The sequence below is a fragment of the Macrosteles quadrilineatus genome, unplaced genomic scaffold (genome assembly GCF_028750875.1).
Source record: "Macrosteles quadrilineatus isolate MER2022 unplaced genomic scaffold, UCM_ALF_1.0 Scaffold_6__1_contigs__length_79288215, whole genome shotgun sequence".
Classification (NCBI taxonomy): domain Eukaryota; kingdom Metazoa; phylum Arthropoda; class Insecta; order Hemiptera; family Cicadellidae; genus Macrosteles; species Macrosteles quadrilineatus.
In genome coordinates this window covers 12,726,554-12,798,642 of record NW_026542599.1, presented here as the reverse complement: position 1 = coordinate 12,798,642, position 72,089 = coordinate 12,726,554, and the positions used below count along the sequence as shown (strand labels likewise).

At 31.1% G+C, this 72,089-nt stretch overlaps 4 protein-coding genes across 4 annotated transcripts; all 4 read right to left on the bottom strand.

Annotated features, from left to right (window-relative positions):
* Positions 1 to 8,962: 8,962 nt before the first annotated feature.
* Positions 8,963 to 11,401, bottom strand: LOC128996607 (uncharacterized). The gene is made up of 2 exons (XM_054422005.1): positions 10,975 to 11,401; positions 8,963 to 9,251 (listed from the first exon to the last, which is right to left on the bottom strand). The coding sequence occupies exons 1-2, from the start codon at positions 11,349 to 11,351 to the stop codon at positions 8,963 to 8,965; spliced, it is 666 nt and encodes a 221-aa protein (XP_054277980.1). The 5' UTR covers positions 11,352 to 11,401.
* Positions 11,402 to 19,365: 7,964 nt separating this feature from the next.
* Positions 19,366 to 22,957, bottom strand: LOC128997350 (uncharacterized). The gene is made up of 4 exons (XM_054422988.1): positions 22,884 to 22,957; positions 21,609 to 21,824; positions 20,431 to 20,595; positions 19,366 to 19,548 (listed from the first exon to the last, which is right to left on the bottom strand). Exons 1-4 carry the CDS (start codon positions 22,926 to 22,928, stop codon positions 19,531 to 19,533), a joined length of 444 nt encoding a protein of 147 aa, XP_054278963.1. The 5' UTR covers positions 22,929 to 22,957; the 3' UTR covers positions 19,366 to 19,530.
* Positions 22,958 to 48,366: 25,409 nt separating this feature from the next.
* On the bottom strand, positions 48,367 to 50,728 carry LOC128996606 (uncharacterized). The gene is made up of 2 exons (XM_054422004.1): positions 50,324 to 50,728; positions 48,367 to 48,655 (listed from the first exon to the last, which is right to left on the bottom strand). Exons 1-2 carry the CDS (start codon positions 50,698 to 50,700, stop codon positions 48,367 to 48,369), a joined length of 666 nt encoding a protein of 221 aa, XP_054277979.1. The 5' UTR covers positions 50,701 to 50,728.
* A 7,921-nt stretch (positions 50,729 to 58,649) lies between these two features.
* Positions 58,650 to 62,240, bottom strand: LOC128997349 (uncharacterized). Its single transcript, XM_054422986.1, has 4 exons — positions 62,167 to 62,240; positions 60,892 to 61,107; positions 59,714 to 59,878; positions 58,650 to 58,832 (listed from the first exon to the last, which is right to left on the bottom strand). The coding sequence occupies exons 1-4, from the start codon at positions 62,209 to 62,211 to the stop codon at positions 58,815 to 58,817; spliced, it is 444 nt and encodes a 147-aa protein (XP_054278961.1). The 5' UTR covers positions 62,212 to 62,240; the 3' UTR covers positions 58,650 to 58,814.
* Between the last annotated feature and the right edge of the window lie 9,849 nt (positions 62,241 to 72,089).

The following is a 72,089-nucleotide window of genomic DNA, read 5'->3' as shown; positions in this document are numbered from 1 at the left end:
TGACTTCACATTTGAATCCTATCAGTATTCCACCCCACGTGTTTGTGATTTTGACACTTTAATTTGGCATGTTAGCAGCACCTCTAATTTGCAATAGTGTATACTCGTTTAAATGTATCTTTAACTAAGTGAAATACAAATATAAAGTTGATATACAAGCAATCAGTACCGTAATAATTTTAAGGTTTTAAATTCAATAGTTCTATTGTTTAGAATTTTTGTATACAAAGTGAGCTGATTTAATTTGTAAGAATTGCAGTTGACCTGAAATATTCTGAGTAAACTAAACTCGAACACATTTGTAAGTGATTGAATTACAATTCTCTACCGATATTTTCAAAGATTGGTAAATGCTTTAATCTGGATCTCCATTCATAATCCAATGAATTACCTATTTATTGGGTTCACAACCAATAAAACATCCAATATCAGACAATCTGTGAAGTTCAGCCAATGAATTTAGCGCAGGTTCTTTGGCTTTGATGGGTTAAAGTTAGTTTGGACTCACAAAGCAAACTCATCGAGCACATTGATAAGTTAATTAAATATTCAATCACTTTACAATTTTTGACATTTGTGCTAATAAAAAAATAAATAAACAAAACGGCTTAAAACGAATAATGTTCTTATAATTTAATTAAAAACCAAAATATAAACTACAGAGCTATTGAGTATAAGTAGTACATACCAAACCACATAAATTGTAAAAAATAATAAAGAGCATATTTGCTGGGTTTATTTTTAATTTTGTTATGAGTGTAAAACCAAAGAATTGTCTCTCCTATATTTCATAAACTTGTTTATTAAATAAAAACAAAATGAAAACATAAAAAAATATTGTTTAGAAGAAAACTATCTATAATAAAAACACACGACTGTAGGAATATCCATTAAAAAATTGCCCATGGTGGCTTGCAATTGTGATTTAAAGCAGTTTTTTTATGTTTTTTGTGCTAATATGTTTTTCCTAAATAATTTATACATTAAATGTCATATGAGATGGCTCATATGACATTTAATGTATAAATTATGTAATGTATAAATTATTTAATGTATAAATTATTTATTTACCTGCTATAAAACATTAAATAAAAGCAACGGAGCGTTTCAAAATAAGTAGGCCTATATATATTTTTTCCTACTAACTTTTTTAGTAGTTTCTTTTACTGTGATTAAATGAGCAGAAAATTTAAGCAAGTTTAGATGTTTGGAGTTTAAAAATATATTTAATAGCCCATTACCATCGTAACGTGTTTTGATAAAGAACTATGCTTGATAAAATGGCAAACAAAGCCAAAACTACTAAGATAAACAAATTCCATATTTTATAAAAATATTGCACTGAACTGATCCAATGTTTGGATACAGGATAATCCTACATAACTGCTCAGTAGAACTGCAGCAGCTGAGACCTCCATCAGTCAGGGTATGATCTGGATCTTAAAAATCCAGATCCATTCCATTTCCACTTATGGGTCATTTATGTTTAGCCGTGTCATAAATTCTATATCATAATGTTTATTATAATGTATTTGTAGGGTGTAAAAAACCAAATAAAGCATAATTGTTTTGTAATGGTAATGATTTAAATATATTTAAACTGCAAGATAAGAATTTAGCCGAATTTTATAGAAAATACTTGTTCCTCTAACATTTATTCCCAATACGAAGCGAAAATTGCCAATTTCTGAATTATTTAACAAGGGAATGTTTAATAAATGTTTAGTAGTTTATAATAAAAGAACAAACTTAGTTACAAACGTGTGTAACATTGACAATTTTAAATTAACTTATCTTATCTATGTTAAAAGCCATAAACTGTAAGGTAATTTTTCTCTTTGTTCGTACCTTGAGTTTACAATAGGCCTATATCGTTAAAACTAAGTAAAAAAAGGTATATTACGCGTATGATTAAGGATTTAAATAAATATCTCGATAAAAACGTATGTACCTCATTCACGTTGAAGAGGAACGTAAAATTCGTTTTAACTTTATAATACTAATATAAGCAATCCAAATATGAGAAAATTATGCAAGTTTAATATAGTTTTTACTGTAGAAAACAAGGTTAAGTAAACTTAGAATTTTACTTTGTTCAGATTTAATTACCCTAAAAGATAAAAAAAATCATAAATTTTGTTCAGGAGTTTTTATACAAATCAATATTTTAGGAGTTTGCTAGAATATGAAGAGTTTTACAAATAATGGTATAAGTTTTAAGAACGTAGACATTGAATATAAAACGTTGATATTCATTAATAAAAAGTTATATATTCTGCATTTGGATTATAATTATGTTTATATTTTTACGATAACCAATAGAATACCTCTCCCAATATAATATGACGATGGGTTCTTAAGATATCTTATGATATGGTGGAATTTTATAGTGAACCTTTTGGGTAATATTAAATAGCGGTTCTTTCAATACTTTAACTGACAAACAAAACATACATACGTAAACATTTAGAGACAAACAACATTTTTAGTCATGAAAATACATTCAGATACTACAGTCAATTCCGAACTATTTAATAAACATGAACCTTTCTAGGTCTGATGAAATATTTATTTTAGATTCTTCCCTTAGGAGCTAACTCAGATTTTCTTTTGGATTTTAGTTTTTAATATATTATAAGGAGACCACTATATTATTGTTACAAAAAACAAGGATATTGTACTTGCCACTGCATATGTAATATTCCCACAATAATGAATAGCATAAAAATGATATAAAAGTAACTTGGATGAACTGATCAATCTAATATCTATTACGATGGCTTAATTAATGGATTTTAAAATATTGATATGGTGACAGTATAATCTTTGACTCTTTTTTTATTAATCGACACAGTTTGACAACAAAATAATTTTGGGATCGTAAACTGCTATATATTATTGTATTACCACTACTAAAGCATTGCCAAATATTTATTCTCAGGGTATTGTTAGTTACTTTTTGTTATATAAGTAATCATCTTATATTCCAACTAATTGAATGGCAGGGCAATATTTTTTTACAATTTACTGTTCAGTTTACAAGTTATTACATTACTGACATGGATTACCACCAAATGTGGGATTTATTACATAGAAAATAGCCATCAGCAATAGGTTTGATGCTAACCAGACCATTTATGATTGGCTTACCTAATCAGGATGCACATAATTAACTGTATTATCATCGAATCCTATTTACTGATTACATAACAGATTAACCTTATAGATATCAAAACTGCCATTACCTAAATATAAAAGTTTGATTAAAAATTTTACTTTTAGCGAATTTCCCTATAGGGAAGTAGCTATTACCGTAGGTCTCATGGTAGGACTTAGGCCCGGGACCGATTTACTTTTTCATTTTGATGTCCCCAGAGGCCAAAAACACCATTCGTTCAAATTTTTATATATGTATATATATACAGGGTGACACAAAGGAACCGGACGTTTTTTAAACAGCTGTTCCATTGTTGTCGCACGTGGTAGGAAGATTGAAGTTATGTCATTACCTTCAGTGAGGCTTGCCATTTTTGTTGAAATGGCTCAGTGGACCGTAGACCATCGCGTTTTCGCATACGATACTTTGGTCCGAAATGGTGAATCCGTCGTCAAATCCAGCGGGAATTTAGTCGACATTTTGATATTGAACGGTTCCAAGCCGGAACACGCTATAAAGATGGGTTTCAGGGTTCCGAACAACTGGGAATATAACAAGAAAGAAACCACCATCTTAGAACTTCGAGAACACCCGAAAACATCGCCAGAGTGAGAGCAGCATTGAATGAATGTTTCCTAACAAGGTGATCTCGCTTTGGTGACATACCGTGGCCGCCACGATCACGTGGCTTGTCCACTCTAAATTATATCCTTTGGGGGTTTCTTAAGGAGCGTTTTCATGGTCACAAACCACGCACTCTAGAGGATTTGAAGTTTGCAATCACAGAAGATATCAATGGCATTGAACAAGATCTCCTGACCCGAGTTTAAGATGATTTTCAGACCAGAATGAACATTTGTAGATAAGTACTTGGCCGCCATATGCATGACGTCATTTTCAAAATACCCCCGCTGCAGCAAACCTGCCGACTAAGCGAATTTCCATTTGTCTGAATTGATTTTCAGTTAAATATATTTTAATAAAATTAGGTTTAACGAGTACCTAGGTTTGCTGCTACAAGGAAACTAATAAAGTGTGTTTTTGAGTAAAATATTGATAGCTTAGTACAAAATAAATAAATTTGCCAAGTTTGATCAAAATATTTCCCTAAACAAGCAAACTACAACATTTGACAATATTCTCCATAAGAATAACATGGGAATTTTAAATTTACAATTTTTTTAATTTTCTCCGTTACTAATAATCGAACAAAAATACTTTTATATACTAAATTATTTGTTTTTTTAAGCTCTTTAAAAAGTTCTAAAGAGAAATCGGAAAATTTTGTGTTTTAAGGGTCAAATGTGAGAAAAACCAATTTTTACCCCATAAAACCCCCCGTAAAGCCCCGTTCCCATGGTCCGATCGTGCTGGTTCGCGAACTCATTCAAGTTTATCCCGCTTTACACCTTTAAACCAAATTTCATCAAAATCGGACAAAAATTACTCAAGTTATCACGTTCACGGACGTATATATATATATATATATATATATATATATATATATATATATATACATATATAAAAATTTGAACGGATGGTGTTTTTGGCCTCTGGGGACATCAAAATGAAAAAGTAAATCGGTCTCGGGTCTAGGTCTTACCGTGCCACCTACGGTAATAGCTACTTCCCTATAGGGAAATTCGCTAAAATGACTGTTTTGTAACAAATGGCAAATGTTTACCTCACTATGTACAGTATTAAAACCATTGTATTCCTTTTAACTACTGTGTACTACTTATTTAAAAAACGTCCGGTTCTTTGTGTCACCCTGTATATATATAGATTTATATATATATGTGTCCGTGAACAAGATAACTTGAGTATTTTTTATCCGATTTTGATTAAATTTGGCTTGAAGGTGTAAGGCGGGATAAACTTGAATGAGTTCGCGATCCAGCATGATCGGACCATGGGAACAGGGTTTTATGGGGTAAAAATTGGTTTTTCTCACTTTTGACCCTCAAAACACAAAATTTCCCAATTTGTCTCTAAATCTTCTTAAAGAGCTTAAAAAAACAAACAATTTAGTATATCAAAGTGTTTTTGTACGGTTATTGGTTACGGAGAAAACTAAAAAAAATGGTAAATTTAAAATTCCCATGTTATTCTTATGGAGAATATTGTAAAATGTTGTAGCTTGCTTGTTTAGGGATATCTTTTGATCAAACTTGGCAAATATATTCATTTTATACTAAGCAATAATTATTTTACTTAAAACACACACTTCATTAGTTTCCTTGTAGCAGCAAACCTAGATACTCGTTAAAGCTAATGTTATTTAAATAGATCAATTGAAAATCAATTCAGCCAAATGGAAATTCGCTTAGACGGCAGGTTTGCTGCGGCGGGGGTATTTGAAAAAATATTTGCAGAAAGTTCATTTCTTATTTTATTTTTATATATTTTTTCAACGGTAGTTCTGGTAGTATATAGATCTGGATATGACTTATAAGTATTTTATTTTGTCTATAAAATCCCAACACTAAAACGTCGCAAACATTTGTGTTGTAAGACATGGGAAATGTCAGCGGTTTGGTCCCTTCCTATTACAAGATCTCCTCGGATATTGCCAGGACATTAATAGTTCCCTTCTCTGGACAGTAACAGATGTGATAGGTTATCTCCGGTAGTGTCTACAGGGTGTTATAATGCAAACTTCTATAGATATTAATCGCGTTTTAACGTAGTAATTATGTTAAATATTGATGACTTTGTTGTAATGGCCTACCTCCTCTGATGTGGTTAATAAAGAAGTTAATCTTAAATTAAGTTACAAAACTAACTAAGGCAGAATGTTTCTTTTTTTTATAAAAATATTCAAGTTAGCCTACTTATACCAAACGAACTGTCTGTGTTTTACTTTTTGAAATTGAAATTCATTGTGTAGCCTCTTAATTACTAGTGTACCTGTTGCTCGAATTCGCGCAATTGCGAAGTATTACACGTTATTTTAAAATGTAACTAATAACAGTCATAATATCTGTTGCCTTCAAAATAGTCGACTTAAAGATTATGGAAATACTCACTATTTACAAACAGTTCAATTATTATAATTACAATTCTTGTAAATATCTTAAAATTTTTCAAAAGCTGATCTGGTTTTTATTGTTTTCTACAAATGTTTCCCACTCATTGCCGCATTAGGTTGTCTATAATAACAATTTGAAATAAAAAATAAAAAAAACGTTTCTTGTTTCTATTTCTCTAATACTTGTTGGTTTTTCTATGACTTTCCTATGTTTCCGTAGTTTGCAAATCGGCTTTGTCAATGATTGCTCCAGAAATGCAGAACAACGTTAATTCAGTTTTCTTTTTAGTATATCAAAATGTCCAGGCTTTCTCGCCTTTTTCATTGTAATATTTACGCCGACCCAAATTCAAATAGGAAATATTTCATATCAACCAAGTCTGTAAATGTTCGTAGCTAAATTGCAACTAATTAACAGAAACTAAATTATCCATCTGATTTTAATCCAAACAAATATGTTCTTCATAAGGATAATATGGGAACCTTAAAGGCCACTGGGGCAGAGCCCCAGTTTACAAATCTACACCTAGATGAACATTTTGCCATTTAATATGTAGGGTTAAATCCTAAAACAAAAAAGCCTTATTGTTCACAAAGTTTCATGCAGCGTATTAGTAATATAGAATATATAAAGCAGGAGTTTTATTCCAAACAGTGATACCTAGTGTGAAAACATGGTGCAGATTATATCCTGACTGATGGAGGTTACTTCTACTGAGCAGTTAATTAGGATTAGTATGACTAATTACATCTCAGCTTTGCTTACTCGTTTGATAAATATAATTACCCATAAATTAATGAAATACTAATAACAACAAAAGCAACATTTTAGGTTGTTGCTTATTTCAGACGAATGAATAGTTATATTTGTCAATAAGAATATGCAATTGACCAAACAATTTTTAAGTCGGAAAACTATATCAAATGGCTTAATAATATTGGCTTAGGATAATAAAGAGTATAAATTATAAATATAAATTATTTCCAATACACACTATACAGTACTTTGTTTCTAAATAATTCAAAATAAAAATCGTACTTCAAGAATTTTCTCCGTTTCAAGGGTCTTCCTACTATTAATTGTATCCTATAATTGTTATAAATTAATCTATAATCAAATCTACCATCCAGTAGGTCAGCTTTGTGAGCCGATGCTGGCAATCAACAACGTCAAAGGATCTGAACTGAATTTATTAGGAGAACATCACAGGTAGACCATTATTGGATATTTGCTTGGTCATGAACCCGATAAATAACAGTTTACCTACGTTAACAAAATAAATTATACTCTAACGAATTCAAACATAAATTATTTTTAAATTATTTGCTGTAGTTATAGAATTGCTTGTATATTTTTTTTATTTGACTATGAAACATAAATAACTAAATAGCAATAAAATAATAACCACGCTGCAGCAAACCTGCACACTATGCGAATTTCCATTTGCTTTAATTGATTTTATCGAATATATCTCCTTAAAATGAATTATTTATTCCCGATTTATATAAACATCAGTTTAACGAGTACTTAGGCTTGCTGCTACATGAAAGGGAAAAAGTGTATTGTAGTTAAATGTTAATAGTATAGCATGAAATAAAAAGATGTTTCAAACTTGATTAAAATAAGTTCATAAACAAGCAAATTACGTCAGTTTACTTGTTCTCTATAAGAATAATAAAAGAAGTTTAAATTTACAGCTTTTTCAATTAAATACGTTAAGGGCATGACACTGCTTCAATATACAAAATGATTTGTTGTTCCAAGCTCTACAAAACTGCTTGAAAGGAAATTGCAAATCTTTATGTTTTAAGGGTCAAAAAATAGGACAACCTCACTTTCACCACATAAAACCCCCATAAGTCCCCTTTCCCATAGTCCGATCATACTAGTTCGTGAACTCATTCAAATAAATCGTAGTTTTACACGGTTAAACCTAATTTCATCATTAATTTTTTTTTTTGAGAGAGAGTGTCAGTCTATTGTTTTTCCTTATCGTGCTAACATACACATCAAAAAGTAAATCGGTCCTGGGTCCAGGTCTTACCATGAGATTTATGGTAAAAGCTTATTCTCCATATGGGAAATTTGCTAAAAGCTGACATGACTTAAGGACTACATTATATCAGTGGAACTTTATGTGTAGTGAACATTCGATATGAAAATAGATAGTCAAAGTTAGCTACTACGTTACTACTCTGTACGTAAATGAAATCATTTTTCTGGATAAGGACAATATTGACATGATAATTTTGAAGCAGATACAAATGCATCTCTTAAAAGGTTATTAGCTTAAGAAATTCTTTAGTAACCCTTAATACCCCTGCGACAGCAAACCTGTGGACGAAACGATTCACTATTTTTTTATTATATTTTCATTTTAAAAAACTACCTAGAAATATATGTCCGTAGGTTAAAAATCGAATGTTCGATAAGCTTATTACTCTCTCTCTCTCACACACACACACACACACACACATAAAAGTATCAATGCGTTGATGAAACACAGTTACCTTCAATTCATATAGCCATTGGACTTCTCTGAAGACGATTATAGCCTATATTACCTTCATCTGTTGTTCTAAATTCACATCAACTATTTTCGCTTCAAGTTTGATCATTGACTTCTTGCACGATTTGGGGATGACGCGCTTGCAACAGATCTAGTCAGCACTGGCAATGAAAACTTAGGACTAAAGATTGTGGTAAGATAGCTATTTGTGTAAATTCTAAGTCAAGTCTTATACACTATAAGTATACAAATTTATTTATCTCGTCAATGGAACATCAAGTGAGCCCTGGTTGTTGGGCGTCGCCTTTTCCCAGTCCACCATTTGAACCCGAAACGTCCAGGAGGTGCAATCACTGGATGAGGATTGGAGGGAGCTACGTTTGTTATTTGTATCGGAGTCTGAACAGCCAAGTTCGATGGTTGACTTCTAGCTGGTGTGGTTGAGGCAGACTGGCTGGTTGTAGCAGGGACAGATGATGTTGAATATTTCCTTGGTAAGGGAGTGTGAGGACGCATTCGTCTAAGACTTCCGTATTGCCTTAACACTGGTCCACTGTTGACATAACGGATTTAAAATTGTATTTCCTTGTTTTGAATTATGAAACAAATGTTTTGTGCATTGTCAGGCAATAGAAATCCAGTATTGATCAGCTTGTGGGCTTCACTCACCTTAATTTGTTAATTTGTTGCCGGATCAGGCAGTCGTGGTTAGGCGTTCGGCTCGCGTACGCGAGAGAAACAAAGTTTTAATTCCCTGAGGAAGCGGGACGTTATCTTGGTCCCGCGAAACGTCGGAGTAAATTAATCCAAGGACGATTTTTATGTGCGTGTATATGTGTTTGTGTCTTCGTTGTGTTACATTTGACGAGTCCTGGATTAACAAATTAAGGTGAGTGAAGCCCACAAGCTGATCAATACAGTATAAAAACCTCGCCTAAAAACATGTCTTTCAAAAATAGAATGGAAATCCAATTATTTTTCACTGTCAAACAATAAGTAATACAACAATGTATAAACAGCTGTGCTTAAAATGTCAATTAATCTACTTAATTTTATTAAACAAGGTGCTATGAAAGGCATTATACTGCGTGCTTTAGCTGTGAAAACTTAAAAATGTTATTCTCTTTAAAATATTTGGAGATTGTTTGGACCACAATTCATTGTTAACATACAGATAGTACATACTTGAAAACTATAGGGAATTGGGGAAAACTATAAAACCAGCTTCAATCATAAAAATAATCACAAGACGTTTCATAAACATGATTCCACTAAGGTTGATCATTGCCTAGTAATTTAAAGTGATTTTTTTAAAAGTGCCGAGACAGATTTTCGATTGAATTTTCAAGCGACTAATGGCTTGTCAAATAGGAAATGTCAAATATGATTTTATAAGTTAAATGTCTCTCCCACTCTTTAATTAAAATGTCATACGATAATCTGTATTTTCGTATGCTATTTATATGTAAAGGTAATAGTATAAAATTTGTAATGGGGTGCTTTAATTACCTCACCCTAAACTAGTAAGTTATGACCTCATAATGGGCTGTTACTGTATACCCTTCGCCTACATCTCGTATGGTCTTTAACTTTCGCATTGTATCCTTATGAACAATTGGAGGTTGATAAAGGTTGATGGAAATTACTTTTGTAGCCAGTGTGTGCTGACGTATGTTGGCCGTTTTAAAATCAAAATCACGTACTTAAAAAGCCGAAAAAAGCTGGGTCTCGTTTCAAACTGGCATACTGAATTACCTTCCTCAAATAAAATTTTAACCCATCAGAATTATTAAAACTAAAGCTTTACATTACTTTAATTGTTTTTATTTGTAAGATTTTAAAATAATTATAGATAGAGGAGTATATTTAAATTTAAGCTTGTGATTTTTGTTTTCTTGTACAGACCACAATAAAGTATTTTACCTGGATAAAATGCTCCGATTTATTGATTTATAGGTTTATAGTTAGATTTAAACGTAAAAGAGTGCGGCAAAAACAGATCTATTTTCTGCACCGCACTGTTCAGCGACAGGTCGTCTGAGGGTCGTTGCCATTATACACGATAATGTACATGATAATGTGTGTGTGTTTGTACACGATGCCATTATTTTTAGCGATAGAGCAGTAAACGCCTGGGCTTCGTGCGTTATCGAGTCGTTAAAAAAAGTAATGATTCAGTCATTGCAACTCAGAGGCAAAAATGACAGTACCGTGCATTCTTTCAATTAGCGCAACATGGAGAGGTTCAGTCTCGTTCGCGTCTAAATTTCACTTACCTTATAGTACTTGTGCTACCATCCACCCAAGTCACTCTACTTCTAGAACTGTCAAACTCCATATGCCTATCCCTCCGTCTCAGTCTCCTTGGAGTTCTGAGAATACCATCAACAGTTTCAGGAGCACTTTCAGCAGTCATAGATGGAGAGATTGTGCTAAATATGGTTGAACTACGTGAAGGAGCAGAAGTCGCCCTTATCCTCCAAGATGAAGAATCTCTTTCACGTCTGCGAGACCGTCTGTCGATGGAGAAGGAACTAAAAGAAGAACAACTAAAAAGCTCTTCTTCAGTACCCCACGATGTAATGCCTAGATATCGCCTCTCCACTAACACACCGACTAAAATACCGAGAAAGAAAGATGTAAGAAGAATCATAACATATTCAATATTAACTTTTGTTTTAATTTTGACATTTTAGTACAACCATATTTGTTGCCATAGAAATGTTGTTTTCGCAAAGTATTTGGAGCTTTGCAGTTAATAAGTATGCTTAAAATGAATTTGTGAGAAGTATAATGTGTAATTGTGAAGTAAACATATGTTTTACAATGACTGGTTTTGGTTATAAGTTATTTTACGAGTATGGCTAATCATTGTGTTCAAAATAACGAAACTGTCAAAAATGTGAACTATGAACACAATAATTACTAACGTGGGTAAATATGTTTAAGTTCACGCATTCGTATCAAAGGACATAATTATATTTGTTCTTTATAAAAACTAAACTATTGAAAACACAAAAGCATATAATCTCTTCGGAAAAATTAATAAACGTTCACCGGTTTGTAGCATGAAACGACAACAATCTAGGAATAACGGTTACATAATGTATATTTAATAACCAAATAACCAAACTATGGTCAGGTCCATAGGGTTATGCGGTTAGATTGGTTACATTGATATACATAAATTATATCAGGTATGGTGAGATATTTAATTATTTTTCATTAGCAGTTTTTAAATTTTTAATGTAGGAACTTGTGTAATTATTTTCATGCAATTACATGGTTAAGAAAGTTTGTATAGCGTTGATTTAGATAACTATGGAATTTTTTCAAAATAAAATTATTCAGTGTTACAATCCCGTATAAAAATGGCATGGATAAATGATTTATTTCCTAACCAAATTAAACCTGTATGGGATTTTGTTTCTTTATTTTACTGATTGCAGCTAAATTACGTCTTACGTACAAGTTGGTTATTCTTGTGAGTTTTGTCCTACTGTAATAAATTATTATAATACAACTTAGACTGAATAATAATAAATCGAAATATAACCAAACCACAAGCAAAATTTACTTAAATATTGCTGTGGCGCTTCATAAGGTACACTTAGGAAATTACATCATATTGATAGTTAGTATCTAACAACTTAACATTTTATTCACACTCACCAAAATATTTCATGACCTACTTAATCTAATCGTCTCATACATAAGTCACTTACATAAGTGATAGCTAGCTTTATTGTAAACACATAGATAATAAAGGTCAGTTTTATAACAGCTGATTCTCTATACAGTATGAAAAATTCCCTTACAGACAGTTGATTTATAAAATGTTTTATAACAATCTAAGTAAGTTACAGCTAAGGCTGGATATTTTGGGAAGTATAAACGGGAGAAATGTACAACTTAGACGTTCAGAGTTATTAGAAAAGTTTAAATGATTTCCAAGATAACATCGTTTGCAAACATCTCTTTATTGTTCTGTTTAGGACGGTTTTCCAAAGATGTTTGTTTTAAACAATTCACAAACAGATAATACATTTTTCTCTGTCTTCGTATATTTGTAATTTTATAGTACGCTAATTTTTGTTTTTAATCTGTCCTTGCAGTCACCTAAAAGATTTAAATGTAGGGTTAAGAAAGTCTTATTAAAAACGGATATTTATTTATACTCTCTGTGATGGGTCGATTAAGTATCAACGCTTAAAACTTTGTTTACCAATTTAGAGTTTCCTGAAGTTAGTTACTTAAGCTTATTCGCAGTTTACCATCAATGATTAGGTTATAAGTTAGTCTCTCACTTACTTGCGGGAAGATCCATTAAGTTATTTAATTTCTTCCTTCCAAGAAAAAAGTTATACAATGTAAAGCTTTACACTGAAAAAGAAAAGAACACTATTCAGGATAAGTGGTAGGGTCAATTAAAGTAAAATAATGTTAATATTCATTTTTAATCATCTATTATAGCAAATTGAAGGTTACTTTGCTTATAAATCATTATCAAAATAAGGAAAAAAAATAATAAATCGTTTTCGTTTTGGATAGAGTTAATATTTTTGAAATCCATGTTTTGTAGCCCTGAGTTGTAGTACATAATGTAAGAATAAATTACTTTAATACTGTCACAGCTCAACAAATGTAAAATTAGTAGTACATGTTTCGGTGTTAAAACACCATCGTCAGCTTCAGGTGCTTCATGTGAAGTTGATCCGTTGTTAGCTTCGTCAGGGATAAACACAATGGGAACGAATTACAAAGACGAAAAAATATACTAAACACTTAAACATTTTAAAAATGTTGTCCCTTACTACATGTGCGGTCAATCATTCTGAACGGACCAGTTTTTAGTGTTTCATACGTTTTTTCGTCTTTGCAATTCGTTTGTATTGTGTTTATCCCTGGCGAAGTTAACAACTAATCAATTCATCTTTATATGTGACTAGCTGAACCCGGCAGACGTTGTCTTGCCTTTGACTATTTATAATTTAAGTACCGTAACGTTTAATTGTCTTATTGTATATGAAGTGCTTATAACTAAATTAAAATACGTACGACAACTAATGAAACACATATAGTACAAAGGATAACCGATTCTTTATTATTGCTCTTATATTAATGCTAGGTTATGCTAGCTTAATTATTAATGGTTATTTTCATTCATGGTTATTAATGACAGTATTTTCAAGATGATCTCGTTCGCATGGCTCAATCACGTCCTGGTTGAAGTTCGTTCGCTACGCTCACTCACCTTTAGGTTGGAGCTCGTTCGCTACGCTCACTCACCTTTAGGTTGGAGCTCGTTCGCTGCGCTCACTTGCATGGCTCAATCACGTCCAGGTTGAAGTTCGTTCGCTACGCTCACTCACCTTTAGGTTGGAGCTCGTTCGCTACGCTCAATCACCTTTAGGTTGGAGCTCGTTCGCTACGCTCACTCACCTTTAGGTTAGCTCGTTCGCTACGCTAACTCGCCTCCAGGTTGAAGTTCGTTCGCTATGCTCACTCACCTTTTGGTTGCAAATTAGCTGTTGTCATAAATGTAAAAGAAATAATAGTGCTGCACCCTGTTGGTAATCCTTGTAACTTTAATGCTATTGAACATCATAGAACAGAACCAACTTGTTTAATTGAAACAGCTGTTAAGATTCATGAATTCCATTTCTCATAAGGTTGACATGGGAAACTACAGAGCCACTGGGGTGGAGCCGATTGGACGGATCACGAAATTGATGGTAAATAAACCTATTCCATGAAATTCTACACGTATGTACCAAGTTTCGTGGCAATCGGTTCAGCGGTGTCTGAGTTTATCACTGCCAAACAAATATATATATATATATATATATATATACAAACATCCTCTTTTATACTTATAGAAAATGTCCATGTATAAATATGATTTAATTTAAAAAATATTACTGTAAGTATGGATTAAGTACAAAAATTAAAATTTTAATGAACAAGAGCTTATTTGAATAGAACAGCAAATACGAGGTGGGAGCAGGCCGATAAAATATTCATAGAATATTTGCTTAAAGTGCCATAAAATGTTTGTTTTCATTCCAATGTTGTTTTACTGCATTATTCCGCAAGAACCTAAGCACACCTAAGGTAAGGATCTTTAGAATAGAAGCTTGTATTCTATCAAAACAGTATATAAATAAACTTTCAAGATAATTCAATGGTATTTATAAATATAAATATGCTTTTACTCAAAGGTTTAACTATAAAAATATGGTTTTAATAAAAACCAGCATACTAGTTAATTCCATAAAACCTGACTTTAAGTTAAGCACAAGTATTCCTCCCCTAAAAACTAGCATATATTTATTAAAATAGACGATTATAGAGTTTATAGCTTAAACTTAATTATCATCAACCCCGTTATTGCCAAAAAATCTAAAAATGAAAGGAGGGTCCATCTGACATGTAGAACAAGGTTTTACGACTCCAGTACACAAAATTTCGGACACAAATAAATGTTATAAGGCTTCCTTGAACTGATTATAGCACTCAAATTATGCTGCATTTACTTATTTTTGCCGCACTCTTTTTTTGCCACACAAATTTTTTTGCGGCACCCCAGTATTCTAACCAAACAACACAAAACAGTGTACTTTTATTAGCCACGTAATACGTTACGCTTGAAAATAAGTTGGCAACACTTAAAGATACTAAGACTACGATCAGCTGGTGCAGTTTCCCATTTCGTTCAATGCTTGAATTTAACCTAACCTAAAACATCTTGTATAGTGTTTGAAGGTCTAATTATTTATATGCTTTTTAGTAACTGTAGGAAATATGTATTTGTGTAGCTAGTGGGCAAATTGGCACTTTGCTGCACACGAGAGAAATGGTTACTCACGAACCGTAGGCGAGTGTGACAATTTTCTCGAGTGCAGCTAAGGTTTGCACTTCCGCTACACATTATATTTTTCCTACAGCCACTATAAAGCATATACATAATTAGTCTTCAAAACACTGTATAACATGTTTTTAGGTTAGGTTAAATCAAGTCATTGAACGAAATGGGGAACGCTTCACCAGCTGATCGTAGTCGTAATATATTTAAATGTTTCCAACCTATTTCCAAGTGTACATGGATTACGTGCATAATAAAAGCACGCTGTTTTATGCTGTTTAGTAAATAATAAAAGATACTGTCAAAATCAATGTAAAAAGCAAATAAGTAAGAAAGAAACAAATTACTTATGTGGTGCATGAGTTATGAAAGTCATGACACAATTCCTACAACCCAGTATATAATGTTTGGTGCTGATTGTTCAAAGGACTTCATTACAGTAGAATCTGACAGTAATGTTTGGAGCTTTGAAACTAGATTGTCAAAACATCATGTAAGTATCTGACTTTAATACTTTATTTATTAATTAAACTATATTTAACTATATTAGCAATAAACAACTTGTCCCTAAACAGAAAAGTTTTTCTAGGCTCAAGAGTGGTTTTTGCTTTGATATTCGTCATATTCGATCAGGTAATTTTGGTGAACTTTGAGAATCTTAACTCAAATGTGCTCACTTAAACAATTTTCACCTAATCCTATATGCAGCCTTAAGATAATGTTCAGTTACTTAAGTACATATTGTAAATTAAACTAAGGTTTTGCAAACAATATAATGCACATTTATAACAACTACTCTATGCATTTTGTCTGTCTACAGATTATTAGGGGTGTGGATCCGATTAAGAAAGATTAGGATTTATTTTGAATTGTTAGAACAGCTGATGTTCGTAGGTGTTCTTTACCATCCGTTGTTTTTTTTTTTTTAGGAATATGTTTCATTACAGAACATCATTGTCATTTAATGAATGAATAACAAACAGCCATGAGTTAATTTTTTTTTTGTTATTGTAAATTACCTTTCACATTACATATAGACTATCATAGTTCTAATATATTCAAAGTTAAATAAAATACGTTACATGAAATAGTGCATTAAAAAGAAATGAGATAACTTTAAAATAATTAATCATTTACAGATTTTAAATGTATCTGAAACTTAAAATAAAACCGTCATCAGCTATATTTTAACTGGTTTGAACATAAAATTTAAACAAATACAATTTATTAAAAACTCAAAAGATTATAATCTTTATTTCAATTGGCTTGGTCATCATATAAAATAATAAATAAAAATTCAAAAATTTGCTCCATGCAAAGTGTGTGAAGCTTATAATATCTTATGGCGATGCAGGGCAGGATTAATAAAGTTATAAGTTTGCCTTAATTAAAACGATTTATATCCTTACGTGATTACATTATTCTTGATATAAGCTTACCAAGAACTTTATACGCCGAATAAACCGTACTAATTCTAAAGCTTTACGACCAAAACATGTAGTGTGGTAATGAAAAGAGCAATACCTCATTCCCTTGTTGTGTTACATTTATTATATAAACACTATTATGCATGGATGTATATTGTTAAAATGACATGTAAAAAATGATCAGTGGTCTAGTATTGAAATTTATTAAGAGTAGACTCACAATAAGCACATCAAAATGATTAACAGGTTCAGTCCCAGCCGTCACACTTCTCTATATGTAAAGTACCGCTCCCCGGAATGGGCACACGGGAGGGACTAAGGCTAAAGGTGTAGTGACGTCATATCTCTAGTGGCTAATGTCTACTCTTGAGGCAACACGATTACCCTAACGAAACTATGTGTTTTCAGCGGCGTTCGAAGCATAGTTAGTAGCGTTACGATTTGGTGTTCAGGAGGTCCCGGGTTCGAATCCCACTGGTAGCACTAACTTTTTGTCAACAAATTTTTCAAATCAGCAAGTTTGGTTGGTTAGGTTACGTTATGACAGTTTAATTTTATAATACTAAATTTTAAAATTAATTTTATAATTAATTAAAAATTATAAGTAATCATTAATTATATTTTTATCTTATACAGTTTTTATATTACCAGCAAGTCTGGTTGGTTAGGTTATGTTATGACAGTTTTATTTTAAAAATTAAAAATTAAAAATTTATTTTATAATTTTAAAACAATATTGTATAATTAAAAAGTTATTTTTATAACTAAAATTTTTTTTTCAACTTAGCGGTTCTAGTGGCGAACGCTGACACTACAAGATATGTTAGCCTTAGTCCCTCCCGTGTGCCCCACCGCTCTCTCCCCACAGGAGTGAGTGTGTTAACTGGTTCAGTCCTAGCCGTCACATGTATGTAAAGTTTCTCTCCACAAGGGAGTGAGTCTTTTAAGGGAGCTTAAGGTTATTGGTTATACGGAGTTCCAATTCAAACAGATCTGTGCATAGGGGAAAGGACGTTAGCATTTCATGTAGTTAAAATCTTGTACTCTTGTTGCCTAGGTCATACCCTGGTGTTTAGAATTTAAGCTTTAACCAAAACTTGGCTAGCAATAACTCAGAGTGCTTTGCACAAAGATGTATTCCAGTTGCGATAATCCATCGGGTTTTGGAGTTAAATAGTAATCAAAGCTCTTATTCTCTCTCTTCTTTTTGTTCTTTACTGTATAATGCAATATATATTTATTCCCTAGTAAAGCTCTTACTCCTCTTAAGTTTGTATTTAAGAAAAGTTATTTTAAAATGGGATTTATATTTAGGAACAGTATACCCTGGTGTTACAACTAAGATCCAGATCATACCCTGACTGATGGAGGTCTCAGCTGCTGCAGTTCTACTGAGCAGTTATGTAGGATTATCCTGAATAATTGTATCCAAACATTGGATTAGTTTAGTGCAAAACAATCGTTACAAATAAATAATAAACCTAAATTGGGGTTTTTGGATTTATTTAACCGTTATTTCTTAAGGTTTAGGCATTTTAAATATTTTATAATCTCATGAATAAACCTTTATAATTTGCACATTACTATGTTTATTTATCTATTTCCACACGAAACGATTTGTTGCTTTGTTTTCAGCAATCTCCCTTTAAATAAATCTCTCAGTTTACCTCTTTATTCGAATATAAATCGAGGGATAAATAGTTTTAATAAGTATGAGAAAATATCTATAAAAATAATAAAAACAAATATCACTCATACGATACTTATGCATTGTTTTGCTATGTAAGAAGTATACCAGATTAATCCATCTTCAACAAAACAGTTAACACACTTCTTCAAATTTTATTTGCTTCAGTTACCCTCGTTTCACACGCTTGTAAAAATGACATAACTATTGTATAATATTAATTTATCTTGTTCATATGACCCCTTAAGGAGCTGTAGTATGAATAGTTGTAAAGAACTCAATTCAACTACAACAATTGATCTATTCTTTTCAGGATTATCATAAGTTAAATTCCTCCTCATGACACATAATTCTCTAAAACTTAAAATAATAATATTTTATTTATAAAGCGTTTAATAGTCATCTTTTTACTTAGACACTCTTTTAAAATAGTGCAAAGCCTTTTTACGTTTTCTCGTTGTAGGGATCAGCTTTTATTATTTTTTTAAAAATATTTGTGGATATTTTTTGGGACATAACTATTGTATAACACTTATTTTGTACAGGTGAACCCTAAAGGAACTGTAGTATGAATAGCTGGAATTAACAATTAAATAGTTTAACATATCCAAACAATTTTTGATAAAAGCATTGGGATTTTGTATTAGTTCATACAAATTAATATGTCAACTAATAATAGTTTTTAATATGTTTAACAAATTTCAATACTCAATTATTATCATTTAAATAATTTAAATAACCCAAAACGTCCATGAAACTTGAAGATTCGTATCAATAATTTACTATCATTGGTAGTACATCATAACAAATTATTCATTTACCCATACTCGAAGGTTTTATCATCATCGTGATTTTAAATCTGCAATGCTTCCTGAAATATAAACGCAAAAAATCAATATAAAATTAAAAGACTTTAATTAATTTCTTATTTTAGAAGTTTTCAATGACATTTTCTCATAAAACGTTAGAATACAAGAGTAGAAAACAAAACTCCTATTATTATAACGTGAAGTGAAAATATCATATACGTTTTTTATCAAAATCATTTTACTATTACAAGTTCTTATTCTGAAACATATAAGCGGGAAACGATTGTGTTGACAAGTTAGGTTATATTCTATTAGCTAAACATTTGTATCGTATACTTGTATACACACATGATTTATTGAGCATCGTTTTATATGTAAACACAAAGAAATACATAAGTAAAATTGTTGCGAAACATAAAGTACCTAGAATATTATTGTCGAAAGACAATCTTAAGCCTTAAAATAGCATATGGGGGTTTCGTCTTGTAGATTTCTCACTACTTAATTGAAAAAGACTAGGGCTTAGACAATTTTGAAGGGGCTTAGGAAAACAAAAGATTTCTTAATACTTAATTGGAAACACTGCTTATTTGGTTGGTGATGTATATGTTCACATTTTAACGCACGCCATATCTATTGTATTATTATTACTGTAAAATAAATTGAGATCTTAAATTTATTTCTTCTCTAATGCCCTTTGAGTTGGAGTAAATCTTTTTTTTTTTGGGGAATAAACAATTGACAATTTTTGGAAACTTCTATCTTAAACTAATGAGAAAAAAATATTCAGGCCATTGCTGTAAATAATTGGGCTCTTAACAGTTAAATTTAGTGAAGATGGTCCCAATGACATCTGGTAACTACTTAAATAATTTAAAGGTCATTTATTTAAATGTGTATGTAGATAAATATTTATTTGAATGAAGAGAATACAAACCACTCACACTTGTAGTGAATCCAGCTTCCTCCTCTGATATCTTTTTCAAATCCACTTCCCCCAGTCTATTAATAACTGGTCTGTACAAACCTCCCTGTCCAGTGTTCGTCACTACAAACTGATGGTTTTTCCCTCTAATCATACGAAACAGTTGAGGCTCCCACTCCTGGACCTGGGTGAGATAGTTATATATATGCTATTGACATTAAACTTATTTTTTAAGATAAAATAAAAAATGTCTCCAAATCAATAATAGTAAAAAAATACATTTTGACATGATTTATAAAAAAACTCAACAACAAATTCGATAGTTTATTTAGTATGTGTGTTTAGGATAGTGTCATGAACTAACACTACTATTTATTGCCTTACCAATTAAAATATAAACACGAATGAGGTATTATTTATACACATAGGAGTGGAGGATTACTGTAAAACTACGATATGTGTATTGTTGGCTCCATCGTTACTAAATAGAACCAGCTGTTTCTAAATATTTGATAGTTTAATGAAATTCACTTTTCAGCTGCATCTGGAGCTGTTTTTGAACAAAAATCTACTGACGTGTCTAAGGATCAAACCTATTAACTACTGAATACTCTGTGACTAGTTAACTCTGTGACTAGGGGTCTTTATTACTGTTACTACTCTGCTGCCTAGCTGTAGAGTCATCGTGTCTTAGAACTGAATTATAAATCCTAAGTAAAAAAAAAACAATTTTTGAAGAGTAATATTTCGGATAGAATTTAAAATTTTCCTTGAGGAAACAAAGGCTATGTTTGACAATAGTTTTTTTTTCAGTTTTCAATCTGTAAATATATTATCTAATTGAATTTTAAAATTATAAATTATTTGAGAGTGTATAAATTTGAACACAAAAATCACTACCATGAACACAATCTACAATAATTGGACACATTTGTGTAGAAACACTTTGTACGGCCCACTTTTTCGGTGGCGCCACCAATCTTATCTAATAGCCACCCTTTGAGACCATGCCACTCTACACGTCGGACACCAGTGTCACCACTAGTTGCGCCACCAGTTGCTTACGGCTAATAGTGGCCTAAATCTACCTTAACTGGAGCCCAAATAGAATTTAGTGTTAACCGAAGTTAGCTGACCTAAGTATTGGCACAACCGTTTAAGATAATATTACTATAGTTCTATACCCAACTCGGTTACCTTCAGATATAGAAGATAAGGAAGAGCTGTCAAGGGATCCGTCACATAAGGGAGTTTAGTCTCTCTGTCGTGCTCTACATTGTACACTGAGACGACGTCAGATTTCCAGTCCCTGACGACGACTTTCTGCCGGTTGGCCAAGTCGGACACAACATCCTCCACCGAGATATCATCCAGGTAACTGTCTTTGAACCTGGCGCTTTTCGTTGGTAACGCCTACAGCAATAAATATGAGATATTTTCAGTATCATTATTGTTAGCATCATCATCATGAGTGTATTCATACAAGGCTTGGAGCAAAATGCTGATTATTTCAACCAAATGATTAACCGCATGGTGCAGAATGGAGTTTGAATATTTGTGCAGCTCTATAATTTATTGACTGTATCTAGCTGTTTCATTAGCCAGAACCACTGTTGGATTCCAAACAGGGGTCGTAATGATCGAGGGCGTCTGGGTCCAGTTTCAAACTAAGAAAAAGCTACTGACTTTTATTAAAAATTAACCTACTAACTTTTGATTTTCAGGTAAGCACATAGGTCATATGATAAGATTCTTGTGTTGGCTTCTGCGTTCCACATAATTGTGCAATTGTGCATATTTTCTTTTAATTCACTACTGTCTTTTTATGTGAGCTTTATTTAATATCCAAATTATTTCCTTATATTCTTGTGTAAGAGGTTGTTCTGTGGTATTGAAAGTTCAAAAAACTCTTATAAATTACAATTAGTTAATGTACATTATATAAACGCAAGGTTGACTTTATTTGGAATAATCCATAATTTTAAAAATTAGAAAATATTAGTAGGAGCTATCTGGAGACTCGATACATTAAAATGTACATTTTTAACAATCGTCAAATAAATAATATAGTAAGTAACATAAGCAAAACAGTTAGTTTTTGGGCAGAGTAATCGAAGGTGAGCAAATGAAAACGTTTAGATTTTGCCTTGAAAGTACAAGCAGTATGGTGACCACAAAAGGGAACTACTTAAATCCAAGAAGATCTTAATAACGATCTTCATCATTGTCTATTTAATCATTGTCTAAACTTTTGTTTGTGTTGTATGTGAAAATAATGTACAACTTAATATTTATATAAACATTTATAAAGGAATATATATATTTAATAGTGCAAACATACATGAAAACTATGTGACTGTAATCAAACTTTTAATTTTGATTTGGAAAGAATATAATGAAACAAATTGTAAAAGACTTTGAGTATGTCCACTAAAGTATGTGATAAGAGCAATAACAAATAATTCTACTTACTTTACATTCCACAAAGAGTAAAATACCAAACAGTATCAGTTTCATGACTACACCTGAACAGTCAGCTGATCCAAGTGTTGACACACAGATGTTTTACTTAATTGGATTCAAATTAAAATACTCGATATCACATACGATTTTACAATACTTGCTGAAATTCATTATTATTTTACTGCATATGATTCTTTAGATTACAATTTAAAGTAATGAGTTCGTTTGAAGACCTTTGTAATACAAACATATTTATTTAGGTCAAGGTGATAAAGTTAAAGGTTTTTTGTAAATTCAGCATTAGTTTTTGGTCCTAAATTTTATTTAGTCTTACATTCGATTGATAATCGTAATGTAGTGCTTTCAATTTGATATTTAATTTCATAAACATAATACCTTTTGTAAATTATTTAAACAATGAAATGTGGTCGTTAGCCTTAAAAATAAACAATCTTGATCCAATGAATTAAAAATTTACCAAAGCAATCAAATCTCACTAAATTATATGATTTACTTACACTTAAAAAATTTATAAAACGATAAACTCTAAAAATTATAATTTTAAACCGCCTTCTGCAAACTTAATCGTCTGCATATGTTTCGTCTTTGACGTTGGCTAATATTACTAATAGAAACTCAGTAATGCAATATATGGATGCTTCAGGCACGTGTCAGTGATACTTGGAATTAATTAAACAACTAACCTAATAAGATTCTACCTCTGTAGTTCAAATAGTTAGTATAACGTTTCATTGGTTTCATTTACAACAATGTAAATACAAGGCTACATCAGATTTATATGGGAATCAATACAATACAAGAATAAAAAAGCTATTTGCGCATTAAGTGCGCAAAGTACATCATTGCCGCTCCAGGACTGTAGATTAGCTTTAGCTGAGTGCGGTCATACATTTTTAAAGCGGCAACAACTGTATGTGCTCGTAATACACACAAGAATGTTCCTACTACGACTTATCATGTCACACAGATGAGTTTTTAAAACACATATTATTTAATATTATAAAGCTCTAATGAAGTTATTAATGTAAAGTTGATGTTGTGGGTTCAGACTAAATATGAATAACCAAAGTAAAGGGACCCGAGCAAAATTAATCAGCTAAACATCACAGGTGGCTTGATATTGGATATTTGATCAATAGTGAACCAAACATTTCCTTTACCTTAACCTCAATCTGATTTGACATTACCTTAATTTGGTTATGGGGGAGATCAAATAGTCTAATATCATGATTATACTTGTGTTTACAAATAGTTTTTCATCTTGTTTATTAAAAACCTGGGTTTTAATTTAAATTACAAATAATACTCCCGATATCTATTCTAATCCTTCCGAATCTAACCAACTGTTTTTACATAAACCCCCAGACAATAGAGTTTGAATTACAAACATTGATCTAGAAAAACTTTTCCAATCTATGAATCATAGTTTTCATATTTACTTTCAATATTTACACATATCATCTGTCCGGCTGTTCCAAAAGGTAGGGTCAAAGGTGGGGGAGGGGGGAGGGTCGAAGTTACTAAGCAAAAAAGCTAAATTTCTTAAAAAAAAAGCTCTTTCTGCCTTAATGTATAACATGTTCGTTCTAGTTCTCATTTTAGCAATGTAATGTTGAAATAAACAGGACAATCGAATAATAAATGCATTTTAGTAACAATGTTTAACTTTTTAACTGACATAAGGGGATATTTTATTATTTGAAATTATTTTACTAGCTACACTAAATGCTATGTAAGGATTAGTTTTTTACTTTTGCAAGGGTTCATAAAAAACAAGGCCTTGTTTTTCTAGACCGAGATGATAACACCAAGCTCAAAGAGGTAAGAATAGCGAAGTTGCAATAAGGCTAGGTTTTCGGCCCTAGGTACGAAATATACTATTGCTGAGAAGTGTACAATTAACTCACTAGCAGCTAGTCGATTTAAATCGATGATAAACACAAAGTTATATAATAATTTTTCACGGTCATAATGCACATGGTTTGCCTTAAAATTGTATAAATTAAATGTACACAAAACCAAAGTAATATTTATATGTATTTATAACTTATTTTTCTATTTGATATTAAAATAAACATTTTTTACGAAAGACATTAATATTAATAATTGTTTCAGAATAGAAGAATGGGGTTGAAGAAAAATAACTAGAATGTATAGCATTTACGTTTTTAAGCTCTAAGTTATATTATTTTGCAAAAATAAATACAAAAAGTGTATTTATCTGTTTTATGGCTACATGCTATAAGAATCTTAAAATAAAATAAGTTAAAATTAAATGGACTTCTAATTTCATATGGAGCATAAATTCAACCAAGATATAGGGGTGAAAACAGCAACAGTAAAGCAACCTCTAGACCACAAGGTTAGCCTCAAGACAGTGGGTTAACCACTGCTTATAACACCCTGGAGACCACTATATCAGTTCGGCATATGTGAGTAGCACGGAACTGTTATTTAAACACAAATGGCCGAATCCTAAAATTAAATGTAATATTAAAATTATAATTTTTTATATATAATTTAGGTTTTTATCAACTAATTTAATTTACTACCGAAATACCGGTTTATTAGACTTAATAGATTCACAACATAACACTTAGTGATACAGAAACTAGCATATGCATTCTGTAAAAACGTACATTTTCTTATATGTTATTATCGGTTATTATTTCAACTGTCCAGCCTTCAACGTGTGTGTTTACACATAAACTAACTTATTGTAAACTCACATGCAAACTCTTTAACCATATGGTTATCATTATATTTATATAGTAAACATAAATGTTATAAAATACGTTACCGTCTGCAATTTTGATACACATTTCTTTATTTAGCCTCCTGAAATCTAGTTTTCTTCTAAAAGGCTTACAGAAGAGTTTAAATAAGGCAGATTTTTGCCCTCTTATATTATAATATCACCGTTGCGAGCCTGTAGGTCAGATATTGTGAAGCTATTGGAAGCTTTTCCAATATATTCCACTTAGTCTATCATCCTTTGCAGTCTTTTCCCTTTGAAGATGGTAAAGCATTTATTTTTGTCCTTAAATTATCTTTCTTGTTTGATGAACAAGGTCTTATATTAAGAAAAAACTGCGATCCTCCAAAAGTATCTTATAGCTGAAAAAAAATATATGATGTATGTTTTTTTTCGGTATCGCTGATTGTATTATGCTCACAATCTTAAGGTAACACACCCAGATATGAAATTTTAGACATTGTTCTATCCTGTACAGGGACAATAGCTAGAACTCGGGACTACAATAGTAGAGTTAAGCCTTGAATGAAAGCTGGGCGATAACAATACCAAATTTTAATAATTAAAAGGTTCCAGAACATTTACAATTACAAAATATCGTTCATATGCTAAAAATGCGTACTCAAAATGAAAATAAATTCAAACGGGATTTAACATGAAACAAACTATCAGCCTCATTCGATTAAAAACTCTACCATAATATCTATTCTATGGCCTTTCGAGCTATTTTGATGATTGAATAACAGCTATAATCTTGATGATAAACCATATCAGGATAATTGATATTACAGGACATAATAACTGGCCTCAATACAAGCAGTGGTATTGAAATGTCCTTTTAACATCTGTGATCGGTCTGTGAGCGTGAATTGTCTTTACAGTTAATTATTTATCATTTTAAAGATAAGTATTGATAAAAACTATTATATTTTCAATCAAGTAACCGTTGAGTACTGTTAACATGAATATATTTTAATAAACAATTACCGTATATTAAAACGAGGTAAATATTTACTGCTGTAGTAATTGAAAATATTACTTTTAATACATTAGTTAACCCCTTAAATTCTTCTAGTTTTTTTTTAGTTTTTCACATTATTTTCCTTACCGGAGTATAATCCTGGACTAAAAATAATTTACTTTTTTTGTTTTACTTCTGTGTAAAAACATCTTTCGATAAATGTACTAAAGGGGTTTTCCTGAGATAGAAGACCAAGTCAATTACTGCCCAGGACAACTACAGTTTTATTTATTTATTTGTTTATTAAAATCCAATAAAACAATCCTCGTGACAAGAAACTGGGTTCACCTCCTCGTACACTACAATACAGTGTGTTATAAAACATAATTAAAATTTACAGATTGAAATTACATCAATTATATTTTTTATTCATTAATATTGTATATTATAGAAATAGGTTTAATAGTAACTGTTATCTACAATATGTTGTATGTTGCTAATTATCAATTTATATAATTTGAGCTTTAAATAAATCCGAATAATTTTCGCTACCCAAAAAAACCACAACTTATTAACTGTTAAATTATTTATATTATAGTAGTAATATATTAATAATATATTAAATTAAATGAAATGAAATGAAAATGAAAATGAAATGAAAAATTCTTTATTTTACCAGGCAAAGTTAGGGCCACATGGCCCTCTCTTACACTTAACCTGACAAACTTAAATATAAATAAATAAAAAATACAATGACATTTCTTAATCTAATATAAAAATACATATTTAACACATCAAGTACAAGTTAAACAAAAATTCAATTTATTTAACTAATTAACTAATAAAAAAAATTGTAAATTATTATAAATTTATATTTATATATTATAGTACGGTAATATATTATAGTTTCCGTCTTACAGTTGCAATTTTAATTATAGCTTATTAACTAATGAAAATTTGGTTAGGCCCCTAAAATTATTGAACCAATATATATTCAAAATAGTTTGTATTTTTAACCTTATTAAACCAGCTGAATCAACCCAACCAACGGGGTGAAACAAAAGACGTAATAAAATAGTTTTAAAATGTGATAATCATAAGAAAAATATGTCTTAAAAGTTTTATATAATAACAAATAAAATAGAATCGTGTCATTTGACCATGCAGTACAGACAATTAGGCTTAGTCATTAAAATCATTGGCATCGTTGACATAACATCATAGACAAAACATCGTTGGATAGGAGATATGATTTAATTATACATTTATGGTTAAGTTTCTACTTGAGATACATACACACCGAGTGTCCTCAGACAGTGTAGTAACCACTGCTTATGACACCCTAGAGTCCTGTATCTCACTTTGAGGTATATATTTGCATCCCAAAATACCAAAATATTATCACATTTTTAAGATAACGGCAATACTTGCATAACGTTTATTTAATAATAATATAGAGAAGCTGAAAAGATCTTATTGGCAATCTAGTATTTAACCATTTCTCGAGAGACCCTAGAGGATACTTTTAACTTTTTTGCATAGTCTTTAAAAGGTTACACATTTTTCATATATATAAAAAAATTAGAATAGCCTAAAAATACTAATAGAAAACATTATGGGAAAATATTATAGTACAGGGTGGCGCAGATGGATCGGGTGGTTTTAAAATACTTGTCAAACTGTCAATTTTAAAGGTATTGGATCGAAATAAAGTGCAAAACGTGTAGTTACAATGGAAATTTGTTGACAAAAAATTAGTTAAGTTAGTTTTTAAAAATTACATCCATCAAATGCCTTCCTTCTCGAGCGACGTATTCGGAGTCGGTCCTTGAGGTTCCACATTGCTCGCTCAAGCACATCACCAGGAATTGGTGTGATTTCGTTGTGAATTGCAGCCTTCAACTCCTGAATGGTCCGGAGTTTGTTCATGTAGACCCTTGCTTCAGGAGTTGAAGGCTGCAATACACAACGAAATCACATCAATTCCTGGTGATGTGCTTGAGCGAGCAATGCGGAACCTCAAGGACCGACTCCGAATGCGTCGCTCGAGAAGGAAGGCACTTGATGGATGTAATTTTTGAAAACTAACTTAACTATTTTTTTTGTCAATAAACTTCCATTGTAACTACATGTTTTGCACTTTATTTCAATCCAATACCTCTAAAATTGACAGTTTGACAAGTATTTTAAAACCACCCGATCCATCTGCGCCACCCTGTATAAATGGGAATGTGTGACCATAAATTTCGGATTATTTTAAAATCCAAAACTTAAAAAATATGATTACTGATTTCTGCAGGAAATGTGTTATTGTGAAGATATTTCTACCTCGAAAGGTTCTCAGAAACACATTCTGGTTTTTCAACGTTTTCTGAAAAAGCGTTACAACAGTTAGAGCACCTAAAGTTAGTTTCCGAAAAGTTACTGTTTTACTTCCTCTTCCCTTGAGGTCTACAAATAAAAAGGGAGTTTCCAAAACTAAGTATAAAAGACACACATTTAAGAGTTTATTGGTGGAAAAAACTCCTTGGACGTTAATTTTAAGCGAAATAATATATTAGGAAAAGCAATAACAGAAAAAACTTTTATAACAAAGAAAATTGACACTATCCACATATAATGTAAGCAGTATTTGATTATTTATTTATCGTCTTACTTTTATAGAATTTTACAAAATTTTGAAGTTTTCAATAAATCATTACATATTAATATTGATTGAAAAAAAAACTATTTTTAAAATATAGCAGTATACATTTGTATCAAATGTTTAAAAAAGTTTCAATAACTAATAAGTTTAAATAACAAAAACAATTTAAATAACTATTTCTATACATCATGAAGTTAAGTCAGATTAAGAATATGCCTACTATAAAATCTTGCGTAAAAGGATCTTGCACTTCCAAGAAAAAAATTCACTGAATAACTTAAGTTATAAAATTTGTATTTAAATCATAATTTTCGCTATTTCACTGGTTTATTTACAGCGGCAGCAGACATAATTAATCCATGAGGCTTATTACATTATTATTTACCTTGCTAAGGTATAAACATAGTCTCAGCTCCATCTTGCCGAAATAACATGACAAATAGAGTAGGTATTATCTTTAGGTTATTTGTTGTGAATTTTGACACATTCTATCGAAAATTCTTGTCATGGACGGAGGTATTGAGCAAAAGAGTAAGCAAGCCTCCTGACGTTATTTTTTTGTTTAAGTAAACACTCTAGTGTGTGTAGTTTTTTTCCTTTTAAGAAAGAGGAGGAAAAATGATTTTACGCACACGGACGGGTTTTACGGCTTTCGTGCCAGCCTAACTAATCACAATTATGCATAATACGCTCGCTACAAGGTAAGTATGTAGGTTTGGCACGTTGAGATTATTTAACCATTTTCGCAAAATTATTTTTACATTATACTGGGGTAGGAAAATCAAACTGTTTCAAAGTTCTAAACAGAAGGGTAAATTCCTGATATTCCATTAGTGCACGAATGCGTTATTTTATTGCCACATCATTGTGTGTGTTAGAGTCATTAAATTACGCATCCATTAATAGATAATTTTCATTTAGTTGTCAATGGGTCTCAATGAAATACATGTTTACATATCTTATTACTTATTTTCCCTGAAGGAAGCTCCTTTGCTCTTCTTTTTCATGTTCTAATATGCTGATAGTGGGAAGAGAGCTGGTCTAGTGGTAGAGCACGGTGCCCGAGATGAAATCTCGCCAATCACAAATTTATATTATCTATGATATAATGATGCAACCCTCTTGGACTAGCCTGAAGTAATTTGCGAAACAGTTCCGGGTTAGAAGTAGCGTCCTAGGATGTGAAGATGAGACAAAACAATTCTGATAGTAAAAACATGTAAAATATAACTCAATTTTCCTACTATACCGTTTTTAATATTTCCCCACGATAAAAAAATATAACTTAAACGCAAACTTAAATTCCAGTGTAAGCATAATTTAGAAGGATAATTCAACCAAGCCTAGAGCTTTGCTCCGGCCACAGTTTCATTTGCAGCAGAGAGGCAGATTAGAGGAGTAACTAGATTAACTCCGAGTTAAGGGACATCTGATGTTTGTAGCTGGAGTTCATCGTTGTTTTTTTCCTACTGGGAGGTTTTTTGAACTCATTTTACATAAGAGTATACTCTTCCAATAAATATGGAAATTGAGTATTTTATAGTTTTTTTAATTGTTGTATTCGGTAAAACTAAATGCTACGCCGAATATATTTATGTAATAATTTGTGTAAACGGATCATAAATAATCAATTAAATAATATTTTACGGATCATTTGTAAAGCAAATATATACGGGTTTTCTTTTTTACCATTATCAACATTTTGTATATAGTATATAGACATATTCTTTTTGTGATTATTGATTATGTATTAACACTAACCGATACTCAAAGCATTACTAGTAATAATCGTACAATCTAGTGTTTACGGAAATGTACAAATTTTGTTTGCTAATCAATAAAAATTACTATACCTATGTAAAACTGATAAATGAAATTGTCTGTTAAATACAAATATTTAATTCTACTCAGGTCTATTGAGAAGTGTAAAAAGTAAGGAGTGTTAAGTTGTAGCTACTTTAGAACAAAGTCACCTATTGTATCTCAGCAAGAGCAACTTACTTGAATACAAATCGATACTTTGGTTCAGTTAAAAAATAATTTATTTAAAGCTTACGAAAATAAAACATGATATGAACGTATTTACAAACGTGCTGATGGTAAAACAAATTCAGGTTTATTGTCATGCCAAGTTCTTATATTTGCTGGTTCTTTATAAGATAAGACAAAAATATTTTGCATGTTTTTTTTTAGATTACTCAACTAAAATAACTCCTTATATAAATAACTTTATACATACTCTATGTAAATTCCGTACCAAGAAAACTAACTTCACATCGTTCATTGCATGTATTTCTTATAAATTATACTTCTACTTTGAATTCAGACAAATGTAGCTGTATTGGATATTCTTTTCAATAAGTTCCTGACTATGTTTTAATTGCATGTATCACAATTAAATCAAATTTATGAATGACACTAATTCTATACGTAATTTAACTAATACTGCCTCAATTACGTACATTGAGGTTGTGTTTGAACATCAGGCCTATTAGTGAGTGAATATATTGTTGATCAAACCAGCAATATATTATAATTAACTGACATATAATTAGATTTTCAATTATTAAATTTTTCAACTCAGCCATTGCCCGGATTGCAATTAGTTTTGATGACAAATAAATGCAAAACTGAATATTTCTTTTTGAAAATATACAAAAAATAGCTTTCATAGACGTTTTCATATTAAAAGAAGACATTATGTACAAATCAATTTAAAGTTTATCCCATAAAATTATGTTTAACATTTAATTATTCCATCGATAGACTAAATATTTTTGAATACACATTATAAAATCATTACATTCGTAAACAAAGATTACAGTTTTATTTTATTGTAAAATGGTTTTAATAAAAATCAGAAACAGATAATTCTGTTTTGAATGTTTTAAGACCAAAAATAATTACTTATTACTTTATGGTTGGATTCTGTAAAGAGAAGAAGAAGATTTACTGCAAGAATTAAAGTGTACTTAAACACAAAACATAAACTTTTTGTACCATACATATTTTTACAACGTTTGTTAGCATAGTTTACGATCATTTTTATAATGAAAACCCATCATTTCAATTAGTACACTACGATGAATTATTAATATAAACTGTACGGCATATAATTATTTATGTAAATAACACAAATACTTGAACAGAACAGGTATAGATCATTAATATAAACAAATGACGTTGGCCCAATTCATGTACTAATAGCATTGAACTATGGTTTGGACAGTTCCATTTTAGCAGCGTTAAATAATGTTTATTTTCGGGCCAGTAACATAATCTATTTATGTTTATAATTCATACTGTGTCTGTTCTTGTATTTGTGGTAATTATGAAAGCCATGCACTTAAGTGATAAAACGTTTCTCTAATGTCTATAAGCATACATATAAACTGAATTTTAAAACGTATATATACTTTTAAAAACATAAAATTAAATTGAAGTACTCTAACCATATATACATGAGGATTTATTTTTAATTTTTTGTTCTTTCTTAAGAAACTCCCTTAGATTAGTTAAATAAATTTTTAAGTGATACTTTAATTTTTATCAAAATTAGTATTGTTAAATGAAGAGTGCTAAAAGTATTACAGAACAACAACTGAAAGCACTCCCTACTTCAAGTCTGCCTCAATTGTAATATTGTGATATTCTATGGAGGACGTGACAATTGACACCAAGGACGATTGTTATATCAGACTTAGAGTAAGTAAATTGAAGACCGACCCTTAAATGTAATAAATGATGTTCTGTTTATATAAAAATCGTATTCCTCACCTACTAAAACATGCATTTCGACATACGGATCAATATATTTGTACAATCCGTTCCTTAATAAAAACCTATATATTTTCATAATCGTCGCGCGAAATATAAGAATTTGTATTGACCTTATGGCTACATCATCGATCATAGTTGTAATAAACATTATGAATCGGTATATTTTGGGGTAGGAGTTAAGAATTTTATTTTAGAATTTCAACACAAAAAATCGTTTAAATTATATATTTGATTTTCACCGTAGTTTTATCTCTACAGCCTAAACCATACATTTTCGAAAGTTTAAAAATACCATAATCGGATTTCTCACCTATTAAAACATACATTTCGACATACGGATCAATATATTTGTACAATCCGTTCCTTAATAAAAATCTATATATTTTCATATTCGTCGCGCGAAATATAAGAATTTGTATCGACCTTATGGCTACATCATCGATCATAGTTGTAATAAACATTATGAATCGGTATATTTTGGGGTAGGAGTTAAGAGTTTTATTTTAGAATTTCAACACAAAAAATCGTTTAAATTATATATTTGATTTTCACCGTAGTTTTATCTCTACAGCCTAAACCATACATTTTCGAAAGTTTAAAAATACCATAATCGGATTCCTCACCTATTAAAACATACATTTTGACATACGGATCATGGTATGTCCGATTCGTGGTTTAATTCGATTCGTTACAAATTATTAAATTAAAATGCAATCAAAAACTACTTTCGGCCAGATATTTGGTTGGAATGTGGAATATCTTAGCTATTGTATAAAATTATAGCTTAACTAGTGTACATGTTGCTCGAAATCGAGCAATTGCAAAGAAGTACAGGAGTTACATATAAACAAATGACTTGTTAAAAAACTAATAACAGTCATAATTTCCGATGATTTTAAAAGAGTCAACTAAAAGATTATTAACTAATGGAAATACTCACAATTTACATAACAGTCCTATTCCAGTTTAAAGGGTTATTTTTTAACTATCAAACTGCCCATGGACGGGAAATGGTAAGCTTACAATTTAAGTCAAAATAAAAAGTCTGTCAGCTTTTATAATGTACTGTACCTAAGTTATTTAGCCAATTTGTAGACAATAAGGTGTAGGCTACAAACTCTACAGAACTCTCATGCTTCCATGGGGAGCAACTAATTATTAATATTTATAGATATACCACGAACAAAACAACCTGCGCAGAAACCAAAAGATCACGTGGTTCGCGCAGGTAGGTGGGCCGTACCATTCAAACCTGCGCGGCACGAAACGGCCGAGGGTTCTTTTGTTTCTGGTATTACTATAATTCCTGACAACAGCTGGAGTTTCAAAACAATGTTTGTTTCCCGTGTTTACGAAACTTTAAAGGGTCCCAGGGCCTCACTCTCTAATTATTTACCTAAAAAGAAAGTTTCCTGCACAACTTCACGTTACGCTCTTTCCAATGACACCAAAAACATGTCAATCGGTTCAGTAGTTTCGGAGGAATAATTGTCACAAAAATCCTGCTTGCGTATTAAATAAGTATAGATGTGACTGTGGACCCAATTTTGTACTAAACACACGCTGTTGTTTGATCTCGAGTAGCCGACCCAGTGTTAGCATCAAGAGGCCAAAAACTAGGAACGTAGCGCCAGCCACGTCCCTTTCACTTTCAGCAATTTTACAACCCTCGCCAACCCTACACATCCAAAGACAGAGAGAGAGAGGGAGAGAGACAGTAAAACAGCTGTCGAAGTCGATCGGGTCGACCTAGCCTCGGTCGTCAACTCGCTTTCTTTTTCTTCGCCTACAAGCGTTTGAATAGGGGCGCGGGAAAACTACTTGTGTGATGCGGCACGCGTAATACCGGAAAAGGCCTTCGGGTAGTTCTAGAGCGCCGCCAGAATTGGGTCGCTGGAGTCGCGTTTTAGTTGTCACTTTACTATTGAAGATTCTTAAGTGGCAAAAGAGTTTATGACGAAATATACCCCCACCGCAACAAACCTGCAGACTAAGCAAATTTCTATTTGCCTGATTGGATTTACACTAAAATGACTTTTTGAAAATATCACAGTTATTCCATATTTAAATAGAATAAGTTTAACAAGTACTTAGGTTTGCTGCAACAGGGAGGGTAAAAGTGTGTTTTTTTTTTTTGTAAAATAATAACATTTTATAAATAAATAAATGATTTTTTTCTAATTTAATGCAAATATTTTCATAAACAAGAAAACTACTACAGTTTACTTATTCCCTGGTGTGGGTGAGGGTATACATTCAACTCTAGCCGATGTCTAGAGTTTCCTTGGATGGGTGGCCGACCGACCGGTGGTCATAGGGTGACGACACAAAGGGGGTGGTAGGCGGGTATCCGTGTCGGCCAGTGAGTCAGTGTTACCGGCGTTACTTCAAAGATGAATTATTGCCCTCGGGGAATCCCGAGGTAGGCGCGGCGCCGCCAGCTCGACACTTGTTTCGGTCACTGGTCTTGGTTGATTGTTTCGTTTTCGTTTTACTATCTTTTGATACTTTTACATAAACGATATAGCCATGATATATTACTAATGAAAATTCAATAAGTACATTGCACACCATAAAAAAAACTCACATATAGGATAGTTCATGTAAACAGTTGTTGCTTAAATCGTTTGGAACTCTGGCCACGTCTATATTCTTCATTAGAGTGAACTTAACTGCAGGCTATTCAATAGACTGTGAAAAAAAAACTGTGAATGATTTTATGTACTTGGTTTTTTTTATAATTATAGCAAAAGCTACCAATCTTTGTCATCCGCGTCATAATTCTTGAGCTAACTACTTCTTCAGTGATATACCTTACACGTCACAAAACTGTATTAACCCTAGATCCAGTACCTCTGCTCCAACTAGTATTATAACATTGCCATCCAGGAATCTTTGAACATATAGTTTGACAATAATTGCATGGATAGTACAGCCGTTTCAACAAGGATTTATTTACTATATGTTCTTAAAACTGAAATTAATTAGAAATACTATTAACACAGTATAGTATTTCCGTCACATTTCCTTGTTTATTTCATTATTTTGTGTATGTACCATGTTATGTTAGTAATAGGCTAAATATTTCTGTTCTAACGGGGGAAACTTTCGGCCCAATTGTTCTAAATTCAGTTTCGGTTAACACCAGTACTAAATTCTTCCCCACAATTTTTGCCATTTTTAAAAATTCTATTTCTTACTGTTTAAATTAAATTTCTATCCTGATGTTAGTGTATATTCGTGTATAATTGTCTTATGTTGCTATTTAAATATTTTCATGTCAATGTTGAGTGTAATTTTGAACTGTAAGGTTTGTTCGAACGTATTTCTTTAAACGCAACTTGTTGTTGATATTTTGGTCAAATACTATTAATACTATTTTTAAATGATTTCATTGTAGGTCATTTCAATTCAATGTTTGTTTTATGTCATATTTTCAATTTCTTGCCTTTTAAGATTCATATTTTAAAATTTTTCATTGTCCTAAACCTTTTATTCCGAGTAGGCCTAACCTAACTTAAAGTCAGGAATTTCTTTAGTTACCAGCTTGGTCCTTAACTTGAACTTCAACTTTGGTAAAGTTTATATACATAATGTTTATATACAGCAGCTTAAGTTTGTTTTCAATCAAGCAATGAAACATTGATGAGGTAGATTTATTTTCCGTCATTCCAGTAGGTCCAGACAAGATCAAACCGAAAATTGTTGCTTGTGCTACTGGGGAGAGGGGTGGACCTTTAATTAGACCAGAAAGGATAATAGACGTGTAGATGTCTGCTCCTAGGACTAAATCTACAGATTCAGACTTCATGAAGGCAGGATCAGCTAGTTGAAGTCCCTTTATATGATTCCACGATGAATGATTTGGTGTTATCGATGGCAAATTTGATGTGAGATTTGAAAGGATGTGACAAGATAAAGAGCAGCTAACTTTGGTATCATACAGAGAACTAAGATTGATTGAAACTATACCACGAGTGGTTGGGGCTTGATGTCCACCGATACCAACAAGAGATACTGAGGAGTATGAACGCTTCAGATTGAGAGTTTGTACTAAGTATTCACTGATGAAAGAGATTTCAGATCCTTGGTCGATTAAAGCTCTGGCAATAACACTATTTCCCTCAGGACCAATTACCTTAACTTGAGCGGTTGCTAGGAGCACAGATTGTCGATTAATTTCCTTAAATGGAAGCATGTGATTAGAGGAGACGTGTGAGCTTGATGATGTGTTATCTGTAGATGAGATGAATTTGTTAGGGATGAGAGAACTTGACTTTTTTATATGAGGTATATTTGTAGTCTGGCTAACAGCGTCATGAATTAGAGTGTGATGTCTTTTCTTACATTGTAAACAAGATTTATTTGAGCGACAGTCCTTTAACAAATGTGAACCAAGACAGTTGAAACATAATCTTTTGTTCACAAGAACCTCTTTTCGTTGACTAGGTACTTTTTCACGAAACTCCTTGCAAAATGCTAAATAGTGATCTTTACTACACAGTTGACAATCATTTCCTATATTGGACTGAGATTTTGCTACAATTTGTGCTGAATGTACTTTAAGATTTTGATGAGGTTTACCTTTACATTGTAGTGTAGTTACCGTTACATCGCTTGGTGGTGTTGCTCGTGACTCAATACTTTCCAGGGCTCGAATACGACCTTCGATGAAGGTCTGAAGATCTTCTAGGGTGGAGGGTTCTGTTGAGACTCCGTAACGAATCTCCCATGCTTCGTGTGTCTCTGGGTCTAGTCGTTGTACAATCATGTACACCAAGATGTGATCCCATTTATCTGTAGGAGATCCTAGCGCTTTGAGGGAACCTAAAGACTCATTGATAGTAGACATGAGGTGATTGAGACCACTAGCAGATTTATTTTCTAGAGGTTTTAAATTAAATATATCATCCAAATGCCTTTTGATTAAAACACGTTTGTTTTCATATCTAGTCACAAGTTTTTCCCAAGCTGGCATGAAATTTTCTCCTGTTATTTGGAAATTGGTTAGCAATTGAGCAGCATCACCTGACAAACTGGTTTTGAGATAGTGTAACTTAGCTACATCAGTTAAGTTAGGATTTTGGATCACCAGTGAAGAAAAAAGATCATGGAAAGGTTTCCAAGACTGGTAACTTCCTGAGAATTGAGGTAGAGATATTTTAGGTAGTATAGGTTGATTTGATTTACTCATAGAACTAGATGTATTGATATCAGATGTGCTTTGATTTTGTTGAGAATTTACCGATAGCTCATCTAAGAGAACAAGCATTGCAGATTTGCTTACCATATATGCTTCAAGTGCTTGACTGTAGTGATCTTCATTTATGTAGGCTAGGTCTTTTAGTATGTCAGCTTTTGACTCACATATTTTCTCGTGATCCCTCTCGAATTTCCTCCATTCTGCTTCGATAACATCAATCCGGGTTTGTACTTGAGGCTTCAATATAGTTGTTATATCCTTTTCCTTGAAATAGTCTGTGGCTTTTTCTAAGATTTTTAAGCGTGTTGCTTGAAGACCTAGTTTGGATTCTAGGGACATAACTTCAACTGAGAAAAGGAAATTTTCTTGATTACTTTTATAACAGAATTGAAAAAATAACTGTTAATTACTTATTTATTCCGGGTCAGAAGGACCAAATGATTAAAGAATTTAGATACTGATGGATAAACTTAGATTGAACGATAGATGTAGATAGATAATTAAGAGAGAAAAACTAGATGATGTTTTTAGTGGACTGTATTTCTTTAAACTGAACAAAAAGTAAACATAAGACCAGCTGTTAGAAACAGTGAATTAGAAAAAATAACTTTAAACATATTGAAAGTGTATTCTTTTAATCGAGTTAATGAGTAAACTTTTTATCTTATCAGGAAGATCCATATTTCATAAACTTTGGCAGGACTATATTCATAGAATGTAACAGGATTAATAAATATGGAGAAATAAGTGGTGCTTTTCAGAAGAGAACTGCCACTTTGATCCTATCCCTTGGTTTAGGGGGTTAGGTTATTTTTGAGTTTTTGTGATTATATCTGTTCAGAAAATAAAGAAAATCGTGTGAGTAAAAGCTATAAACTAACCTAACTTAACCTAAAGTTTAGTTATTCCACAGTTTTAAAAGTGGCGCCCCTCTTCTAAAAAAGACCCAAAGTAAGTGTTGTAACAGAGTTTCCATAAATGTTGTACTATGCATTTAGGCTAAAAGTCATGTTAATTGTACATCATAGTTTAGAATATTTTAGATACAGATATTATTGCTAAATACTTTTGAGATCGAATATACAGCCGATTGATCTATGTCATCCTTTAGATAGAGTGGAATGTCCCCATTAGATATCACAATACAGTCCTCTATTTCCCAGTGAAGAGGAATGACGTTATTGCATTGGTCATTCCAGCGTGGCGTTATTGTGCCTTCATTAATCTTACATCTTTAACTTAGTGTATCATGTGTGTTTGTGCTTAGTGTCTAAAATTGCAATGTCAACCTTTTTGACACAACAACGTATAAGAAATAAATTTTAAAATTAAAATTTACCAGTAAGCCTTCAATTTTATGAAGGAGAATATTTAATTATACACAAAAAGAAATTATTTTAAAAAACTATTGTTGTTTTTTAATGGTTTATGTGTGAACATATGTTTGTTTCGACACATTATACATTACTTATTGACTTTATGAGTAATTCTTTTGACGTTGTAACGTCGAACTCGTTGTAACCCTTCTGTGATAAATATTCCCCCTCGCAATCTATAAGTTGTACCAATTTCTAATTTATTTTCTTATTAAGGTATATTATTGAATGTTACATGTTTTAACACGTTTATTACATTTACATAGTCTAGAGTGTGATTATAACCTCGACTGGTCTATTTCGAACAATAATACACAATTTATCCGGTGAGATTATTAATTGAAAATGAATTGCTTATGAAGGGAATTTCACGCATAACGTATTTTATGTGAAAACCAAGACAAATAAAAAGTGTAAATTGCTAAGAAATATTTATAAGTGGGATATAAGAAATAATTTAAGTTTATTTGTAAAAATGTTTGTGAAATACTGAGCAAAAACATTTTTACACAATTTGTAAGCTAATGTGTGATTGTAGTAGCTATTTACCTTACAAGTGTAGTAAGAGCGTTTTTACATCACGCAGGTGAATGTTGTGCAACGAGCGGAAGCGAGTTGCATAATTTACCTAAGTGATGTAAACACGCTCTTGCGTAACGTGTAACGTACAAGATTTTACCTGACCCGACAATATACAGGAGGTTACGAACGATATTTTTCATTATACATTTCACTCATCTTCTAACATTAACGTTCATTTACAAAGAAAAGCTAGGTTAGGAAAATTCTTCAAAACATAACAATAAAATTCAAGCGCACAGCTGATTTCTAGCGTTGAACGTAGTTGGCTCCATAGAGGTAAAATTTTTAAGTTAAGCACTCAATGTTATTTAAATGGGTTTCATTACATCACCGAGTGAGTTTTGATCAACTTTACATCACTCGAGAAGTAATGAAGTTGTATACATCACGCTTGGGATAGGGAAGTTTAACATGGCGGGTTAGGTAAATATTTTTTATACAATTATCAGATTTTCCGATAATTGTTGACTTCACATTTGAATCCTATCAGTATTCCACTCCACGTGTTTGGTATTTTGACTTTAATTTTAGCATGTTAGCAGTGACTCTAACTCGCAATAAGGTATACTCGATTGCACGCATCTTTAACTAATAAAAAATATAAAGTTGATATACAAGCAAACTAGAACCGTGATAATTTTAAGGTTTGAAATCAAATAGTTCTATTGCTTAGATTTTTGTTAGACAAAGTGAGCTGATTTAATTCGTAAGAATTACAGTTGACCCGGAATATTCTGAGTACTCTAAACGCAAATGTGATTGAGTTAGAATTCACAACAGATATTTTCAAACATTGGTAAATGCTTTAATCTGGATCTCCATTCATAATACAATGAATTTCCTATTTATTGGGTTCACAACCAATGAAACATCCAGTATCAGACAATCTGTGATGTTCAGCCAATGAAATTGGTGCAGGTTCTTTGGCTTTGATGGGTTATAGTTAGTTTGGACTCACAAAGCAAACTCATCGAGCACATTGTTAACTTAATTAACGATTCAATCAATTTACAATTTTTGACATTTGTGCTATTAAAAATAAATAAACAAAATAACTTAGGACGAATAATGTTCTTCTAATTTAATTAAAACCAAAATATAAACTACAGAGCTATTGAGTATAAGTAGTACATACCAAACCATATGAATTGTAAAAATAATAAAGAGCATATTTGCTGGGTTTATTTTTAATTTTGTTATGAGTGTAAAAACAAAGAATTTTCTCTCCTAAATTTCATTAACTCTTTTATTACATAAAAACAAAATGAAAACATAAAAAAAATTGTTTAGAAGAAAACTATCTATAATAAAACACACGACTGTAGGAATACCCATTAGAAAATTGCCCACGGTGGCTTGCAATTGTGATTTAAAGCTGTTTTTTTTATGTTTTTTGTGCTAATATGTTTTTCCTAAATAATTGATACATTAAAAGTCATATGAACCATACCTGCTATAAAACATTTAATAAAAGTAACGGAGCGTTTCAAAATAAGTAGGCCTATATATATTTTATTTCCTACTAACTTTTTTAGTAGTTTCTTTTACTGCGATTAAATGAGCAGAAAATTTAGGCAAGTTTAAATGTTTGGAGTTTAAAAATATATTTAATAGCCCATTACCATCGTAACGTGTTTTGATAAAGAACTATACTTGATAAAATGGCAAATAAAGCCGAAACTACTAAACATGTTACATATTTTATAAAAAATATTGCACTGAACTTATCCAATGTTAGGATACAATTATTCAGGATAATCCTGCATAACTGTTCAGTAGAACTGCAGCAGCTGAGACCTCCATCAGTCAGGATATGATCTGGATCTTAGTTGTAACACCAGGGATTACTTTTCCTAAATACAACAATGATTTTAAAATCATTTTAGTTTAATCCAAATTAAATATAAGTAAAATGTTTATTATTTAGTCAAAATATATTTGGGCATGTCATTTTGTTAGGACCTGGTTACAATGCGTGTTTATTGTCGTTATAATTATATTTATCCCTCTAGTACGGTAGGCTCTTAGCCCAAATTTTTTAAATAAAATCCATTGTTGATTGTCGGGTTCTGAACCCTAGACCTCAGGGATGGAAGGCTGGTGATGAAATTGTGTAAACACTTTGTTTTGTTTCACTACATGTAAAGTTTTTTAAATTAATTGAATTAAATTGTTAGAGAAGTTAGTTAGGCATGTCATTGGATTGAAAACTTAAGCCTACCAATTTGTTTGAGAAAAAATCAATATGTTATTTTTATTAATTATTTCAAAGTTAAAAACATTTGTGGGAAGTAGAATTGTAATCTGTTTGTGAAATGATTTCTTTATAATTTTTGTTATTAATTTAAAGATTAAAAACAATAAAAAAGTTTGTAAGATAAACATTAACATGGATTCTCTCTTTAAATAAATAAAGGATTTTTATTTTTTTTTTATTTTTTTACTCAATTTAATTGTTAAGTCAGTTTTTATTCAATACCAGTAAAAAATATTAAATGATAACGTTAGACAGGGTAGTTTACAAGAAAAACTAACTATATTGCTTTTACATAATATACATTAGATTACACCTATAACAAGATTTTTTTTTAATGCAATCTCGCACAATACGATACCCTAAAGGCAGAACCGGAGAAGTGTCGTTCAGAAGAGGGAAAATTAACGTTTTGCAATATCCAAGAGCAATATTGCAACTGCATTTAACCAAACCAATGAAAACAAAAACTCCCTAGAGTTGAAAAATATGGGTCATTTATGTTTAGCCGTGTCATAAATTCTATATCATAATGTTTATTATAATGTATTTGTAGGGTGTAAAAAACAAAAAAAAACATAATTAATTGTTTTGCAACAGTAATCATTTTAATCTATTTTAACTGCAAGTGAGGTTTTTGTTTACCACTGAAATTGTTTCATGTCAGCTTTATACTTGAACTAAATGATCCTCACGATAGAATTAACTAACTAAATTAAACGATATAGTCTTTGAAATCATGAATCCAGATGCAATTACTCCTTACATACCTTTTTATTCGTTGTTTTGTAATTTTTTGTGGACCTACGAATTTAGACGAATGTTATAGAAAATACTTGTTCCTCTAACGTTTATTCCCAATACGAAGCAAAAATTACCGATTTTAAAATTATTTAACATGGCAATGTTTAATTAATTTTTAGAAGTTTGTATATACTAAAAGAACAAACTTAGTTACAAAAGTGTGTAACATTGATAATTTTAAATCATCGTATCTAATCTATGTTAAAAGCCATAAACTGTAAGGTAATTTTTCTTTTTGTTCGTACCTTGAGTTCACAATAAACTAGTATTATTAAACTAATGAAAAATTTATATTACACGTATAATTAAGGATTTAAATAAATATATCGTTAAAAACTTATGTACCTCATTCACGGTGAAAAGGAACTAAAACTTCGTTTTAACTTTATAATACTAATATAAGCAATCCAAATATGAGAAAATTATGCAAGTTTAATATAATCTTTCTCCAAAAAATAAGGTTAAGTAAACTTAGAATTTCACTTTTTTCAGATGTCATTACAATTAAACCTTAAAAATCATCAATCTTGTTGATGAGTTTTTACATAAAGCAATATTATAGGAGTTTACTAGAATAGGGAGAGTTTTAAAACTAATAATATAAGTTTTAAAAACGTAGACATTGAATGTTAAATGTTCATATTCATTAATCAAATGTGGAATATTTTGCATTTGGATTATAATTATGTTTATATTTATATGATAACCAATAGAATACCTCTCCCAATATAATATGACGATCGGTTCTTAAGATATATCTTATGATATGGTGGAATTTTTTCGTGAACCTTTTGGGTAATATTAAATAGCCGTTCTTTCAATACTTTAACTGGCAAACAAAACATATATACGTAAACATTTAGAGACAAACAACATTTTTAGTCATGAAAATGCATTCAGATTCTACTGTAAATTCTGAACTATTTAATAAACATGAACCTTTATAGGTCTGATAAAATATTTATTTTAGATTCTTCCCTTGGAAGCTAACTCAGATTTTCTTTTAGATTTTAGTGTTTAATACATTATAAGAAAACAATATATTATATATTATACATATATATATATACTATTATTATATATTATATATTATTGTTACAAAAAACAAGGATATTGTCCTTGCCACTACATATGTAATATTCACACAATAATGAATAACATAAATATAAAATTATATAAAACTATCTTGGTTGAACTGATCAATTTAATATCTATTACGATGGCTTAATTAATGGATTTTAAAATATTTATATGGTGACAGATTAATCTTTGACTCTTTAAATATTATTAATCGACACAGTTTGACAACAAAATAATGTTGGGATCGTAAACTGCTATATATTATTGTATTACCACTACTAAAGCATTGCCAAACATTTATTCTCAGAGTATTGTTAGTTACTTTTTGTTATATAAGTAAACATCTTATATCCCAACTAATTGAATGGCAGGGCAATATTCTTTTACAATTTACTGTTCAGTTTACAAGTTATTACATTACTGACCTGGATTACCACCAAATGTGGGATTTATTACATAGAAAATAACCATCAGCAATAGGTTTGATGCTAACCGGACCATTTATGATTGGCTTACGTAATCAGGGCACATAATTAACTGTATTATCATTGAATCCTATTTACTGATTACATAACAGATTAACCTTATAGATATCAAAACTGCCATTACCTAAGTTTTATTAAAAATTTTACTTTTTGAAAAAATATTTGCAAAAAGTTAATTTTTTATTTCATTTTTATATATTTTTTCAACGGTAGTTCTGGTAGTATATAGATCTGGATATGACTTATAAGTATTTTATTTTGTCTATAAAATCTCAACACCTAAACGTCACAAACATTTGTGTTGTAAGACATTGGAAATGTCAGTGGTTTGGTCCCTTCCTATTATAAGGTCTCTTCGGATATTGCCAGGACATTAATATTTCCCTTCTCTGGACAGTAACAGATGTGATAGGTTATCTCCGGTAGTGTCTACAGGGTGTTATAATGCAAACTTCTATAGATATTAATCGTGTTTTAACGAAAGAATTATGTTAAATATTGATGACTTTGTTGTAATGGCATACCTCCTCTGATGTGGTTAATAAAGAAGTTAATCTTAACGTAAGTTACAAAACTATGGCAGAATGTTTCTTTTTTTAATAAAAATATTCAAATTATCCTATTCATAACAAACGAAATGTCTGTGTTTTACTTTTTGAAATTGAAATTCATTGGGTAGCCTCTTAATTACTAGTGTACCTGTTGCTCAAATTCGAGCAATTGCGAAGTATTACACGTTATTTTAAAATGTAACTAATAACAGTCATCATATCTGTTGACTTCAAAATAGTCGACTTAAAGATTATGGAAATACTCACTATTTACAAACAGTTCAATATAATTAACATTTCTTGTAAATATCTTAAAATTTTTCAAAAGCTGATCTGGTTTTTATTGTTTTCTACAAATGTTTCCCACTCATTGCCGCATTAGTTTGTCCATAATAACAATTAGAAAAAAAGTAAAAAAAACTTTTGTTGTTTCTATTTCTCTAATATTTGTTGGTTTTTCTATGGCTTTCCTATGTTTCCGTAGTTTGCAAATCGGCTCTTTCAATAATTGCTCTAGAAATGCAGTACAATGATAATTCAGTGTTCTGTTTAGTATATCAAAATGTCCAGGCTTTCACGCCTTTTTCATTGTAATATTTACGCCGACCCAAATTCAAATAGGAAATATTTCATATCAACCAAGTCAGATAAAGTTAACAATATGCTAAACTTGTTAAATTGCAACTAATTAGTAACAATTAAATTTCCCAGCAGATTTAATGTAAACAAATATGTTCTTCATAAGCATAATATGGGAACCTAGGGCAGAGCCCCAGTTTGAAAATCTACACACCTTGACGAACATTTTGGTATAACATGTAGGGTAAATCTTAAAACAAAACCTTATTGTTCACAAAGTTGCATGTAAAAATATTAGTAAAATAAAAGATAGATATAAAGCAGGAGTTTTATTCAAAACAGTAATACCCAGTGTTAAAACGAGGTTCAGGTAATACCCTGACTGATGGAGGTTACTTCTACTGAGCAGTTAAGTAGGATTAGTATGAATAATTATATCTCAGCTTTGCTGACTCGTTTGAATATAATTACCACTAAATTAATTAAATACTAATTAACAACAAAGGCAACGCTTTAGGTTGTTGCTAATTTCATACGAATGAATAGTAATATTTTGTCAATAAGAATATACAACTGACTAAACAAGTTTTAAGACGGAAAACTATATCAAATGGCTTAATTATATTGGCTTAGGATAATGAAGAGTATAAATTATAAATATAAATTATTTCCAATACACAATACACTTAATTCAAAATCATTGAAAAATAATCGTACTTCAAGAACTCCCTTTCATTTTAATGGTGTTCCTACAATTAACTGTACCATATAATTGTTATAAATTAATCTATAATCAAATCTACCATCCAATAGGTCAGCTTTGTGAGCCGAGGCTACCAATCAGCAACGTCAAAGGATCTGAACTGAATTTATTAGGAGAACATCACAGGTAGACCATTATTGGATATTTGCTTGGTCATGAACCCGATCTATAACAGTTTACCTACGTTTACAAAATAAATTATATTCTAACGAATTCAAACATAAATTATTTATAAAATACCTGCTGTAGTTATACAATTGTTTGTATATTTTTTTATTTGACTATGAAATATAAATAACCTAATAGCAATAAAATAATACCCACGCTACAGCAAACCTGCACACCATGCGGTTTTCCATTTGCTTTATTTGATTTTCACTGATATATCTCCTTAAAATGAATTATTTATTTCTGATTTATATAAACATCAGTTTAACGAGTACTTAGGATTACTGCTACATGAAAGAAAAAAAGTGTATTATAGTTGAATGTTAATAGTATAGCATGAAATAAAGAATTTTCAAACTTGATCAAAATAAGATCATAAACAACAAATTACATCGGTTTACTTGAAATCTATAAGAATAACAAAATAAGTTTAAAAATACAGCTTTTTCAATTCAATCCGTTAAGGGCATGACAACGCTTTAATAAACAAAATGATTTGTTGTTTCAACCTCTACAAAACTGCTTGGAAGGAAATAGCAAAACTATATGTTTTAAGGGTCGAAAAATAGGACAAACTCATTTTCGCCCCATAAAACCCCCATAAACCTCCGTTCCCATAGTCTGATCATGCTAGTTCGTGAACTCATTCGAATAAATCGTAGTTTTACACGTTTACACCTAATTTCATCATTAAATTAATTTTTGTTGGAGAGGGTGTCAGTCTATTGTTTTTCCTTATTGTGCTAACGGACACATCAAAAAGTAAATCGGTCCTGGGTCCAGGTCTTACCATGAGATTTAAGATAAAAGCTTATTCCCCATATGGGAAATTTGCTAAAAGCTGACATGACTTGACTACATTATGTCAGTGGAACTTTATGTGTAGTGAACATTCGGTATGAAAATAGATAATCAGAGTTAGCTACTACTTCATTACTCTCTGTACGTAAAAGAAATAACTTTTCTGACTAAGGGAAATATTAAGATGGTAATCTTGAAACAGGTGCAAATGCATCGCTTAAAAGGTTATTCGCTAATACATTCTTTAGTAACCCTTAATATCCCTGCGGCAGCAAACCTGTGGACCATGCCATTCACTATTTTTCTGATTAATTTTTCATTACAATATCACCTAGAAATATATGTCCGTAATCCCTAGAAAACGAATTTTCGACAAGCTGTTACTCTGTCACACACATAAACGTATCAATGTGTTGATGAAACACAGTTACTTTCAATTCATATAGCCATTGAACTTCTCTTCAGACGATTATAGCCTACTTTCATCTGTTGTCCTAAATCCCCATAAACTATTTTCGCTTCAAGTTTTGATCATTGACTTCTTGCACGATTTGGGAATGACGCGCTTGCAACAGATCTAGTCAGCACTGGCAATGAAAACTTTGGACTAAAGATAGTGGTAAGATTTATGTCAATTATTTTAAATCAAGTCTTATACACAATACGTACAAATTTATTTATCTCAATGGAACATCAAGTGAGCCCTGGTTGTTGGGCGTCGCCTTTTCCCTGTCCACCATTTGATTCCGAAACGTCTGGGAGTTTCAATCACTGGAGGGGGATTGGAGGAAGCTACGTTTGTTATTTGTATCGGAGTCTGAACAACCAAGTTTGATGGTTGACTTCTAACTGGTCTGGTTGAGGCAGACTGGCTGGTTGTAGCAGGGACGGATGATGTTGAATATTTCCTCGGTAAGGGAGTGTGAGGACGCATTCGTCTAAGACTTCCGTATTGCCTTACCACTGGTCCACTGTTGACATAATTTATTTTTGATTTTTATTTCATTGTTTTGAATTATAAAACAAATGTGATGTGCAGGGTGAGGCAATGGCAAAGTTCCAATTATTTTTCACTGTCTAATAATAAGTAATACAACAATGTATAAACAGCTGTGCTTATAATGTCAATTAATCTATGTAGTTTTAGTAAACAAGGTGCTATGAAGTCATTAAACTGCGTGTTTTAGCTGTGAAAACTAAAAAAAGTTATTCTCTAGCAAATACTTGGAGATTGTTTGGACCACAATTCATTGTTAACATACAGTTAGTACATATTTGAAAACTATTTATAAAACCAGCTTCAAGCATAAAATTAATCACAAGATGTTTCATAAACATGATTGCACTAAGGTTGATCATTGCCTAGTAATTTACAGTGATTTTTTTTTTTTTTTAAGTGCCGAGACAGATTTTCGATTGAATTTTCAAGCGACTAATGGTATGTCAAAAAGGAAATGTCAAATATGATTTTATAAGTTAAAAGTCTCTCCCACTCTTTAATTAAAATATCATACGATAATCTGTATTTCCATATGCTATTTATATGTATAGGTAATAGTATTACATTTTCCTACAGTTACCTAACAATGTACATGTTCTCTCACTGATTTGAAAAAGCAAAGTGGCCAATTCGCTCATCAGTGAGACAATGTTAACATTGTCTCACTCTAATTACTTTGTCTCACTCCAGATTTGCAACGCGAAGGCACGAAATAGTGAGCGCGTAACATGGAGGCAACGTCGTATGCGCGCGAAATACGTTGGCAGCACTGGCTGTAAATCAGCTGGTCAGCTGTTGTACTGTTGTATTTGTCACTTCACGTTAAATGTTATATTAAAAGTTCACTTCTGTGTAAAAATAGGTTATGTTTCTTCACCAATTTATTTGTTTTATGGTAACTGTAGGAAAAGTATAATGTGCAACTCGAGTTCAAAGTACAATTGCCTCACTCGAGAAACCATTCCTCACTCGCCTACGGCTCGTGAGTAAGGATTTCTCTCGAGTGAGTCAATTGCTCACTTTTCTCACTAGTTGCACAAATAACTATTGTACTGGGGCGCTTTTATTGCCTCGCCCTAAACTAGTAAGTTATGACCTCATAATGGATTGTTACCGTATACCCTTCACCTACATCTCGTATGGTCTTTAACTTTCGCATTGTATCCTTATGATCAATGGGAGGTTGATAAAGGTTGATAAAATTATTTTTGTAGCCAGTGTGTGCTGACTTATTTTGGCCATTTTAAAATCGAAATCACGTACTTAAAAAGCCGAAAAAAGCTGGGTCTCGTTTCAAACTGTCATACTGAATTACCTTCCTCAAATAAAATTGTAACCCATCACAATTATTAAAACTAAAGCTTTACATTAATTTAATTGTTTTTTATTTGTAAAATTTTAAAATAATTATTATGGATAGAGGAGTATATTTAAATTTAAGCTTGTGATTTTTGTTTTCTTGTACATACCACAAATAAGTATTTTACCTTGTAAAATGTTCCTATTTGTTGTTTTTATAATCAAATAGGCACTTTGATAATACTGATAACATGCCGTCTACTAATGTTAGCCGTAAATATAATACCACTGTATTTTAAAGTCTAATGTGTGAATTATTTTAAGACAAAGTTTCACTCACCTTAAAGTACTTGTGCTACCATCCACCCAAGTCACTCTACTGCTAGGACTGTCAAACTCCATATGCCTATCCCTCCGTCTCAGTCTCCTTGGAGTTCTGAGAATACCATCAACAGTTTCAGGAGCACTTTCAGCAGTCATAGATGGAGAGATTGTGCTAAATATGGTTGAACTACGTGAAGGAGCAGAAGTCGCCCTTATCCTCCAAGATGAAGAATCTCTTTCACGTCTGCGAGACCGTCTGTCGATGGAGAAGGAACTAAAAGAAGAACAACTAAAAAGCTCTTCTTCAGTACCCCACGATGTAATGCCTAGATATCGCCTCTCCACTAACACACCGACTAAAATACCGAGAAAGAAAGATGTAAGAAGAATCATAACATATTCAATATTAACTTTTGTTTTAATTTTGACATTTGAGTACAACCATATTTGTTGCCATAGAAATGTTGTTTTCGCAAAGTATTTGGAGCTTTGCAGTTAATAAGTATGCTTAAAATGAATTTGTGAGAAGTATAATGTGTAATTGTGAAGTAAACATATGTTTTACAATGACTGGTTTTGGTTATAAGTTATTTTACGAGTATGGCTAATCATTGTGTTCAAAATAACGAAACTGTCAAAAATGTGAACTATGAACACAATAATTACTAACGTGGGTAAATATGTTTAAGTTCACGCATTCGTATCAAAGGACATAATTATATTTGTTCTTTATAAAAACTAAACTATTGAAAACACAAAAGCATATAATCTCTTCGGAAAAATTAATAAACGTTCACCGGTTTGTAGCATGAAACGACAACAATCTAGGAATAACGGTTACATAATGTATATTTAATAACCAAATAACCAAACTATGGTCAGGTCCATAGGGTTATGCGGTTAGATTGGTTACATTGATATACATAAATTATATCAGGTATGGTGAGATATTTAATTATTTTTCATTAGCAGTTTTTAAATTTTTAATGTAGGAACTTGTGTAATTATTTTCATGCAATTACATGGTTAAGAAAGTTTGTATAGCGTTGATTTAGATAACTATGGAATTTTTTCAAAATAAAATTATTCAGTGTTACAATCCCGTATAAAAATGGCATGGATAAATGATTTATTTCCTAACCAAATTAAACCTGTATGGGATTTTGTTTCTTTATTTTACTGATTGCAGCTAAATTACGTCTTACGTACAAGTTGGTTATTCTTGTGAGTTTTGTCCTACTGTAATAAATTATTATAATACAACTTAGACTGAATAATAATAAATCGAAATATAACCAAACCACAAGCAAAATTTACTTAAATATTGCTGTGGCGCTTCATAAGGTACACTTAGGAAATTACATCATATTGATAGTTAGTATCTAACAACTTAACATTTTATTCACACTCACCAAAATATTTCATGACCTACTTAATCTAATCGTCTCATACATAAGTCACTTACATAAGTGATAGCTAGCTTTATTGTAAACACATAGATAATAAAGGTCAGTTTTATAACAGCTGATTCTCTATACAGTATGAAAAATTCCCTTACAGACAGTTGATTTATAAAATGTTTTATAACAATCTAAGTAAGTTACAGCTAAGGCTGGATATTTTGGGAAGTATAAACGGGAGAAATGTACAACTTAGACGTTCAGAGTTATTAGAAAAGTTTAAATGATTTCCAAGATAACATCGTTTGCAAACATCTCTTTATTGTTCTGTTTAGGACGGTTTTCCAAAGATGTTTGTTTTAAACAATTCACAAACAGATAATACATTTTTCTCTGTCTTCGTATATTTGTAATTTTATAGTACGCTAATTTTTGTTTTTAATCTGTCCTTGCAGTCACCTAAAAGATTTAAATGTAGGGTTAAGAAAGTCTTATTAAAAACGGATATTTATTTATACTCTCTGTGATGGGTCGATTAAGTATCAACGCTTAAAACTTTGTTTACCAATTTAGAGTTTCCTGAAGTTAGTTACTTAAGCTTATTCGCAGTTTACCATCAATGATTAGGTTATAAGTTAGTCTCTCACTTACTTGCGGGAAGATCCATTAAGTTATTTAATTTCTTCCTTCCAAGAAAAAAGTTATACAATGTAAAGCTTTACACTGAAAAAGAAAAGAACACTATTCAGGATAAGTGGTAGGGTCAATTAAAGTAAAATAATGTTAATATTCATTTTTAATCATCTATTATAGCAAATTGAAGGTTACTTTGCTTATAAATCATTATCAAAATAAGGAAAAAAAATAATAAATCGTTTTCGTTTTGGATAGAGTTAATATTTTTGAAATCCATGTTTTGTAGCCCTGAGTTGTAGTACATAATGTAAGAATAAATTACTTTAATACTGTCACAGCTCAACAAATGTAAAATTAGTAGTACATGTTTCGGTGTTAAAACACCATCGTCAGCTTCAGGTGCTTCATGTGAAGTTGATCCGTTGTTAGCTTCGTCAGGGATAAACACAATGGGAACGAATTACAAAGACGAAAAAATATACTAAACACTTAAACATTTTAAAAATGTTGTCCCTTACTACATGTGCGGTCAATCATTCTGAACGGACCAGTTTTTAGTGTTTCATACGTTTTTTCGTCTTTGCAATTCGTTTGTATTGTGTTTATCCCTGGCGAAGTTAACAACTAATCAATTCATCTTTATATGTGACTAGCTGAACCCGGCAGACGTTGTCTTGCCTTTGACTATTTATAATTTAAGTACCGTAACGTTTAATTGTCTTATTGTATATGAAGTGCTTATAACTAAATTAAAATACGTACGACAACTAATGAAACACATATAGTACAAAGGATAACCGATTCTTTATTATTGCTCTTATATTAATGCTAGGTTGTGCTAGCTTAATTATTAATGGTTATTTTCATTCATGGTTATTAATGACAGTATTTTCAAGATGATCTCGTTCGCATGGCTCAATCACGTCCTGGTTGAAGTTCGTTCGCTACGCTCACTCACCTTTAGGTTGGAGCTCGTTCGCTACGCTCACTCACCTTTAGGTTGGAGCTCGTTCGCTGCGCTCACTTGCATGGCTCAATCACGTCCAGGTTGAAGTTCGTTCGCTACGCTCACTCACCTTTAGGTTGGAGCTCGTTCGCTACGCTCAATCACCTTTAGGTTGAAGTTCGTTCGCTATGCTCACTCACCTTTTGGTTGCAAATTAGCTGTTGTCATAAATGTAAAAGAAATAATAGTGCTGCACCCTGTTGGTAATCCTTGTAACTTTAATGCTATTGAACATCATAGAACAGAACCAACTTGTTTAATTGAAACAGCTGTTAAGATTCATGAATTCCATTTCTCATAAGGTTGACATGGGAAACTACAGAGCCACTGGGGTGGAGCCGATTTGGACGGATCACGAAATTGATAGTAAATAAACCTATTCCATGAAATTCTACACGTATGTACCAAGTTTCGTGGCAATCGGTTCAGCGGTGTCTGAGTTTATCACTGCCAAACAAATATATATATATATATATATATATATATACAAACATCCTCTTTTATACTTATAGAAAATGCCCATGTATAAATATGATTTAATTTAAAAAATATTACTGTAAGTATGGATTAAGTACAAAAATTAAAATTTTAATGAACAAGAGCTTATTTGAATAGAACAGCAAATACGAGGTGGGAGCAGGCCGATAAAATATTCATAGAATATTTGCTTAAAGTGCCATAAAATGTTTGTTTTCATTCCAATGTTGTTTTACTGCATTATTCCGCAAGAACCTAAGCACACCTAAGGTAAGGATCTTTAGAATAGAAGCTTGTATTCTATCAAAACAGTATATAAATAAACTTTCAAGATAATTCAATGGTATTTATAAATATAAATATGCTTTTACTCAAAGGTTTAACTATAAAAATATGGTTTTAATAAAAACCAGCATACTAGTTAATTCCATAAAACCTGACTTTAAGTTAAGCACAAGTATTCCTCCCCTAAAAACTAGCATATATTTATTAAAATAGACGATTATAGAGTTTATAGCTTAAACTTAATTATCATCAACCCCGTTATTGCCAAAAAATCTAAAAATGAAAGGAGGGTCCATCTGACATGTAGAACAAGGTTTTACGACTCCAGTACACAAAATTTCGGACACAAATAAATGTTATAAGGCTTCCTTGAACTGATTATAGCACTCAAATTATGCTGAATTTACTTATTTTTGCCGCACTCTTTTTTTGCCACACAAATTTTTTTGCGGCACCCCAGTATTCTAACCAAACAACACAAAACAGTGTACTTTTATTAGCCACGTAATACGTTACGCTTGAAAATAAGTTGGCAACACTTAAAGATACTAAGACTACGATCAGCTGGTGCAGTTTCCCATTTCGTTCAATGCTTGAATTTAACCTAACCTAAAACATCTTGTATAGTGTTTGAAGGTCTAATTATTTATATGCTTTTTAGTAACTGTAGGAAATATGTATTTGTGTAGCTAGTGGGCAAATTGGCACTTTGCTGCACACGAGAGAAATGGTTACTCACGAACCGTAGGCGAGTGTGACAATTTTCTCGAGTGCAGCTAAGGTTTGCACTTCCGCTACACATTATATTTTTCCTACAGCCACTATAAAGCATATACATAATTAGTCTTCAAAACACTGTATAACATGTTTTTAGGTTAGGTTAAATCAAGTCATTGAACGAAATGGGGAACGCTTCACCAGCTGATCGTAGTCGTAATATATTTAAATGTTTCCAACCTATTTCCAAGTGTACATGGATTACGTGCATAATAAAAGCACGCTGTTTTATGCTGTTTAGTAAATAATAAAAGATACTGTCAAAATCAATGTAAAAAGCAAATAAGTAAGAAAGAAACAAATTACTTATGTGGTGCATGAGTTATGAAAGTCATGACACAATTCCTACAACCCAGTATATAATGTTTGGTGCTGATTGTTCAAAGGACTTCATTACAGTAGAATCTGACAGTAATGTTTGGAGCTTTGAAACTAGATTGTCAAAACATCATGTAAGTATCTGACTTTAATACTTTATTTATTAATTAAACTATATTTAACTATATTAGCAATAAACAACTTGTCCCTAAACAGAAAAGTTTTTCTAGGCTCAAGAGTGGTTTTTGCTTTGATATTCGTCATATTCGATCAGGTAATTTTGGTGAACTTTGAGAATCTTAACTCAAATGTGCTCACTTAAACAATTTTCACCTAATCCTATATGCAGCCTTAAGATAATGTTCAGTTACTTAAGTACATATTGTAAATTAAACTAAGGTTTTGCAAACAATATAATGCACATTTATAACAACTACTCTATGCATTTTGTCTGTCTACAGATTATTAGGGGTGTGGATCCGATTAAGAAAGATTAGGATTTATTTTGAATTGTTAGAACAGCTGATGTTCGTAGGTGTTCTTTACCATCCGTTGTTTTTTTTTTTTTAGGAATATGTTTCATTACAGAACATCATTGTCATTTAATGAATGAATAACAAACAGCCATGAGTTAATTTTTTTTTTGTTATTGTAAATTACCTTTCACATTACATATAGACTATCATAGTTCTAATATATTCAAAGTTAAATAAAATACGTTACATGAAATAGTGCATTAAAAAGAAATGAGATAACTTTAAAATAATTAATCATTTACAGATTTTAAATGTATCTGAAACTTAAAATAAAACCGTCATCAGCTATATTTTAACTGGTTTGAACATAAAATTTAAACAAATACAATTTATTAAAAACTCAAAAGATTATAATCTTTATTTCAATTGGCTTGGTCATCATATAAAATAATAAATAAAAATTCAAAAATTTGCTCCATGCAAAGTGTGTGAAGCTTATAATATCTTATGGCGATGCAGGGCAGGATTAATAAAGTTATAAGTTTGCCTTAATTAAAACGATTTATATCCTTACGTGATTACATTATTCTTGATATAAGCTTACCAAGAACTTTATACGCCGAATAAACCGTACTAATTCTAAAGCTTTACGACCAAAACATGTAGTGTGGTAATGAAAAGAGCAATACCTCATTCCCTTGTTGTGTTACATTTATTATATAAACACTATTATGCATGGATGTATATTGTTAAAATGACATGTAAAAAATGATCAGTGGTCTAGTATTGAAATTTATTAAGAGTAGACTCACAATAAGCACATCAAAATGATTAACAGGTTCAGTCCCAGCCGTCACACTTCTCTATATGTAAAGTACCGCTCCCCGGAATGGGCACACGGGAGGGACTAAGGCTAAAGGTGTAGTGACGTCATATCTCTAGTGGCTAATGTCTACTCTTGAGGCAACACGATTACCCTAACGAAACTATGTGTTTTCAGCGGCGTTCGAAGCATAGTTAGTAGCGTTACGATTTGGTGTTCAGGAGGTCCCGGGTTCGAATCCCACTGGTAGCACTAACTTTTTGTCAACAAATTTTTCAAATCAGCAAGTTTGGTTGGTTAGGTTACGTTATGACAGTTTAATTTTATAATACTAAATTTTAAAATTAATTTTATAATTAATTAAAAATTATAAGTAATCATTAATTATATTTTTATCTTATACAGTTTTTATATTACCAGCAAGTCTGGTTGGTTAGGTTATGTTATGACAGTTTTATTTTAAAAATTAAAAATTAAAAATTTATTTTATAATTTTAAAACAATATTGTATAATTAAAAAGTTATTTTTATAACTAAAATTTTTTTTTCAACTTAGCGGTTCTAGCGGCGAACGCTGACACTACAAGATATGTTAGCCTTAGTCCCTCCCGTGTGCCCCACCGCTCTCTCCCCACAGGAGTGAGTGTGTTAACTGGTTCAGTCCTAGCCGTCACATGTATGTAAAGTTTCTCTCCACAAGGGAGTGAGTCTTTTAAGGGAGCTTAAGGTTATTGGTTATACGGAGTTCCAATTCAAACAGATCTGTGCATAGGGGAAAGGACGTTAGCATTTCATGTAGTTAAAATCTTGTACTCTTGTTGCCTAGGTCATACCCTGGTGTTTAGAATTTAAGCTTTAACCAAAACTTGGCTAGCAATAACTCAGAGTGCTTTGCACAAAGATGTATTCCAGTTGCGATAATCCATCGGGTTTTGGAGTTAAATAGTAATCAAAGCTCTTATTCTCTCTCTTCTTTTTGTTCTTTACTGTATAATGCAATATATATTTATTCCCTAGTAAAGCTCTTACTCCTCTTAAGTTTGTATTTAAGAAAAGTTATTTTAAAATGGGATTTATATTTAGGAACAGTATACCCTGGTGTTACAACTAAGATCCAGATCATACCCTGACTGATGGAGGTCTCAGCTGCTGCAGTTCTACTGAGCAGTTATGTAGGATTATCCTGAATAATTGTATCCAAACATTGGATTAGTTTAGTGCAAAACAATCGTTACAAATAAATAATAAACCTAAATTGGGGTTTTTGGATTTATTTAACCGTTATTTCTTAAGGTTTAGGCATTTTAAATATTTTATAATCTCATGAATAAACCTTTATAATTTGCACATTACTATGTTTATTTATCTATTTCCACACAAAACGATTTGTTGCTTTGTTTTCAGCAATCTCCCTTTAAATAAATCTCTCAGTTTACCTCTTTATTCGAATATAAATCGAGGGATAAATAGTTTTAATAAGTATGAGAAAATATCTATAAAAATAATAAAAACAAATATCACTCATACGATACTTATGCATTGTTTTGCTATGTAAGAAGTATACCAGATTAATCCATCTTCAACAAAACAGTTAACACACTTCTTCAAATTTTATTTGCTTCAGTTACCCTCGTTTCACACGCTTGTAAAAATGACATAACTATTGTATAATATTAATTTATCTTGTTCATATGACCCCTTAAGGAGCTGTAGTATGAATAGTTGTAAAGAACTCAATTCAACTACAACAATTGATCTATTCTTTTCAGGATTATCATAAGTTAAATTCCTCCTCATGACACATAATTCTCTAAAACTTAAAATAATAATATTTTATTTATAAAGCGTTTAATAGTCATCTTTTTACTTAGACACTCTTTTAAAATAGTGCAAAGCCTTTTTACGTTTTCTCGTTGTAGGGATCAGCTTTTATTATTTTTTTAAAAATATTTGTGGATATTTTTTGGGACATAACTATTGTATAACACTTATTTTGTACAGGTGAACCCTAAAGGAACTGTAGTATGAATAGCTGGAATTAACAATTAAATAGTTTAACATATCCAAACAATTTTTGATAAAAGCATTGGGATTTTGTATTAGTTCATACAAATTAATATGTCAACTAATAATAGTTTTTAATATGTTTAACAAATTTCAATACTCAATTATTATCATTTAAATAATTTAAATAACCCAAAACGTCCATGAAACTTGAAGATTCGTATCAATAATTTACTATCATTGGTAGTACATCATAACAAATTATTCATTTACCCATACTCGAAGGTTTTATCATCATCGTGATTTTAAATCTGCAATGCTTCCTGAAATATAAACGCAAAAAATCAATATAAAATTAAAAGACTTTAATTAATTTCTTATTTTAGAAGTTTTCAATGACATTTTCTCATAAAACGTTAGAATACAAGAGTAGAAAACAAAACTCCTATTATTATAACGTGAAGTGAAAATATCATATACGTTTTTTATCAAAATCATTTTACTATTACAAGTTCTTATTCTGAAACATATAAGCGGGAAACGATTGTGTTGACAAGTTAGGTTATATTCTATTAGCTAAACATTTGTATCGTATACTTGTATACACACATGATTTATTGAGCATCGTTTTATATGTAAACACAAAGAAATACATAAGTAAAATTGTTGCGAAACATAAAGTACCTAGAATATTATTGTCGAAAGACAATCTTAAGCCTTAAAATAGCATATGGGGGTTTCGTCTTGTAGATTTCTCACTACTTAATTGAAAAAGACTAGGGCTTAGACAATTTTGAAGGGGCTTAGGAAAACAAAAGATTTCTTAATACTTAATTGGAAACACTGCTTATTTGGTTGGTGATGTATATGTTCACATTTTAACGCACGCCATATCTATTGTATTATTATTACTGTAAAATAAATTGAGATCTTAAATTTATTTCTTCTCTAATGCCCTTTGAGTTGGAGTAAATCTTTTTTTTTTGGGGAATAAACAATTGACAATTTTTGGAAACTTCTATCTTAAACTAATGAGAAAAAAATATTCAGGCCATTGCTGTAAATAATTGGGCTCTTAACAGTTAAATTTAGTGAAGATGGTCCCAATGACATCTGGTAACTACTTAAATAATTTAAAGGTCATTTATTTAAATGTGTATGTAGATAAATATTTATTTGAATGAAGAGAATACAAACCACTCACACTTGTAGTGAATCCAGCTTCCTCCTCTGATATCTTTTTCAAATCCACTTCCCCCAGTCTATTAATAACTGGTCTGTACAAACCTCCCTGTCCAGTGTTCGTCACTACAAACTGATGGTTTTTCCCTCTAATCATACGAAACAGTTGAGGCTCCCACTCCTGGACCTGGGTGAGATAGTTATATATATGCTATTGACATTAAACTTATTTTTTAAGATAAAATAAAAAATGTCTCCAAATCAATAATAGTAAAAAAATACATTTTGACATGATTTATAAAAAAACTCAACAACAAATTCGATAGTTTATTTAGTATGTGTGTTTAGGATAGTGTCATGAACTAACACTACTATTTATTGCCTTACCAATTAAAATATAAACACGAATGAGGTATTATTTATACACATAGGAGTGGAGGATTACTGTAAAACTACGATATGTGTATTGTTGGCTCCATCGTTACTAAATAGAACCAGCTGTTTCTAAATATTTGATAGTTTAATGAAATTCACTTTTCAGCTGCATCTGGAGCTGTTTTTGAACAAAAATCTACTGACGTGTCTAAGGATCAAACCTATTAACTACTGAATACTCTGTGACTAGTTAACTCTGTGACTAGGGGTCTTTATTACTGTTACTACTCTGCTGCCTAGCTGTAGAGTCATCGTGTCTTAGAACTGAATTATAAATCCTAAGTAAAAAAAAAACAATTTTTGAAGAGTAATATTTCGGATAGAATTTAAAATTTTCCTTGAGGAAACAAAGGCTATGTTTGACAATAGTTTTTTTTTCAGTTTTCAATCTGTAAATATATTATCTAATTGAATTTTAAAATTATAAATTATTTGAGAGTGTATAAATTTGAACACAAAAATCACTACCATGAACACAATCTACAATAATTGGACACATTTGTGTAGAAACACTTTGTACGGCCCACTTTTTCGGTGGCGCCACCAATCTTATCTAATAGCCACCCTTTGAGACCATGCCACTCTACACGTCGGACACCAGTGTCACCACTAGTTGCGCCACCAGTTGCTTACGGCTAATAGTGGCCTAAATCTACCTTAACTGGAGCCCAAATAGAATTTAGTGTTAACCGAAGTTAGCTGACCTAAGTATTGGCACAACCGTTTAAGATAATATTACTATAGTTCTATACCCAACTCGGTTACCTTCAGATATAGAAGATAAGGAAGAGCTGTCAAGGGATCCGTCACATAAGGGAGTTTAGTCTCTCTGTCGTGCTCTACATTGTACACTGAGACGACGTCAGATTTCCAGTCCCTGACGACGACTTTCTGCCGGTTGGCCAAGTCGGACACAACATCCTCCACCGAGATATCATCCAGGTAACTGTCTTTGAACCTGGCGCTTTTCGTTGGTAACGCCTACAGCAATAAATATGAGATATTTTCAGTATCATTATTGTTAGCATCATCATCATGAGTGTATTCATACAAGGCTTGGAGCAAAATGCTGATTATTTCAACCAAATGATTAACCGCATGGTGCAGAATGGAGTTTGAATATTTGTGCAGCTCTATAATTTATTGACTGTATCTAGCTGTTTCATTAGCCAGAACCACTGTTGGATTCCAAACAGGGGTCGTAATGATCGAGGGCGTCTGGGTCCAGTTTCAAACTAAGAAAAAGCTACTGACTTTTATTAAAAATTAACCTACTAACTTTTGATTTTCAGGTAAGCACATAGGTCATATGATAAGATTCTTGTGTTGGCTTCTGCGTTCCACATAATTGTGCAATTGTGCATATTTTCTTTTAATTCACTACTGTCTTTTTATGTGAGCTTTATTTAATATCCAAATTATTTCCTTATATTCTTGTGTAAGAGGTTGTTCTGTGGTATTGAAAGTTCAAAAAACTCTTATAAATTACAATTAGTTAATGTACATTATATAAACGCAAGGTTGACTTTATTTGGAATAATCCATAATTTTAAAAATTAGAAAATATTAGTAGGAGCTATCTGGAGACTCGATACATTAAAATGTACATTTTTAACAATCGTCAAATAAATAATATAGTAAGTAACATAAGCAAAACAGTTAGTTTTTGGGCAGAGTAATCGAAGGTGAGCAAATGAAAACGTTTAGATTTTGCCTTGAAAGTACAAGCAGTATGGTGACCACAAAAGGGAACTACTTAAATCCAAGAAGATCTTAATAACGATCTTCATCATTGTCTATTTAATCATTGTCTAAACTTTTGTTTGTGTTGTATGTGAAAATAATGTACAACTTAATATTTATATAAACATTTATAAAGGAATATATATATTTAATAGTGCAAACATACATGAAAACTATGTGACTGTAATCAAACTTTTAATTTTGATTTGGAAAGAATATAATGAAACAAATTGTAAAAGACTTTGAGTATGTCCACTAAAGTATGTGATAAGAGCAATAACAAATAATTCTACTTACTTTACATTCCACAAAGAGTAAAATACCAAACAGTATCAGTTTCATGACTACACCTGAACAGTCAGCTGATCCAAGTGTTGACACACAGATGTTTTACTTAATTGGATTCAAATTAAAATACTCGATATCACATACGATTTTACAATACTTGCTGAAATTCATTATTATTTTACTGCATATGATTCTTTAGATTACAATTTAAAGTAATGAGTTCGTTTGAAGACCTTTGTAATACAAACATATTTATTTAGGTCAAGGTGATAAAGTTAAAGGTTTTTTGTAAATTCAGCATTAGTTTTTGGTCCTAAATTTTATTTAGTCTTACATTCGATTGATAATCGTAATGTAGTGCTTTCAATTTGATATTTAATTTCATAAACATAATACCTTTTGTAAATTATTTAAACAATGAAATGTGGTCGTTAGCCTTAAAAATAAACAATCTTGATCCAATGAATTAAAAATTTACCAAAGCAATCAAATCTCACTAAATTGTATGATTTACTTACACTTAAAAAATTTATAAAACGATAAACTCTAAAAATTATAATTTTAAACCGCCTTCTGCAAACTTAATCGTCTGCATATGTTTCGTCTTTGACGTTGGCTAATATTACTAATAGAAACTCAGTAATGCAATATATGGATGCTTCAGGCACGTGTCAGTGATACTTGGAATTAATTAAACAACTAACCTAATAAGATTCTACCTCTGTAGTTCAAATAGTTAGTATAACGTTTCATTGGTTTCATTTACAACAATGTAAATACAAGGCTACATCAGATTTATATGGGAATCAATACAATACAAGAATAAAAAAGCTATTTGCGCATTAAGTGCGCAAAGTACATCATTGCCGCTCCAGGACTGTAGATTAGCTTTAGCTGAGTGCGGTCATACATTTTTAAAGCGGCAACAACTGTATGTGCTCGTAATACACACAAGAATGTTCCTACTACGACTTATCATGTCACACAGATGAGTTTTTAAAACACATATTATTTAATATTATAAAGCTCTAATGAAGTTATTAATGTAAAGTTGATGTTGTGGGTTCAGACTAAATATGAATAACCAAAGTAAAGGGACCCGAGCAAAATTAATCAGCTAAACATCACAGGTGGCTTGATATTGGATATTTGATCAATAGTGAACCAAACATTTCCTTTACCTTAACCTCAATCTGATTTGACATTACCTTAATTTGGTTATGGGGGAGATCAAATAGTCTAATATCATGATTATACTTGTGTTTACAAATAGTTTTTCATCTTGTTTATTAAAAACCTGGGTTTTAATTTAAATTACAAATAATACTCCCGATATCTATTCTAATCCTTCCGAATCTAACCAACTGTTTTTACATAAACCCCCAGACAATAGAGTTTGAATTACAAACATTGATCTAGAAAAACTTTTCCAATCTATGAATCATAGTTTTCATATTTACTTTCAATATTTACACATATCATCTGTCCGGCTGTTCCAAAAGGTAGGGTCAAAGGTGGGGGAGGGGGGAGGGTCGAAGTTACTAAGCAAAAAAGCTAAATTTCTTAAAAAAAAGCTCTTTCTGCCTTAATGTATAACATGTTCGTTCTAGTTCTCATTTTAGCAATGTAATGTTGAAATAAACAGGACAATCGAATAATAAATGCATTTTAGTAACAATGTTTAACTTTTTAACTGACATAAGGGGATATTTTATTATTTGAAATTATTTTACTAGCTACACTAAATGCTATGTAAGGATTAGTTTTTTACTTTTGCAAGGGTTCATAAAAAACAAGGCCTTGTTTTTCTAGACCGAGATGATAACACCAAGCTCAAAGAGGTAAGAATAGCGAAGTTGCAATAAGGCTAGGTTTTCGGCCCTAGGTACGAAATATACTATTGCTGAGAAGTGTACAATTAACTCACTAGCAGCTAGTCGATTTAAATCGATGATAAACACAAAGTTATATAATAATTTTTCACGGTCATAATGCACATGGTTTGCCTTAAAATTGTATAAATTAAATGTACACAAAACCAAAGTAATATTTATATGTATTTATAACTTATTTTTCTATTTGATATTAAAATAAAGATTTTTTACGAAAGACATTAATATTAATAATTGTTTCAGAATAGAAGAATGGGGTTGAAGAAAAATAACTAGAATGTATAGCATTTACGTTTTTAAGCTCTAGGTTATATTATTTTGCAAAAATAAATACAAAAAGTGTATTTATCTGTTTTATGGCTACATGCTATAAGAATCTTAAAATAAAATAAGTTAAAATTAAATGGACTTCTAATTTCATATGGAGCATAAATTCAACCAAGATATAGGGGTGAAAACAGCAACAGTAAAGCAACCTCTAGACCACAAGGTTAGCCTCAAGACAGTGGGTTAACCACTGCTTATAACACCCTGGAGACCACTATATCAGTTCGGCATATGTGAGTAGCACGGAACTGTTATTTAAACACAAATGGCCGAATCCTAAAATTAAATGTAATATTAAAATTATAATTTTTTATATATAATTTAGGTTTTTATCAACTAATTTAATTTACTACCGAAATACCGGTTTATTAGACTTAATAGATTCACAACATAACACTTAGTGATACAGAAACTAGCATATGCATTCTGTAAAAACGTACATTTTCTTATATGTTATTATCGGTTATTATTTCAACTGTCCAGCCTTCAACGTGTGTGTTTACACATAAACTAACTTATTGTAAACTCACATGCAAACTCTTTAACCATATGGTTATCATTATATTTATATAGTAAACATAAATGTTATAAAATACGTTACCGTCTGCAATTTTGATACACATTTCTTTATTTAGCCTCCTGAAATCTAGTTTTCTTCTAAAAGGCTTACAGAAGAGTTTAAATAAGGCAGATTTTTGCCCTCTTATATTATAATATCACCGTTGCGAGCCTGTAGGTCAGATATTGTGAAGCTATTGGAAGCTTTTCCAATATATTCCACTTAGTCTATCATCCTTTGCAGTCTTTTCCCTTTGAAGATGGTAAAGCATTTATTTTTGTCCTTAAATTATCTTTCTTGTTTGATGAACAAGGTCTTATATTAAGAATAAAACTGCGATCTTTCAAAAGTATCTTATAGCTGAAAATAAAAACAATATATGATGTATGTTTTTTTCGGTATCGCTGATTGTATTATGCTCACAATCTTAAGTTAACACATCCAGATATGGAATTTTAGACATTGTTCTATCCTGTACAGGGACAATAGCTAGAACTCGAGACTACAATAGTAGAGTTAAGCCTTGAACGAAAGCTGGGCGATAACGATACCAAATTTTATTAATTAATAGGTTCCAGAACATTTTAAAATTACAAAATATCGTTCATATGCTAAAAATACGTACTCAAAATGAAAATAAATTCAAACGGGATTTAATATGAAACCAACTATCAGCCTCATTCAATTATAAAATCTACCATAATATCAATATATGTTTAAATCAATACTATGGCCTTTCGAGCTATTTTGATGATTGAATAACAGCTATAATTTTGATGGTAAACCATATCGGGATAATTGATATGACAGGACATAACTGGCCTCAATACAAGCAGTGGTATTGCCATGTCCTGTAAACATCTGTGATCAGTCTGTGATCGTGAATTGTCTTGACTATAATATATTAATCATTCTAAAGATTAGTATTGTTAAAAACTAATACATTTTCAATCAAATAGCCGTTCAGTACTGTTTACATGAATATACAGTGTGGTCGAAAAGTCCCGGAACGGTTAAATATGTTAAAATATAATGCAGATAGAGCTACAATACTTGGTACAAAGTTACAGGGCATAAAACTCTATTTTAACACATATTCAGTGATTCAATAACTTTTCAGGGGGACGGCCCACAAGGAGTCGGAAGAAAATCTTAAATAGAAGCATAGGTACATATGCACATCAAATTAAAGGTCTTTTTTAGTAGAATACAATGCCGCAAACACTACTTCAAAAAGTTGATTCTGCGCAAAATGGCAGATGTTCAAAGATTTCTTGAATCCGCCATTTTGAATCTTTAAACGACTGCCAATTTTTTACTCAGACATTCTTTTGAGATTGCATTTACGGCATCGTAATCTACTAGTGAAGACCTTTAATTTGATGTGCATATCGACCTATGCTTAAGTTAACAATTTTCTTCCGATTCCTAGGGCTGTGCCCCCCTGAGGAGTAAGCGTATAATAGCAATGTAAATCAAATGAATCTTTGAACAACTGTCATTTTGCGCAGGATCAACCTTTTGAAGTAATGTTTGCGGCATTGTATTCTACTAAAAAAGACCTTTAATTCTATGTGCATATTTACCTATGCTTCTATTTAAGATTTTCTTCCGACTCCTTGTGGGCCGTCCCCCTGAAGAGTTATTGGATCACTGAATCCTGTAACTTTGTACCAAGTATTTTAGCTCTATCTCCATTATATTTTAAAATATTTAACCGTTCCTGGACTTTTCTACTACACTGTATTTTATCAAATAGTTAAATTAAAATGAGGTAAATATTTACTGCTGTAGTAATTGGAAGTATTATTTTTTATTTAGTTTGTTAACCCTTAAATTCTTCCAGTGTTTTAACTTCTCACATTATTTTCCTTGCCGGAATGTAATCCTGGAGTGAAAATAATTTACTTTTTTTGTTTTACTTCTGCGTAAAAACATTTTTCAATAAATGTACTAAAGCGGTTTTTCCTATAGAAGACCAAGTCAATTACTGGCCAGGACACCTACAGTTTTATTTATTTTTTTTTTTTATTAAAAATCCAATAAAACAATCCTCGTGACAAGAAACTGGGTTCACCTCCTCGTACACTACAATACAGTGTGTTATAAAACATAATTCAAATTTACAAATTGAAATTAACATCAATTATATTTTTAATTCATTAGAATTGTATATTGTAGAAATTGGTTTAATAGTAACTGTTATCTACAATATGTTATATGTTGCTAATTATCAATTTATATAATTTGAGCTTCAAATAAATCCGAATAATTGTCGCTACCCAAAAAAAACACTACTTATTAACTGTTAAATTATTTATTAGTAATATATTATAGTTTCCCGTCTTTTGAAATAAAAGCCTAATGTGCAAGGCAGCTATTTACAGCTACGTTTTAATTTTAGCTTATTAACTTATGAAAATTTGGTTAGGACCCTAAAATTACCAAACCAATATATATTCAAAATAGTTTGTATTTTTAACCACTTAGTAAACCAGCTGAATCAACCCAACCGAAGGGGTGAAACAAAAGTGGTTTTAAAATATTTTTGAAATAATGTTATCAGCATTATAAAAATATATCTTATTTTTTTGTGTAAATTAACAATTAAAATTAAATTATTTTATTCGGCCATGCAATACAGACAATTAGGCTTAGTAAATCATTGACATCGTTGGTTAGGAAATATGATTTAATCATACATTTATGGTTAAGTTTCTACTTGAGATACATACACACCGAGTATCCCCAGACATTGTAGTAACCACTGCTTATGACACCCTAGGGTCCTGTATCTCACTTTGTGGTATATATTTGCATCCCAAAATATTAACACATTTAAAGGTAATCTAAATTACTTGCATAACGTTTATTTAATAATAATATAGAGAAGCTGAAAAAATCTTATTGGCAATCTAGTATTTAACCATTCCTCGAGAGACCCTAGAGGATACTTTTAACTTTTTTGCATGGCTTAGTCATTTAAAGGTAAAACATTATTACAAATATATGAAAAAAATTAGAATAGCCTGAAATTACTAATAGAAAACAGTATGGGAAAATATTATAATATAAATGGGAATGTGTGACCAAAAATTCTGGTTTATTTTTAAATCCAAAACTTAGAAAATATGATTACTGATTTCTGCTGAAAATGTGTTATTGTGAAAATATTTCTACCTCAAAAGGTTCTCAGAAACACATTCTGGTTTTTCAACGTTTTCGGAAAAAAACGTTACAACAGTTTGAGCACCTAAAGTTAGTTTCTGAAAAGTTACTGTTTTACTTCCTCTTCCCTTGAGATCTACAAATAAAAAGGGAGTTTCCAAAACTAAGTAAAAAAAGACACACATCTAAGAGTTAATTGGTGGAAAACCTTCTTGGACGTTAATTTTAAGTAATGTATTTGCAAAATAATATATTGAGACAAGCAATAACAGAAAAAACTTGTATAACAAAGAAGATTGACACTATCCACATATAATGTAAGCAATATTTGATTATTTATTTATCGTCCTACTTTTCTGAATTATACAAAATTGTGAAGTTTTCACTAAAATCATTACATATTAATATTGATTGAAAAATCTATTTTTTTAAGTATAATAGTATACCTTTGATCAAATGTTTAAACAATTTCGATAACTAATAAATTTAAATAACAAAAAAAAATTAAATAACTATTTCTATCAAGAACAAAAGTCAGATTAAGAATATGCCTACTCTAAAATCTTGCGTAAAAGGATCTTGCACTTCTAAGACAAAATGTCACTGAATAAAATGATCTCCAGTAATAACATTTGTATTTAAATCATAATTTTCTCTATTTCATTGGTTTATTTACAGCAGCAGCAGACATAATTAATCCGTGAGGCTATTACATTATTATTTACCTTGCTAAGCTATAAACATAGGTTTAGCTCCATCTTGCCGAAATAACATGACGAATAGAGTAGGTATTATCTTTAGGTTATTTGTTGTGAATTTTGACACAGTCTATCGAAAATTCTGGTCATGGACGGAGTTATTGAGCAAAAGAATGAGCAAGCCTCCTAACGTTATTACTTTTTTTTTATTCTCTAATGTGTATAGTTTTTTTCCTTTTAAGGCAGAGGAGGGAAAATGTTTTTACGCACACGTCAGGAGGATCTGACTACTCACAATTATGCATAGTACGCTCGCTACAAGGTAAGTATGTATGTTTAGCACGTTGAGATTATTTTAAACATTATTCGTAAAATTATTTCAACAAAATACTGGAGTAGGCAAGTCAAACTATTACATCAATACAGTTCTACACTGTAGGGTAAATTCCTGATATTTCATTAGCGCACGAGTGCGTTATTTTATTGCCACATCAGTGTTTGTGTTAGAGTCAGTGAATTACGCATCCATTAATAGATCATTTTCATTTAGTTGTCAATGGGTCTCAATGAATTACATGTTTACAGATTTTATTACTTATTTTCCCTTCAGGAAGTTCCTTCGATTTTCTTTTTCACGTTCTAATATGCTAATGGTGAGGGAGTGACCTAGTTTAGATGTAGAGCACAAGGCTTCGGTGCCCGAGGTCCTGGGTTCAAATCCTGCCAACCACAAATATATATGTATATTATCCATGAGATAATGCAGTAACCCTCTTGGACTAGCCTGAAGTAATATGTGAACGAGTTTCGGACTAGAACGAGCGTTCAAGGATGTGAAGATGAGACAAAAAAATGCTGATGGTAAAAACATGTCAAATATAACTCAATTTTCTTACTATACAGTTTTTAATATTTCCTGACGATAAAAAAATATAACTAAAAAAGGTTATTCAAACTCAGCTTAAATTATTCCGATGTAAGCATAATTTAGAAGGATAATTGAACCAAGCCTAGAGCTTTGCTTCGGCCACAGTTTCATTTGCAGCAGAGAGGCAGATTAGAGTAGTAACTAGATTAACTCCGAGTTAAGGGACATCTGATGTTTGTAGCTGGAGTTCATCGTTGTTTTTTTCCTACTGGGAGGTTTTTTAAACTTATTTTACATAAGAGTATTTTCTTCCAATAAATATGGAAATAATTGCGGGTTTTATAGTATTTTTTTAGTTGTTGCATGTGGTTAAACTAAATGCAATGCCGAATATATTTATGTAATAAATTGTGTAAACGGATCATAAATAATCATTTCAATAGTATTTTACGGGTAATTTGTAAGCCAAATATATATCGGTAGTATTTTTAACTAGGGTGAATATTTTTAGTAATGCAATATCATATTAAATTCTCAAAAGACGTTAAATTTAAATTATTAAATAATAAAGACAACATAAATATTATAAAATTGAACTACGATTAATTGATAACCTGAAACAAAGTCTTGCTAATTGTTACACTATAGCCATTATTAACATTTTATATATATTATATGGAAATAGTGTAGTTGTGATTATTAATAATGTAACAACAACACCTGAGCCTCATAATATTATTGATTACAAATGTAAAAATGCATTATTTATGAAATGTTTTCTCTCTTTAGTTTGCTAAATAAATAAAAATAACTATACATGTATAAACCTGCTGAAACAGATTTTTCTGTGAAATATGAAGATTTAATTCTAGTTAGGACTACTGAGAAGTGTTAAAAGTGAGGAGTCTTTAGTTGTAACAACTTTAGAACAAAGTCACTTATTGTAACTCAGTAAGAGCAACTTGAATACTAATCGAGACTTTAGTTCAATTAAAAAAATTTATTTAAAGGTTACGAAAATTAAATATGATATGAACGTATTAAAAAACGTGCTGGTGTTAAAACAATTACAGGTTTATCGTCATGCCAAGTTCTTATATTTGTTGGTTCTTTATAAGACAAGACAAATATATTTTGCATGTTTTTTTTTAGATTACTCAATAAAATAACTCCGTATATAAATAACTTTATACATACTCTATGTAAATTCCGTACCAAGAAAACTAACTTCACATAGTTCATTGCATGTATTTACTATAAATTATACTTTTACTTTGAATTTATACAAATGTAGATGTATTGGATATTATTTTTAATAAGTTCATGACTATGTTTTAATTTCATTTATCACAATATTATTTTATGATGGCCTATTATATGGCCTATTAGTGAGTGAATATATTGTTGACCAAACCAGCAATATATTACAATTAACTGGCATATAGTTAGATTTTCAATTATTGAATTTTTCAACTCAGCCATTGCCCGGAATTTAAATTAGTTTTTTTCTGACAAATTAATGCATGGCTGCATATTTCTTTTTGAAAATATACAACAAATCTGTTATAGACGTTTTCATATTAAAAGAAGGCAGTATATACAAATTAATTTAAAGTTTATTCCATGAAAATGTGTTTAAAATTTAATTATTCCATTGATAGACTAAATATTTTTGAATACACATTATAAAATCCTTACATTCGTAAACAAAGATTTAAGTTTTATTTTATTATAAAATATTTATTTAAAAAATTACAAACATATACTTCTATTTTGAATGTTTTAAGACTAAAAAATTTACTTATTACTTTATGGTTGGATTCTGTAAGGACAAGAACAAGATTTTCTGCCAGGCTTAAAGTGTACATGCACAAAAAAACACAACCTATTTTTGTAAGATGCGTATTTTCACATTGTTTTTAACACATTTTACGATTGTTTTTATAATTAAAACCGATTATTGCAATTAATACAGTACGTTAAATAATTAATCGAAACCTTACTGAGTATAATTATTTATGTAAATATCACGAATACTGGAACAGAACAGGTATAGATCATTAATATAAACAAAATGACGTTGCTGTCCCAAATCCTGTACTAATCGTATTAAACTATGGTTTGGACAGTTAAATTAAAACAGCGTTAAATAATGTTTATTTTTGGCCAGTGACATAATCTGTTAATGTTTATGATCCGTACCGTGTCTGTTCTAGTATTTGTGGTAATTATGAAAGCCACGCACTTAAGTGATAAAACGTTTCCGTAATGTCTATAAGCATACATATAAACAGCGTTTTTAAAACTTATATATACTTTTAAAAACATAAAATTAAATTGAAGTATACTCTAACCATATATACATGAGGGTTTATTTTTAATTTTTTGTTCTTTCTTACGAAACCCCCTTAGATTAGAGA

Bases quoted from the DNA above. Each gene is read 5' to 3' on its own strand.
- LOC128997350 (XM_054422988.1), bottom strand. From the start codon at position 22,928: ATGAAACTGATACTGTTTGGTATTTTACTCTTTGTGGAATGTAAA. The intron at 21,825-22,883 runs GTAAGTAGAATT...TTATTGCTGTAG, and splicing joins TACTCTTTGTGGAATGTAAA to GCGTTACCAACGAAAAGCGC. The intron at 20,596-21,608 runs GTAACCGAGTTG...TATCTCACCCAG, and splicing joins CTTATCTTCTATATCTGAAG to GTCCAGGAGTGGGAGCCTCA.
- LOC128996607 (XM_054422005.1), bottom strand. From the start codon at position 11,351: ATGATTCTTCTTACATCTTTCTTTCTCGGTATTTTAGTCGGTGTGTTA. The intron at 9,252-10,974 runs GTAAGTGAAATT...TTATGTCAACAG, and splicing joins GGTAGCACAAGTACTATAAG to TGGACCAGTGTTAAGGCAAT.
- LOC128996606 (XM_054422004.1), bottom strand. From the start codon at position 50,700: ATGATTCTTCTTACATCTTTCTTTCTCGGTATTTTAGTCGGTGTGTTA. The intron at 48,656-50,323 runs GTGAGTGAAACT...TTATGTCAACAG, and splicing joins GGTAGCACAAGTACTTTAAG to TGGACCAGTGGTAAGGCAAT.
- LOC128997349 (XM_054422986.1), bottom strand. From the start codon at position 62,211: ATGAAACTGATACTGTTTGGTATTTTACTCTTTGTGGAATGTAAA. The intron at 61,108-62,166 runs GTAAGTAGAATT...TTATTGCTGTAG, and splicing joins TACTCTTTGTGGAATGTAAA to GCGTTACCAACGAAAAGCGC. The intron at 59,879-60,891 runs GTAACCGAGTTG...TATCTCACCCAG, and splicing joins CTTATCTTCTATATCTGAAG to GTCCAGGAGTGGGAGCCTCA.